Source organism: Globicephala melas, chromosome 19 (assembly GCF_963455315.2).
Source record: "Globicephala melas chromosome 19, mGloMel1.2, whole genome shotgun sequence".
Classification (NCBI taxonomy): domain Eukaryota; kingdom Metazoa; phylum Chordata; class Mammalia; order Artiodactyla; family Delphinidae; genus Globicephala; species Globicephala melas.
This window is the reverse complement of record NC_083332.1, coordinates 6,098,481-6,165,941: the sequence shown is the minus strand read 5'-3', so window position 1 is coordinate 6,165,941 and position 67,461 is coordinate 6,098,481. Positions and strand designations below refer to the sequence as shown.

The window sequence follows — 67,461 nt, the reverse complement described above, 5'->3', positions numbered from 1 at the left end:
AGACTCAGAGAGAAGGAATAAATCTGAAGTACACAGCAGTTTGTGTTGGTACCAGGTGGTGAGTCATCCCTGCTTCTTCTCCTATCTGTGTTTTTGCACTCAAAGTTGGAATGTCCTTCCCCCTCTCTAAACGCTCCTGACAGACTACTCCCCCCTCAAAACACAGCTCAGTCTCTGGGCACCTAGCCTCAAACCTGATAGTCTATCCCCCTAGTCTTCACCTTCCCCAGACCCAGGAGTGCGGGCCTCCTGTCTCTGACCCAGAAGCCTGGCCCTCAGACAGAGTTGGCCCGAGGCTGTGTGCCTGCTGGGGTGGTGGGATAGAGCAGGGTGTGCTGATTCAGTCACATTTATTTGGTCTCAGAGGCCACAGTCACGGTCAGGGCAGAGGCAGGGCTCTTGGATTAGGGGTCCTGTGTCTTCTCATTGCTGAGCCTAAGAGAGGAAAAGAGACAGAGAGATACACGGAAACGTGGGACAGGAAGAGAGCCCCGAGATCTAGCCTGCGACCCCCGCCCTCTTCCCGCTCACCTTGTTGAAGAAGTAGATGGAGGTGAGGATGGTGAATACGGCTATGGCCAGGGTCGCATTCTGGGTGGAGGGGTCAGAGGTCAGGACCCATCCCTTCCCTTCCCTCTCCCCACCACTACCCCGGGCCTCCCTCCCCCTGCCGGACCCCTCCTCACTTCCTGAAAATTCATGGCCAGAGGTCTCAGCCGCAGGGTTGCTTGGCCTCTCTCTCCCTTTCCCGGGCCTGTAAGCCAGAGAGGGAAGGTGGGCCAGCAGAGCCTGACAGAGGGTCATCTGGGAGACCAGAATGGTGGCCATGGTGACAAGAGAAGGGCATTCTGGGTAAGGGGACCTTGTGGCAGAGGCTTGGGGGAGAGGGGCATTTGGGTACAGAATGTCACATGGAGTATGTGAACTTGGAAGGGGGACATCTGAGATGGGAGAGTCCAGACCTGCAACCCTGGGCGCCAGAAGTATCTTGGAGAAAAAAAAAAACAAAATGAAAAAAGAAGAAAAAAAAAAGAAGTATCTTGGAACAGGAAGAGACTGGAAGCCAGAGAGCAGATGAGGTGGCCCAGGCAAAGTTTCCTCCAATGGTATCTGTCAGTTGCAAGATTTAGAGACACAGCAGGGGGAGGACCGAGCCTCCCAGAGCCTGGTCACCAGTTTGGGGGCGGAAGCAGCAGTTATAATGGTAGGACTCGTGGCAGAGGCAGCAGCCTTCCCATCTCTGGGCCACGGGGACAGTGATGTGCCCGGGACTCCCATGGCCCTCTGGCGGCCCTCTGCCGGCCCTCCCGAGAGTCTGTAGACCTAAATCTCTTTGGGTCCATCACGCCTTTAGAACTAACTTTGGGGTCACCAGAAACACAGAGGACAGAGGACACCAGTGCAGTCAGCCCTCATTATCCGCGATTCCATCTCTGCCCCGAGTGGCTACAGGTTTGAGTCTGAGGACACGCACGTTCCTTTGTTGATCAAGGGGACAATCCTCTGCTCTCTTGTTTCAGCTCAAACAGAGAGCTGCCCAGAGGCCAGAGACAGGAGGGGGCAGTGCTGGGGAGGAGCTCCTGCTCTGGGGCCAGACGGATGGGTTTGGATCCCAGCTCTGGCACCTGTGAGTGGGGTGGCCTGAGGCAAATTTTCTAGTTTGTAAAAAACAAAAAGAAAAAAAAAAAAAGGATCTACCACGATGAGTAGTTTTTTGGATTTAAGATTATAATCTACGTGACACACACACACATTTTCCCTAGAAGCAATGATTCAGTATTTGCTAATCCCGCGTTCCCGGTGACTTTATGCAACATAAATGCTGGAAATGACATGAATCAGCTGTGAAATGATACCTGAGGGCACCAGCCAGAAAACTCCAGAAGGCAAGACACTGAACAGGGCAACTGGCATGGTCTCTCCAAGTCCGTGTCCCCAAAAAACCAAGGCAAATGGACTTGCTCTATTTAAACAAATCCATAAGAGACATAAGAACAGATTCGATGGGTGATCCTGAACTGGATTCTGGTCTAGATAACTCAGCTGTAGAGGATATTGGGGGAGATATTGGGGACCTCTGAAAGGAGAGTGGATATTAGATGAGATGAAAGTGTTATTGACATGGAAAGGAGGAGATTGTTCCAAAATTGCATGTGCGATATGATCTCATTTTGGTAAAAAGTACGTATATTTTTTAAACGTGGGGATTTCCCTGGCGGTCCAGTGGTTAAGAGTCTGCGCTTCCACTGCAGGGTGCATGGGTTCGATCCCTCGTTGAGGAACTAAGATCCCAGGTGCCACGTGGTGCGGCAGGAAAAAAAAAAAGAACGTGTGTGTTGAAAAATCTGGAAGGATGCGCTGTCTCAGTGTTGCAGCAGAAAGCGGCAGGCGCAGCTCAAAAAGGTTTAATTGGAAGGAGTTTAATACAGGGCCCACGTTCAGAGTTGGCAGGACAGCACAGCACTGGGCTTAGGAAACTTGGGGAGCTGCTGCCACCCAGTTGGGTCTGGATTGAGTCCCACCAAAGATCAAGTCCTCACCCCCGGTACCTGTGAATGTGACTTCATTTGGAAATAGGGTCTTTGCAGATGTAAATCAAGTCAAGATCAGGTCATAACTGGTGTCCTTATAAGAAGAGGAGAGACCCAGAGACAGACACACACAAAGGCCACATGATGAGAGTCTGAAGTGATGCTTCTAAAAGCCAAGGATTGTCAGTGACACCGGAAGCTGGGGAGACGCAGGGAGCAGATCCTTCTTCACAGCTCTCAGAAGGGACCGACCCTGCTGGAACCTTGATTTCGGACTTCTGGCCTCCAGAACTGGGAGACGATACATTTCTGACGTCTAAACCAGCCAGTTTGTTACAGCAGCTCTAGCAAACCAATACACGCCTCTAGGCATCGAGGGGTGAGACCCATGTCATCAGAACCTCAAGGGACAGGGGGTTCCCCGAAGGAAGCTATACTGCAGCCAGTACCTCTCATCCTAGGAGTTCCTGCTCCCCTCCCTGGCTGACCCCAAGGGGGATCCAGAGGGCACAGGGGCCAGGATGGAGATGAAGACAGAGGCTTCCTCAAGGGCACAGAGCTGGACAGAGAATGGTGGAAAGTGGATCAGAGGAGTGGGGTGGGCCACCCCCGTATTTACGTGTGTGGCGGGCTGAGTAATAGACCCAAACTGGCCACACCCCAACCCCCCAAACCTGTGAGTATTTCCCTCACCTGGCTTAAGGGACTTTGCAGAGGTGATTACATTAAGGATCTTGAGACGGGACTTGTCTTAGTCTGTTTGAGCTGCTATAATAGAATACCATAGACGGGGTGGCTAACAAATAACACAACTATATTTCTCACAGCTCTGGAGGCTGGAAGTCCAAGATCAAGGTGCTGGCAGATTTGGTGTCTGGTAAGAGCCTGCTTTCTTGCTCATAGATGGCCAATTACTTGATGTGTCCTCATGTGGTGGAAGAGACCAGGGAGCTCTCTGGGGTCTCTTTTAAAAGGGCACTAATCCCATTCATGAGGGCTCCACCCTCATGACCTAATCACCCCAAAGGCCCCACCTCCTCATACCATCACCTTGGAGGTTTGGGTTAAAACATATGAATATTGGGGGGGGGACTCAGGAAGTGGGCTGACAAGACATCTTTATTGAAAGTACATTACCATGGGGACTTCCTTGGCGGTCCAGTGGTTAAGACTCTATGCTTCTAATGCAGGGGGTGTGGGTTTGATCCCTGGTCAGGGAACTAAGATCCCACGTGCCACGCAGCCAAAAATAAAATAAAATAAAGAACATTGCCATGGGGCCAGCCTCCAGCATAGCCCCCAGTGAGTCTCACCTCCTGGAGTTCATATCCCATGTAGTCTCCTCCCTCATGGAATAGGGTCAACCTGTGTAAATAGTGGAATATGGTGGAAATGGCAGAGGGTGACTTCTGAGGCTGGGCTATAAAAGACACTGCTATGCCTTGGGTTAGTCCCTCTGGGGGAAGCTGGTGGCCATGCTGTGAAGATGCTCAAGCAGCCCTATGGGAGGCCCGTGTGGTGAGGGGGCTGAGGCCTCCTGCCAACAGCCACATCAGTAAGCTTGGAAGTGGCTCTTCCAGTGCCAGTCGAGTTTTCACGTGACTGCAGCCCTGGTGGATATTTGACTACAATCTCATGAGAGACCCTGAGCCAGAATCACCCAGCTAAGCCACTCCCAAATTCCTGGCCCACAAAAGCGGTGACAGATAATAAATGGCTACTGTCCTAACCCATTAAGTTTTTTTTTTTTTTTTTTTTTTTGCGGTACGCGGGCCTCTCACTGTTGTGGCCTCTCCCGTTGCGGAGCACAGGCTCCGGACGCGCAGGCTCAGCGGCCATGGCTCACGGGCCCAGCTGCTCCGCGGCATGTGGGATCTTCCCAGACCGGGACACGAACCCATGTCCCCTGCATCGGCAGGCGGACTCTCAACCACTGCGCCACCAGGGAAGCCCCCATTAAGTTTTAGAGTGATTTGTTATGCAGCAGTACATAAACAACACTATTTAGTACTTACCCTGAGAAATGCTGTTCTAAGTGCTGAATATATTTGAACTCATTAATCCTGAAAGCAACTCTCCAAGGAACAGACTATGCTTGTCCCCATTGTATGAATGAGGAAACAGAGAGATGCAGTAACTTGCCCAAAGTCACACAGCTTATATATGGCAAAGCTGGGGTTTGAACCCAGCCTGTCCAAACTCCAGGGTGTGGGTGTTCAACCTCTGGGCCATGCTGGCTTTGGCCAGCTGTGGGTGGCACTGGAAGAAGTCACCAAGAAGTCCAAGAGAGCCTCAAAGAGCCCCAACATTTAAGGGGTGAGAAAAAGAACAGACGTGGCTGGTGGAGTGGGGAAGGAGGGGAGGGCAGAGTCTAGAATGTGGGGCGGGGCAGGGTTCTCCCTCCATCTGTGCCCACTTTAAGGGCTCCTAGGTTCAAATCCCAACTTTGTCACTTACTAGCTGTGTTCCCTCAGGCAGATTACTTACCCTTGCTGTGCCTCGGTTTCCCCGTCTGCACCGTGGAGATGATGATAATCAGATCAACACTTCCTGGGGTTGTGGTGAAGATTAAATGGGTCAGTCCACGGTGAATCCAAGGCTGACAAAGGCCCTGGGGGATCGGGCTCTGCGGGGAGGCGTGCTGGGACCTGCTCTTCGGGGGGGCGTTGCTGAGGCGGGGGTAATGAGCAGGTGGGGCTGCGGCACAGACAGTGGGCTGAGCTCAGCGTCTGGCTGTGTGGAAATGGCCGGGCCAGGGTTTCGGGGCCACACTGCTGGAATTCTCCTGCTGCTGCTGCTGCTACCCCAGGCCCTGACAGAGGGACCCCTGGTCTTTGTGGCTGTGGTGAGGTGCCCCACCCCCGCTGCCCGGCCCCTCATGTCCCCCAGGCCAGCCCTGACCTGGTCCCCTCCCTAGGTGTTCCGCCATGGCGACCGGGCCCCGCTGGCCTCCTATCCCACTGACCCGCACAAGGAGGCTGTATCTACCCTGTGGCCACGTGGCCTGGGCCAGCTGACTGGGGTGAGAAGCTGGGGATGGGAGCAAGGGGTGGGGCAGTGTGGAGAGGGGTCCGCTGAGCCTGCTCTGTCCCCAGGAAGGGGTCCGCCAGCAGCTGGAGCTGGGCCGCTTCCTGAGAAGTCGCTACGAGGATTTTCTGAGCCCCGAGTACCGGCGGGAGGAGGTACTGCCTTACTGACCTCCATCTTACCTCCTGACCTTCCACCTCTGACTTCCACTGACTCTAATGTTTCCCTTGGCCTCCACCTCTGGCCTTTGACCCCCATCAACCTGACCTGCACCTTATGTCTGATCTCTGACCCCTGAACCATCGACTAAACCAAGTTGACCTCTGACTCTATCTCAACCTGAGTCACATCTTGACCTCTGACCTCCATCATCTCTGACTTTATTTTCTGTCCTCCACCTCTGTGTTCTGACTCCCCCTGACTCCAACCAGACCCTCTGACCTCTGACTCCGAAACTTGATTGATTCTGTCTTTGACCCTCATTGATTCTACTTGCCCTTCTGACTCCAAACTTTGACCTCTACCCTTCCTCAAATCTGACTTTCCTATACCTTCCTCTGTCTCCTGACAGATCCCCAGTTAGGATCATTCCTCCTGACCCCTGACCTCTGATCCCTGATACACATGTACTGAACTCTGACCCCATGACCTCCAATCTGCCCTCCTCATCTTGACTTCTAACTTCCAGCCTCCAGCGATTCTTATATTCCTTTACTTTTTAAAAATTTATTTATTTACTTTTGGCTATGTTGGGTCTTTGTTGCTGCGCACGGGCTTTCTCTAGTTGCGGCGAGCACGGGCTTCTCACTGCGGTGGCTTCTCTTGTTGTGGAGCACGGGCTCTAGGCGCGGACTTCAGTAGTTGTGCCTCGCAGGCTCAGTAGTTGTGGCTTGTAGGCTCAGTAGTTGTGGCGCACGGGGCTAGTTGCTCCGCGGCATGTGGGATCTTCCCGGACCAGGGCTCGAACCCGTGTCCCCTGCATTGGCAGGCGGATTCTTAACCACTGCGCCACCAGGGAAGCCCCTGATATTCCTTTCTGACTTTCATTGACTCAAATGACCCCCTTAATCCTCAATGTCCACCCAATTTCTGACCCCCAACCCAACTGCTCCTGACATTGACCTCTGGCCCTTGATCCCAGCTTCCAAAATTGAAGGCCAGCCCCTGAACCCGCCCTGAGTTTTGACCCCCAACACCTGAACTTCGACTCTGAACTTAATCTGAAGCTTTTGGTTTGCTGCTATAGCTGACCTCTGACCCTGACCGTGGTACCCTGGCCTGGCCTCTCCCCACCGCACCCAGGTGTACATTCGCAGCACAGACTTTGACCGGACCCTGGAGAGCGCTCAGGCCAACCTAGCGGGGCTTTTCCCTGAGGCCGCCCCAGGGCGCTCCGAGGCCACCTGGAGGCCGATCCCTGTGCACACGGTGCCCGTCACTGAGGACAAGGTCAGGAGGCTGGACAGGGCCTGGAGGTGGGAGGGATGGAGGGAGACAGGGGCCCCAGAGACAGAGAGGGCCAGCAGCTGAGAGAGGAGGCTCGGGGCCTGGATGGGTGGTTCCCGGGAGCCAGAACACCCAGACCTTCCCTGGGGCTGAGCTGTCCTGATGGGGTGAGCCGCCTACCCGACACTGTGCAGCCGGATCTGGGAGAGACGCTGGACCGGAGACAGGGCCCCACAGCCCGACTCCCCCCGCCTGCAGTCGGGCCCCAGTCACGCTGCTGTCCCCGCTGAGCCTCCGTTTTCTCCAGCTGCTGAGGTTCCCTACACGAAGCTGTCCCCGATACCAGGAGCTGCTGAGGGAGGCCACGGAGGCCGCCGAGTACCAGACGGCCCTAGAGGGTTGGACGGTGAGCAGGGCCTGTGTGGTGGGGCAGGATGGGGCGGGGCCGGCGGGGCGGGGCGGGGCTGGCGGGATAGGGCGGGACCTGCGATGCAGGGCGGGGCCAGTGGAGCGGGGCGGGGCCGGCAGGACCTCGTGGGACCCGCCGGGCTCGGAGGTCTGTCAGGCTCACCCAGCCCAGTCCGGTGCATCCAGGACTTCTTGACTCACCTGGAGAACTTCACGGGGCTGTCGCTGGTCGGGGAGCCGCTCCGCAGGGCGTGGAAAGTTCTGGACACTCTTATTTGCCAGGTGGGTCCCTGCCTCACCCACCCAGCCAAGTCGTTTATGGCACCTGGGTTCAAATCCCAGCTTTGCCGCTCACTACCTGTGTTCCCGCAGGCAAGTCACTTAAGTGCCTCAGTTTCCCCATCTACACAATGGGGATGGCGACACACGTATCAACACCCCCTGGGTTGCTGTTTAGATCAAAACGGGTTAATTCACGTGATGCCTTAGAACAGCGCCTGGCACACAGCGAGGCCTTTCAATCTGTGTGCTTGCAACTCCAATCCCCCAGTTCCATAAGCGGAAAAGCGCCGGTAACTACGGCTTCGGCGGCAGGAGCTGACCTGAAGCTGCATGACGCTGGTAGTCTTTTCTTACCCCACTTTACGGGAATGTATGTCTAAGGGGGCTGCCCCAGACCCCACTGGATGTGTTATGAGGTAAGGTATCCTCACCACTGTACCTTTCTCAAATTCCAAACGTCTGATTCTAGAACAGCTCTGGACCCAAGGATTTTGGAGAAGGCCTTCTGGAATGATGGTCACTCCTATGCTTAATTAATAATCGCTATCGCCCACCCCACCAGACCTAGCCCATGAGGGTCGGGAGAGAGGATTGCAGCTGATGGGGGCAACACAGGAGGGCCTAAGGGGGGCACGAAGAGCTAAGGACGTTGCGGTCACTTTGTCCCCTCCCTCTCTCTCCCCAGCAAGCCCACGGTCTCCCCCTCCCATCCTGGGCCTCCCCGGATGTCCTGCAGACACTAGCTCAGATCTCGGCTTTGGATATTGGGGCACACGTGGGCCCACCCGGGGCAGCAGAGAAGGCCCAGCTGTCTGGGGGTGAGGTGTGGAGCTGGGAGGCTGGGCGGCTGGGAGGCTGAGGCGCCTTCCTCTGGGAAGTTCTTAGCACTCTGTCTCGCCCTGTCAGGAATCCTGCTGGATGCCATCCTTGCCAACTTCTCTCGGGTGCAGCACTTAGGGCTGCCCCTCAAGATGGTCATGTATTCGGCTGTGAGTCTTTGGGAAGGGAGGCAGTGCCACGTGGGCACAGGGATGGGAGGGGCACAGGGATGGGAGGGGCACAGGGATGGGAGGGGCACAGGGATGGAACCTCAGCCTGATGCCTTGAGTAACTCTTATCTCCAAACCACATTCTTGGACCATATCACTAGAGGCATGGAATCTGGAAGGAGGGAGGTGATGGTGTTATGGGAAAGAATTCAGTTTTTCTTCAAGGACTGGCTTTTTAACTGAGCTGTCATCATACTTCGTGTCTAGTTAACCAATCTTTATTACGTGACCACCTGTAACTGGTGGGGCTGCCTCCAGGGTGAGCAGGTTTGGGGGGACTGGTTCTAAGGGGTCTGAGGGACATCTGGGAGGCAGAGGGATGCACAAGCTCAGGAGAGAGGAGACATCTGGAGGAGCCCCGAGTCAGCCCTGGATCCGCCTGCAGCACGACAGCACTCTCCTGGCTCTCCAGGCGGCCCTGGGCCTCTATGATGGGCACACACCGCCTTATGCCGCCTGCCTCGGCTTTGAGTTCCGGAGGCGCCTTGGGGACCCGGATGACGACGCAGGGTGAGGAGGGGGTGGTACCCGGGAATGGGCAGGCCAGAACTCTCAGGAGGAGCGATGCGGTGCCAGGTAGAGGGCATGGCCCAGGCACAGGCTCCGAGGGGAATTTACTGGGGACGGAATCGGGAAGGAGTCAGGAGCCCAGTTCTCCACCCAGCTGCTCTCCTCCAGATATCAGGTCAGCAGTAGGGAAGGCAGGGAGGGGCCTGGGTACCACCACCTCCTCTCTCCCTCCAGGAATGTCACCATCTCCCTCTTCTACCGCAACGACTCTGCTGGCTTACCCTTGACCCTCAGCCTCCCCGGGTGCCCGGCGGCCTGCCCCTTAGGCCGCTTCCGCCAGCTGACGGCCCCCGCCCGGCCTCCGGCTCACGGGGTCCCCTGCCATGGCTTCTACGAGCCCGCCGCCCCCGCAGGTGACGGCCCCCGGTGCTGGGGTGGGCGGGGGCGGCTCAGTCTGGAGACTCACCCCCGCCCCCGTTCTCCCCGCAGCCACCGCGATGCCTCTGCTCGCTGGTGCTGTGGCTGTGCTGGCAGCCCTCAGCACGGGGCTGGGCCTGCTGCCCTGCAGAGCCGGCTGTCTGCGGGCCTGGGGGCGCCCCGTGTGAGCCACGGAACCGGCACCGTTTCCCCCGCAGCTGACACTGGATCCCAACACAGCTGCTCACCCGCTGCTCTGGCTTCTGTGACTTACTGTGCGTGCCGGGGGACACAGGGAGGGCTCCCAGGCCAAGTCACAAGCTGTCCTATGTGTGTGTGGGCTCAAGCGTGCATGTGTGTTAACGCACGTGCACACACGTGGATGTCTGTTCACACATATGCTCCTGCACGGATCTGTGTATACACGTATTCGACGTACACGCACATGCTTACGTGCTCCTTTGCACGTGTGGGTGATACGTGCGCCAGTGTTTATGTGCAGGTTTCTATACACGCCTGGGAACGCGTGGTGTACGTGCGGGAACCTCTATTTGTAGGTGCAGCACACATGATGTGTGCGAGCCTGCAGGGTGACCTCCTCCCCACCACGGGTCATGCACTGTCAGGGTCCAGCTCCCTCAGCCTGGTTTTGGTGCCCGCCTGGTAGTGGGAGAGCTAAGGTCAGGGTTCAGAGCCTGGCCGCACAGCCAGCCTGCTGGGACCAACCTGGAGGCTGACTCTGGGCTAACCATTCATCTCTGCACCATCTCCTCTGGCACACACAACTCCTCCATCAGGTTAACTAGCCTCCGGGGAGCCAGTGGCGGGAGCGGGGCGAGAGCATCCCCTCTGGGCTACCTAGCATAGCATTTGCTATACTTACGATTTGGAGGGGGCGGGATCCCGGGATCCCACCCAAGTACTGTCCAGTATGGTTGCCACTGGCTGCCACGTGGCTGTTTGAATTCACATTGTGTAAGTAAATAAAATGTGAAATTCAGGTCCCAGTCGTACTAGCCAGTCCCAGCACTCATTAGCCACACGTGGCAGGTGGCTGCCCTAACGGGCGGCGCAGGCAGGGAGCTTCCACAGGACAGCCCTGAACGTGAGGAAAGGCAACGCTACCGCACAGCAGGTTCACGTGGTGCTGGTCACAGACCAGGCCGTCCCAGGCCTGTACTTGCGCTGCTGCATTTAGCCCTGCAACCCAGGAGGCGGCTCTGCCCTCTCCACACGCCAAACACCAGGCAACAGTCTGGGGCACCAATGATCCTGTCTGCATAATCAGGCAAACGTGTCAACACCCCACTAGGCTGGCGGTGGGCAGCCTGTCAGATGGGGGAGGCTTGGAGGATCAGAGGTGGGGCTGGGCAGCCAGACACGAGAACCACCCCCAGCTGCCAGAACACCGTGGGCATGGGAGGGAAAGGGCAGGGGTCAGCAGCCCCATCCTCACATGTGTGGACAAGCCCGGCTCCACCCACCTCCCTGCGCCACCTGCCCTGGGCCCCAAGGGAGCCTCTTGTCATGAGCACGCGGCCCACCACTGCCCCTGCTGGTACTGGACTGTCACAGGGCCTCAGGGAAGGCCTAGGAATGCCCTCTGCACCTCACTTCTTGGTCCTGCTTGGGGGGCGGGGCTGGAATTGCAGTGGTGCGGCCTCTTGCTTCCAGATGCATGTTAGACTCAAAGGAAGCTCCAGCCGCCACCGCAGCTGTGAGCCTAGACCCCTCCTCAGCAGACTGCTGGGAGGGTCATGGAGGTGGCGGGGCCTCGCTAGGGCTGCCATGCAACTCCCTCCATCCTCACCCGGGGAGGGTTCTGGCTCCAGCTCCACACCTGGACCCAGTCAGACGCCGCAGCTCACATGCAGTGACGTGTAGGCTACTTAATGGGTGCCTGGTACCGCCTGCCAGGGCTGTCCATCCTCACAGCTGGGATTCTTGGCCCCAGCATCCCTCGCCCAAAGGTACCAGCCACACACACAGCTACAGAAGCTGGAAGGGACTGGCCGCCCCCTTCGCAGGCAAGCAAAGTGCAAAATTCAAGTTTAAAGGAGAAAGGCATTGCAAAAAAAACTTAATAGAAAAACCTTGGCAAAAGGGGAAACGAGCAACCATAAAACCCAAGTGCTGTATGAAGTTAACAGGTAAAAATATTGCATTAAAAAAAGGCTTAAGAGAAAGGGTACAAGCTTCAAGGTGCTTTCATGGCGTGGGCTGCGGGGTCTCCCGCTTGGCCTGTAGTGCTTCAGAAGCCCACGTGACACAGCGGCGGGGTCCACCCACCATGCCCATCAGGCCAAAGTGTAGCAGACTGAAACGTAACACACTGCCTGGCATCCAGCAACAGCAGCTATCAGCCAGCTGCCTGTTCTCCACCAGCTCTGGCTGGTGACGCCCACGGGGTGGGCTGGGGGCAAGGACACCCCTCTTTGGGGCTCCCTGAACACCGGCTGGAGCCGACCAAGGCTTTGCGTCTCCCCTCTGATGTCCTGCTCCTTGCCTCCTTGCCCCGGGAGGCCTAGTCGTGGCGCACGGGTGGCTCCGCCCACAGGCTTGGTCGGTCCGGCGGGCACGGGGGCTGCTCCTCTCCCTGCCCGAACGCGTCGCGGGTGTGGCTGCGCCTGGCCTCTTGGATGTACAGCTCCAGGGCCTTGGGGGGCTGCCTGTCCACCCGCTCCTTGGGCATGCCGCGGCTCAGCAGCCAGCCCACGAGGTCGTTGCGCGTCGGGTTGGGCCCCAGCATGAGCCTGGCGCAGCCCGGCTGGCTCTGGTGCCAGAGCAGGCCCACATCAGCGACGGTCTGGATCACCATCACCGCCTCCAGCACCGTCATGCCCTTGACCAGCAGGCCGACCAGCACAGCTCGGAGGGCGTGGCCGCCCGCAGGCGCCGCTGCAGGCCCTGCGTGAAGGGCAACGTCCTCGGGCACCAGCCGCTCTGGGAGCGCGGCGGCTCGTGGTAGATCCAGTCGAGCATGCCCAGCTCTCGCACCAGCTGGATGCCCTCCTCCATGGTGGTCCAGGGTCGGAAGGGCAGCTCGGTGCCCTCCAAGTGCAGAAGGACTCCCACCGCTGGCGCCAGGCCAGCAGCGTCTTGCCGTCACCCCGCAGGGCCTTGCAGCGGTAGTTGAAGATGGGCATCGCCGGTCAGGTCGCCCAGCATCACCAACTCCCTGGAATCCAGGGCCAGGGCCAGGCCGCCCTGGTCATACACCCGCAGGATCCAGGTGATCATGAGCTCGTTGGGGTTCTGCCGGAAGCGCCGGGCGATGGCCAGGAGCCCGGTGTACGTGTAGTAGCGGTCGCCCTGCCCTGCCATGGCCACGGGAGCTGCGGGAAGGACACAGAGGGGCATTGGGCGGGGAAACAGTCACAAGCCCCTAGCCTCTCCCCACAGTGGGGAGCCCCTCAGACCCCCAGGTGTCAAAGGTCCCGGGGTGGCACTGTGTCCTCACGGGAGATCAGAGCCCAGTGCTGCACATCATGGGGGCCCCAAGCGTGGCCCCTTCAGGAGCCCTCATACTGGATGTCTCCCCGCAAACCCCACCCCAAGCCGCTCCTGTACCAGCTTCCCCTTACACCACCCACTGCGCTCCCATCACGGGGTTACTGTGAAGATTAAAGGAATTTAGTGCGTAGGACTGTGCCTGGTTTAAAGTTTAGTGTTCAGCCTTTGCCTGGACATATACCATTACCATAATCTCTCCACTTTGTAACTGTAAATTTAATATAATTATGGTATTAGTAAGAACTTGTCCTCACCGAGAGGCCTGGTGGAACTGCTGGCCTCCTGGAGGAACTGCCTGCAGACAGGGAGGGGGGAAGAGCAGGCGGTGGGGTGCAGGGCAACCACGATCCCCACCCATCTGTCCCCAGAGCCAGGGACCCTTCCCACCCCCGGGGGTCAAAGGTCCCGGGGTAGCACCGTGTTGTCACAGAGCAGAGCCCTGCACTGGACATCACAGGGGTCACCAAGCACAGCCCCTTCAGGCACCAACTGAGCACATCTCACTGCAAACCATGCCCCCCCCACCGCGGGCTGGCCTGTTTCTCATCCCCGCCCCTCCCGCAGCCACCTCCTCTAACACGCCCCACCCCCATCTCTGCAGCGGATGCCACAGAGCTCAGGGCAGCACTCGGGGGCGGGGGGGGGGGGGGCGGCACAAGGCTGGCGCTCGGTGATCCCGGTGATCCCCAGCAGTACCAGCTGAGGCATCTCTACGAGCCCAGGAGGGGCTGGGCCCTTGCTGGGGTGGGGGGGCCCACAGCACACACACCAGGGCGCCTACCCCTCAGCCCGATCCGCGCAGACAAATCACGCCCTAAGGTCAAAAGTGGCAGAACCGGGGACCAAACCAACCTCGCTGGTCCTGTATCAACTGTAGGGAAGAAGGCGGGGGGTACAGAGAAAGCCCCCATCACCCTGTTGCACCCGAACATGGATGGAGGCTGCAGAAATAAGGCCCCTCCCCACCACAAGGAGACGAGTGTGGGCAAACCACAACCTCTATGCGCCTCCATCTCACCTGTGAAACACGGACAGAACTGCACCCATTTCAAAGAATGGGGTTACTGTGACGATTAACTGAATCTAGTGCTTAGGAATGCGGCCTGGCTCAGACTAAGTGCTCAGCACCTGTCCTTATTACGCTAATATTACCATACTCTATAAATTGTATTAACAATAAATTTATAATATAATAAGTTTAATATGATTATTACAGCATTAATAGTAAGGGGAGTCTCTTCTGTTCTTACCGAGGGCTGCTCAACTCCTGGGGGAACCACCTGCAGACAGGAAGGGATGGGGGATGGAGAGGTTATAGGGTGCAGGGCAACCATGGCCCCCATCCGTCCCTCCCCAGAGACGGGACCCCCCCACTCAGACCCCCGGGTGTCAAAGGTCCCGGGGGGCACTGTGTCCTCAACAGAGATCAGAGCCCAGTGCTGGACATCATGGGGGTCCCAGTGTCCTCAAACCCCACACCCCAACTCCGCTGCCCCCGGACTGGGCAATGCAGAATAGAACATTTCCACCTTGCCAGTTCTGCTGGCCAGCAGTGCCTCAGACATCGACGGATGTTACACATCCCTTAGGGCTTCCCTGTCCTGCTGTCAGCGCTCCCTCTTCTCACCCCCCTCACGTATCGCTGCCCAAGCGACACTCTCTCTACTCCACATTATCCCAGAAATTCCCTCAGCCCACAGCAGACCTTCAGAGCTCTGCAGAGGACACCTCAGATGAAGAGAACAGCCCCCCAGAAGGATGCTCAGATGGTCTGCATTCTGAGCTAACCCTTCACAGGACGCGGCTCCACGCCCCCTAAGGTACCTGTTGGCGAGAATCTAAACCTCTAAGAACCCCACAGGCTACACTTCCAGTTCTCCACATTATGTATTGAGAAAGTAATCTAAATACAGGTGAAGACATACCTGTATCAGTATCAAGTCATTCTTATTAATGGGAATATAGATTTAGGCCCAGACCTCACTGAACAGAGGAAAAAACCCTCCTAGAGCTGGGAACACTTGTTTCTTTTTGGGTAACACACATACCCATGCCCATCTGATGATTTACTTAGCTCTTTGAAACATCTGTGAAACATTTAGGAAACATTCTCCAGATATACCATGTTCTCTGACAAGTACTGTATAAATTGAGAGTAACCTTAACAACTCTACCAGTTTACATATACATGATGCATGGGAAGCTGCCTAATCTTTGCTGAAAGGTACACTGTATTTAGTCTACAAACCACCCCCACTGTCCTGCAGCGTTAATGCTTCGAGCCCTTCTGTTTCTTTTCTTCTGCCGAGTTTGAAAATTAGATTTCTGATTAGTCCTCTTCCCTGAAACCCCAAAACATACATTGGGCCCTCCATATCCACGGGGCCCTGGAACCACTCCCCCACGGACACCAAAAAGTGACTAAATATTTTCCTCTTCTACAGCCCATATATCCCTGTCATATTCAACCCTTACCTTTGATGTGTTGTGCCCACTCTACAGACACAGAAACTGAGGCTCAGGAGACCAAGCACTTGACTAACATCCCTAAGCCCAAGAACAGCAGAGCTGGGATTTGCATGATTGCTGGCATATAAAATTAGGTCCCAGAGATATCTGATGTGAAGTCACCCCAAGTGAGGGTGAGATATTTTAGACCTGGGTGGGTCAGGGACTGGGAGCAAGGGTTCTTACCAAGGTGGGTGGGCCCTCAGCTTGAAGACACACCTGTAACACAAGAAGGATCTGGTGAGGGTAGGGGAAGAAACAGTCTGGGGGTCCAAAGAACATCAAAACCAGGGCCCCTCAGACCCCCAGGTGTCAAAGGTCCTGGGGGGCACTGTGTCCTCAGGGGTGATCGGAGCCCAGTGCTAGACATCATGGGAGCTCCAGTCCCTCTGCAACCAGGTCCCAAGGCCACTCACCTTCAGGGACAGAGGCCAAGCAAGCTAACAGTGCTTAGAGACTGGAAAACACAAAATCCATCGAACGTACAAATGCCCACAGCCTTCCCTGTGGTGACACCAAAATGCCCTCACCTCCCCAGTGTCACTCCCCAGTCCCCACAAGGGACTGTCCTCAAACCCATTACATGGAGAGAACCTGCTAACCCCCTTGCCTAGTTTTGCAGATTTCCAGCATTGGCTATACCTGCTACTGACCCTAAACAATTAAAGCTCAGATGCAAATCCCTTGAAAGAAACTGTTGGGGTAAATGAAGAGGAAAAGAGAAACCTAAAATACAAGCAGCGTAAACAATGACCAGAGCCCCTTAAACACGACCATTTTTGAACAAATCAACCGTGGAGGACATTTTGGAGATGACTTGGGAACTATGGACACAGAGCAGATAGGAGATGGCCTCATTAAGGAATTATCTCACTGAGGACGACTACAGCAGTGTCATTAAATAGAAAAATGTTACTTTAGAGACACAGTGTTAACTGTTTTGGATGAACCAAGAAATTTACTTTCAAAACGTGAAGGACACAAAAGTAAACATGGGGAAATGTTCTGTCAAACATGTCTATTTCCCTGCATGTTTGAGGATTTTAACAAGTAAAAAAAAAAAGAAAAAGGCGCGAAAAAGGAATACATGGGACAATGGCAAAAGGGGGCGCGCTCCAATGATGAATGGATGAATATCCTTCCACTTGTGACATGGCAACAGTTAGGATAAAGTCAACGGTTTTCTAGATGGTTGACTGAAGGGAGAAACTCAGCTAGAGAGGATTCTTGCTGGGCTGTGGTGGGGAGAGAAAATCAGCTAGCTGCTCCTGGGCTGGATCTCCCTGGCAGGGGCGTAGTATTCCTCGGGAGTCAGGGAAACGATGTCCACAAAAGTCCGGTTAGCCCAGAACTAACGTTTAACACAAAACTCTGATGTTCTGAGTGATCACGAAACTGATATTTAAGTGACCGTGTCAGAATGATTCCTGAAAGTGAACGAAGGCCCCATTTGCTTTCTCCTAAAACTACTCCTATCTGGTTCTCAGACACAACCCAGTAATTCACTTAGAGACCCCACTCGCACTTCTTCCTCAGGAACCCTTGAGATTGTCTCTACCTGCCCCATAGTCTCTGTTCTACGTTGCACAAAAACGCCAGCCACATGAAATGGGAATACACAAGAACGATTTCCGAAGGAAAGTACGTGTAGCTAGCACAGGTGTGGAAAACATCAGAAAAAAAAGCTCAAGGTCACAAGCCACCCCCACCCCGAAATGGACAAAATGGCGGAGCCCTGCGACGTGGGCAACAGAAATGGCGCAGCCAGGCTGCAGTGAAGACAAAGGAGGACTACTTCTGGTGTCCCCAGTTCGCTTCGGCGGGACTGCTCCTCTCCCACCCCCCGAGAACCCCCAAAGAGCCACCACCCTCTCCGGTCGCCACTGCCCGCCCCGCAGAGAGCACTCAGGCTCGCCTCGGAGCGCGGGTGCCAGGCCCTTACAAAGGCCCTGACCCCGTCCACGCCACAGCGTGGCCGTCCCCGCGGCAGCCCCGCGCACACACGACACGCTCGACCCAGGTCCCAACGCACGCCCTCCCGCGAAAAAAAAAAAAAGGAGCCAAAATGCAAAGAACTCTCACCCAACCCTCACTTTCTCCACCGCGTGTGCGAGCTGCTGCACCTTCCGCTTTATTGCGCGCGCCGCTGGCACGGCCCGCCCCCCGGCCCCAGGTCGGGCTCCGCCCCGAGGCATCCAGCATATTCACCGGTGTCGGAAACCCCACTTTGGTGCTTGGGGAAGGAAATACTGCCTGTTTCCTCCAGAATACTTCCGAACAGGCGATGATACATTGTCCCTGGAGGCGGAGGAAAAGAGATCAAGGAAATATTCGGGCCCTTTTTCCTATCATGAGAGTCAGGCAATTCTGTGAACAGCACAAGAGGCGGGCGGTGAAGGGGAAGGACCCCAAGTGTGGGAGGGGCCAGAAGGAATTGCCAGCGCGGCAGTGGCGCGAGCCATGGCTGCAGGGGCGGGGCCGACTCAGACGCAGTCCCAGGCGCAGGGTGGGAGGCGGGGCCAGTGAGGAGATTGACAAGGGGGCGTTCCGGGAAAGGGTCTGCGTGGCGCAGAGTTAGAGGCCGAGCCTGCGCAGTGAGAGGCGGGGCCAGAGGCTGGACTCTGGGGCTGGAAGGCCCGACTCCTGGGTCGAGGGAGCAGGGTATTGGAGGCCCGCACTCGCCTGGAGATCTGAGGAGTGTCTTTCAACTGACATGATTGTAAAAGTTATTTTCAAAGATATTAAATGAAACTTTTCTACTTCAAAGCCACTGTCCAGAGTCGCCATTGTCAACAAGTTGGTGTGGACTTTTTACTTTATGATATACACACAGACGTTATGGGTAAAGATGCTTGTTTTTTTTTTAACTCCAGTAGTCTCATAAGTAGTCTCTCCCCATCGGACACAGAGTGACCTCATTCCTTAAGCAATTCCCTTGTGTGACTAGAACACGCTTTGTTTAGCTGGTTCCCCGGGTCATTGGGGTTGTTTTCTTCCTTCTAGTGAGGAGACTCCTCCGTGAAGCCTGTGGTCTGAAGTAAGAGACCTAAACTCTGCACGTAAGTGACACATTTCCTTCACTGATTCCTGCTCCCCTCAGAGGAATGCAAAGTCCTCACTGTGACCCACAAGGCCCAGAGTGACCTGGTCCCTGTTCCCTTTCTCCCCTCATTTCCTTCCTCTCTCTCCCTTGCTCAGGGCTACACTAGCACATTGGCCTCCCTGGTCTTCCTGGAAGCTGCCAAGGACATGTCTACCCCAGGACCTTTGCATTTGCTGATTCCTCTGCCTGGAACTCTTTCCCCCGATCAATCCCCATAACTCTCTTCCTCTCTTCAGTCCTGTTTCTGCTCAGATGTCACCTTAGCGTAGAGCCCTCACCCGTCTGCTCTATACAACAGACCTCTCCTTTCCACACTGGTCTCCCTTACCCTCTGTTATTTTTCTTCATAGCTCTTATCTCCTAACATATCTATTTGTGGGCATGTTTTTTTTTCTTTTTGGCTCCCTGCTGAATTGTCAATTCCTTAAAGACTAGGATTTGTGTCCAGTTGGGTCAGTCCTGTAGACCCCACATCTGGCACATAGTTGCAGCTCACTTTTTGTTAAAAACGAACACATTGGAGAGCCTTTTGTGGTAGACAAGAGGAAGAGTTATTGTAACAACACTTAATGAGAACATGGACTAAACTCTAACTAGATTAAGGTACAATTGGCTTTCTGTATCCACAGTTTCCACATACACGATTTCAACCAACCACGGATCGAAAAAATTGGGGTAAAAAAATAGCTCCAGAAAGTTCCCAAAACCGAAACTTGAATTTGCTGTGTGTCCCAGCAACTATTTGCATAGCATTTACATTATATTTATAACTATTTACATAGCAATTACATTGTATTACATATTATAAGTAATCTAGAGATGATTTAAAATGTACAGGAGGATGAGCATAGGTTACATGAAAATACTCTGCAATTTTATATAGGGGACTTGAGCATTCCCCGATTGCGTTATCCAAGGGGCGGGTCCTGGAACCAATTCCCTCCGGATACCGGGGAACAACTGTACTGTCATTATCCTCCAAACCATATGCAAAAATTGGCTACGTATAACAGCCTTTAAAATAAATAAATAGAGGGCTTCCCTGGTGGCGCAGTGGTTGAGAGTCCACCTGCCGATGCAGGGGACACGCGTTTGTGCCCTGGTCCAGGAAGATCCCACATGCCGCGGAGTGGCTGGGCCCATGAGCCATGGCCGCTGAGCCGGCGCGTCCGGAGCCTGTGCTCCGCAACGGGAGAGGCCACAACAGTGAGAGGCCCGCGTAACGCAAATAAATAAATAAATAAATAGAGAGGGAATGGGATACTATAGAAAAATAAATTAAGTTAAAAAAAGGAATAGAGCTGAATTGGGCTGGGGGAGGAGGAAGGGAATGGTGGCAGGAGGTGCTGGCAAAGGCAAGAGGTGAAGTGTGGGTGCAAGGAGAATTAACCTCAGGGGGGGCAAATTATCGGGGGTCACAAAAGTGAAGGATGAAGCCCAAAGAGCTTGGAGAGAATCGGCTATTCAACACACACTGATTGAGCACCATCTGTATGCCAGGAACCAGGAGCCAGCCTGTTTGCTGACACCTCCTGTCTCTTTCCCTCCCGACTCTCTCCCTCACCTATCCCTGTACCCCAGAGGGCTCAAGGGATGGCCCCAGAGAGGCGTGGCATTTCCAGGGAACACTTATAAGGCACTGAACTTAAAAGAATGTTCTGAGTGAAAAACGCAGATTATTTGAAAATACAGATTATTAATCTGAGTTGGGGGGGTGTTTCAGAGGGGACTGAGGGGGCTAGAGAGCAGGGTTGTCAGGTGCTTGGCAGGGAGCCGTGGGAGCAGGCCTGAGGTGGGGACATTCTCATGTCTTAAGTCCAGATGGCCTGGATCGCCAGGAGAGACCAGAAATTCATGTAGTTCAGATAGGAAAAGAAACCTGGGGGAAGGAAGAGAGCAAAGGGGGTGAGGCGCAGAGTTCACCAGCCCCAGCCTGACCCCAGTCCTTTCTCCAAGCCCAGCTACACCTCCTGTCATGTCCCCAAATGCATGTCTAAACCCAAACTCAGCCCCAGCCCCTACACTGTCCCCAAACCCAGCACCACTCTCTACACTGTCCCCAACCCATTCCCAAATTCAAACCCGACCCCGCCCCTACATCCAGCCCTAGGCCTATCCCCAGTCCCATCTCCCTACTCAACCCAGTCCTCCCAGTCCACAGTCCCCTTCCCATCCCAAACCCTATCCCACCCTGCCCCCATCTGCATCCTCGAACGCATGCCCAAACCCCAAACCCAACCCCACCCCAGCGCAGACCAGTTATCAGGAAGAGGAAGACGCCAATCCACGCCAGGTAGAAGCTGCAGCCCAGCTTGTAGGTCATGCCTTCTTGCAGGAACTCATGGGCCTGCATCAGGTAGAAGAGGATACCCAGTATCATGCTGGTTCCTGTGTGAGTACGGGTGTTAGGAGGCCGGCCATCAGGTGCGTGAGGACCCCTGCCCATAGTTGTGTGGCTGCCAGGGTCCTGTTCCTTACTTTCCCACTTGCTTTCACCTCCATGAGCCTCTGCTCACAGGCAGGAAAACAGGCTCCTGACAATGTCTTGGTGGAGGACATTGGGAGGGCCAGACTTGGTGTTTAACCAGGCAATGTTGATGTCTAAAACCACAGGCTTTTGGGCTTCCCTGGTGGCGCAGTGGTTGAGAGTCCGCCTGCCGATGCAGGGGACACGGGTTCGTGCCCCGGTCCGGGAAGATCCCACATGCCACGGAGCGGCTGGGCCTGTGAGCCATGGCCGCTGAGCCTGCGCGTCCGGAGCCTGTGCTCCGCAATGGGAGAGGCCACAGCAGTGAGAGGCCCGCGTACCGCAAAAAAAAATAAATAAATAAATAAATAAAATAAAAAAAAATAAAACCACAGGCTTTGGAGCTAACAGACTGGAACTCTTGTCCCGTTTCTGTATCCCACCTTAGGGCAGCTTCTTTATCCCACCTTAGGGCAGTCACTCCATCTCTCTGAGCCTCATTCCCCTCATCTGTAAAGTGGGCATAATCGTAGGACCCATCTCCTTGGGCTGTCTTGAGGAGTTATTGAGATTGGCACATTCCCTGGCGCACAGTGTGTCCTCAAGAATTGAGATTATTGGGAATTCCCTGCTGGTCCAGTGGTTAGGGCTCCATGCTTCCACTGCAGGGGGCACAGGTTCAATCCCTGGTGGGGGAACTAAGATCGTGCCTGCCGTGCAGTGCAGCCAAAAAAAAAAAAAAGAAAAAAAAAGAATTGAGATCATCATCACTATATTGGGTCTTTAATTCTGGGCTTCTGAAGCAGTGGCAAGAAACTTAGTCATTCTGGATATTTTAATTTTATTTTGAAATAACATGAATTAAAGATAATTTGTGAAAAGGAAAAGACTCGTTTTTTCCCCTCTCAGGTAATGGGGTACTGGGTAATTTTTTCTTTGTTATTGAAAAATAATATAGGAGGTGTTTTCCATTTCATTAAAAGGGGGAAGGGGCAGAAATGTTTCTTTTTTTTTTGGCCATGCCACGCGGCATGCGGGATCTTAGTTCCTCGACCAGGGATCGAACCCGTGCCCCCTGCCCTGGAAGCATGGAGTCTTAACCACTGGACTGCCGGGGAAGTCCCAGAAATGATTTTCTTATAGAAAAAATGTCCTATTTTAGATGACATATAACAGGGGTGTTTTCTACACTTTGTACCTTATGTTTAAACAATTGGGAAGATTTACTAGACAAACTGGATAAATACCATTTACTAACAAGAAAACAGGAAGTTGAGTGTTCTCTCTTCTTGGACTTACTATCACTCTCCAAGAATGTTCTTTTTTTTTTTTTTTTTTGTGGTATGCGGGCCTCTGTTGTGGCCTCTCCCGTTGCGGAGCACAGGCTCCGGACGCGCAGGCTCAGTGGCCATGGCTCACGGGCCCAGCCGTTCCGCGGCATGTGGGATCTTCCCGGACCGGGGCACGAACCCGTGTCCCCTGCATCGGCAGGCGGACTCTCAACCACTGCGCCACCAGGGAAGCCCAAGAATGTTCTTCTGATGCAACTGAAAGTTGTGAACAATTATTGCAAGAGACAGGAACACAATATCCTGCATTTCCAAATTAAATTGCCCCCCTTTTTCTAAAGTGTAATTTGACATGCAAATGAAAAACTAAACTGTTCTAATCAGGCTATCGTTTTTGAGTTATTTGGAAGGGAGTGGGAGTACTATCAAGGTAAGGATGTGTGCAGAGTTAAATAGCTACCATCACGTACTGACATTTTCTAATTCAATCCTCACTACCTCTCACGTGGTAGGAAATTTTATTATCCCCATCCTACAGATGAGAAAACTGTGGCTCAGAAACGTTAAGTAGCTTGAACAAAATCACAGAGCTGGTGCTGGTGGTGAGATAGGATGTGGGATGGGGTTAGAACTGAACATGGGGTTGAGTATTGGGTAGTTGGAGTCTGAGTGATGGACATTAAGGTTGAGGCATGAGTTTGGGGGATGGGCATGAGTCGTGGTTGGGTATGAGGATGGATTGGAGATGGGTAAGAAGATGGGGTAGGGAATGCGCTGGGTTGAGTGTGAGAGTGTGAGATCCGCAGGGGATAAGGATGTGGTTGCAGTTGAGGTTGGGGATTAAGAAGAAGATGGGATCAGAGATGGATTGGGGTTGAGTTTGAGGTTGAGATTCATAGTCGAGAGGGGTGGGTTGCATTTGGAATGAGTCTCGAGGAGGCTCAGGTGTGGAGTTGGGTGTTGAGGTCTGTAAGGGGTTGGAGATGGTAATGGGGATGGTTTGGAGATTGGAAAGAAGATAAAATTGGAATGGGGGTGGGGATGGAGAGGGACATCACAGAAGGGAACGTGAATGAGTTTGAGATCTGTTGATGATGGAGATGGGAGGTGAAGTGGAGGCTGGTATTGGAGCTGGAGATGGGGCTGGATTGGAAGTTGATCTTTTTTACTGGGATGGGTTGGAGACTCGGAGGGAGCTAGGCTTGGGCTTGGGAATGAAGGTCAGGATGGGGATGGGATCGAGGTACTCCTTGACTTGGGTCCTCAGGGAGGGATCTCAGTGCCATGCCTGTGAAGAGACTGATGATGACATTGGAGAAGTCCAGCATGGGCATGTTGGAACTGGTGAAGAAGACGATGTTTATGAGGATGATGCAGAGGACGAAGCTGGCAATGCTGGCGATGAGGAGGAAGGCCCAGGCAAAGTCCAACAAATCTGGGGAAGGAAGAGAATCGGGAACGCCGAGATGGGTCCTCAGGCCCCGAGCACGGGGGAGAGGGTCTCCGGGGAGTCTGGGAGTATCCTTAAGCCCTCTCCCTTGAACATTCTTCATCCCCCTTTTAAGAAAATTGAAACTGGGCTCTAGAGAAGGGATCTTGAGGCAGATGCCTTTGGCATTGAGGGTACATCCCCCAGGTCAGTAAGGACAGGTTGTTGGGGTGGGCAGTGACCAGTGGGGTGGGCATTGAGAGACCAACTTGATGTGATGAGGCCAGATTCCTTGGGGTGAAAAAGCCTCAGGATAGTGAATAAGATGCTAAGGTTGTGAGGATGGCTAGCACGTGGGTGAGAATGAGCACAGGGCAGTGAGGCTGGTTCTGAGGCGGCGAGGACCCTTCCGGGGAGAAGGGAGGACCAACCCAGGGGAGGCAGAAAGGGGTCTCTGGACCAAAGAGGAAAGAGGAGTCCCAGGAATGGTGAGTATAAGGCAGGCCTTACAAGCATTCTGGTCGTACTCAGGCAGGCAGGAGATGTCAGAGCACCGCACAAAGAAGATGGTATCGATGGGGATGGTCTGGGAGCCAGCAGGGTCCCCAGGGGGCGCCAGCGGCACCTGGAAGTGGATCCAGGGCTGGCCCAGACAGACGAGGCCGATGATTACCAAGCCGGCCAGGCTCAGCGCCAGGCTCAGCCGTCGACTGATCTTCTTGGCCTCATGCAGCAGCCGCCAGCCCCTGGGCAGCTGGGAATGGCTGAGTCTACACGTCTCCAGAAACCTGCAGCAGATTGCCCACCACCAGTGTCAGCACCGAGTCCGGCCAGCCAGCCCAGGTCCAACTGTCAGAGTCCCACCCAGTCTAACTTTCAGACTCTATCTTCCCTATGTCCATTCTCCATTCCCTGTATCCGCCAGGTCCTACCTCTAGGACACGCTCACCCAGATACAGCCTCTAGGCTCCCTGGCCGCCAGATCTAGCTTCCGGCCCTGCCACCCCCAGATGCAGTCTCTAGGTTGAATCATAGGTCCAGCCTCTATGCCGAGCCCCACCCAGGGCCAGCCTTCAGGTCCAGCTCTCAAGCCCTGCCACACCTACGTCCAACCTCTAGCCTCATACACTGACCGTGCTTCTGGCATCCGACTTTTGCCTGATACCCCTCCCCCAGGATTCTGGCCCCAAATCTGGCCCACCCCGTGGACTCCTGCCTCTCACCTGCCAGGACTGCTCTCAATGGAGCTGCCTGATGGTAAGCTGTGAATGCTGCTTTCTGGAGGATGTTGGTTGGTTTGGGAGCCGTCCGAAGTGTCTTTGATACTCTCCTGGGAGGTCCAGATAATTGATTCGACGCTTTTGACACTGGCCTCGGGGCTGCGAGTAATTGATGGGGGGACATCGACTCTGGCCCGGTTTGGTGACTTGGAGCTTTGAAGACTTGAGTGGAAACTCTGGGTCGTTGGCTGGATACTAAATTGACTATTGTAGGTAACTGATTTTACTTTGGTCAGGGGGGTGCGAGCAGCTAATGAAGGGTTTTGGTTACTGAAGCGGCGAGTTTGGAAAACTGGTGGGACACCTCGGGTATGGAAACAGCGACTGTAGGTGATGGATGGTGTGTCTTGGATACTGACCCGGTGACCCTGAACGTTGGGCAGCAGCTCTTGGATACTGACCCGGTGACCCTGAACATTGGGCTGAGAGTCTTGGGGACTGACCCGGCGACCCTGAACATTGGGCAGCAGCTCTTGGATACTGACCCGGTGACCCTGAACATTGGGCTGAGAGTCTTGGGGACTGATCCGGGGCCTGAAGGTAGTTGACGAAGGGTCTTGGGCCTCGCCTTGGGTGTTGCTGGGAGCTACTGGAAGGGACTCTGGCTGAGAGCTCTGCTGGCCAGATTGGGACCTCTGGGCCATGTGGAGATGAGGGACAAGGCCAGTCCCCGGATGCACTCAACAACCTGCCAACTGCCTCATCCCCTCTTTCCAGGCATTTCCATGGCCACCTGGAAGTCCACTGGTCTCTCCGGGGCTCAGGCTCTGTCCCTTGGGGTTTGAATCTCTCGGTCCCCTCTTCTGTGTTCCTTGGTCTCTCCTGCTGTCCTAAGGCAGGCCTCAGGGCTTCAGTCTGGCCTGGCCTGGGGGCAGGGGGCAGGTTCCATGACAGTTGGAGGGGTTCCAGGAGGTTGGGACGTTGGCCATGGACTCATGTTCCACCCTAGCCCCGTGTGAGAGATATGGGGGCTTGGGCTGGGTCAGAGTGGGCTCAGTGTAGGGTCTTGGTGCGGTCAGGACTGGGTCAAGAAGGGGTCATGGCTGGGTCAGAGAGGTAGAGGGAGAAGCATGAATCAGAGCATGAACTCAGGGTGTAGAGGCCCCAAGGTAGTCTGTTGGTGTGTGGGAGGGACCCTGTGAAGTCCAGCGTAGCTGGAGGTGAGTGAGCAGTGCGGGGTCAGGGTCCCTGCCAGCTGGAAGGTTGGCAGATCCCAGCCCTTGGTGAATGTCGGGGGCACCACCCGTGTTCACCCTTTCGGCACCATGGGTCTCGGCCTCGTGAACACACTTTGGAACCTGTGTCATAGCTGTCTGTGTCCTGGGTTGGGATATGTGACAGGGATGGAGATAAGGGGATGATGTTGAGAGTGGAGATGGAGCTGGGCTTTGCGGAATAGGGAGCAGAGGATGAGGTTGGAGACAAAACAAGTTGGTTTGGGTTTAGGCTGGGTAGTGGGTGGGAGAGGAGATGTGCGTTAGGGTTAGAGATGGGAATGGGGTTGTGTTCAGGGTTTAGGACAGGGAGAATATGGGGGATGGCACGGGGCTGTGGGTGGTGCTGGGATGGGACAGGAAACAGAGATGGGGATGAAACTGGGATTGCGGTTTGGGTGGGGATGGGAAGATGGCTGTGGGCGGAAGGGGATTGAGAATGGGGTAAAAGGCAAGGTTAGGGTGGGGGTGGAGACGTGGCTGTGTTCGAACATGGAGACTAGGATGCAACAGAGTGATGCAGGCAGAGCCAGGCGTCCAGAACCCTATTCTTTCCCAGCGGATCAAGCCTCTTCCTGGGAGGAGGACCGCAAGTTTGTCCTGCGGGGCTGGTGTCTTGTCTTCAACATCCTGGCGACCCTGATGCTGCTCAGCGTGTTGGATGGGCGGATGGCCTACCTGCAGGGCTCCTACACTGGCTACCTGGGCCTCTGGACCAGCTGCGGGAAGCACAAGTGCGCCAGCCTGGGCCAAGTCACCGGTCAGTAGGAGCCTGGGGTGCTCTGGGGGCGGGGTGGTCTCTGGAGATGATCGGGGAGAGAATCTCTGGGGGAGTCTCTTCGGGTGTTCTTGGTTGTGGGGGGGGAATCTTTAGAATTCTTGAGAGCGTCTCTGGAGATTCTCTGAAGGCCTTAGGAGGGAGCTTCCTGGAGTTATATGTGGGCTTATGAGGAAACAGGACTGTCATTGCTCGTGGGAAGATGGGCGTTACACTTGGCCAAAACCCAACCTGCCTCGTGACTAGATGGCTAGACACCATCATTCTCTCTCTCACTCTTGAAAACGGTGGGTTTTTTTTTTTTAAGATAACAAGAGCCTTCCAGCTCCTCCAGAAACGTTTTGCCTCCTTGTAGGTCTCCGCGTTTCCAGCGCTTTTGAGCATTGGCACAGAGGCAGCCCAGGCCCTGGAGCCAGAGCTCCGGGTTTGAATCCCGGCTCAGACACGCGGTAGCTGGGTGACCCTGGGCATATTCCTTCACTGCTGTGTGCCTCAGTCTCCTCATTTCCATAATGTCAGTGATAGTGGTACCAATGCATGGGCTGTTTGAGGAATACGTGAGTTAAAACACGTAAAGGAATTAGAAGAGTGCCTGGCGCATAGTAAGGGCTACACCCAGATTTCTTCTTCTTAGTATAAGGACCCGCCACCCCACCAGCCAGTGTACCTACCTTCATTTCAGATCTCAAATAAGTGCTCATAAAACTTCCAGAATATTGTGTGGTATTAATCTTATTTATTTATTCTGAGTACCTCTTTCTCTCATACCTCTCAAACTCAAGCTGGTTTCGAGTTATGGAAAAGTCTGCAGGCATAAATTGTCCCCGCTTCGGGATGCAGGTGCTCAAAAGGTACCTGTCTCTTGCCATCTCTCCTTGAAGGATTCCTTTGTGTTGGGCCCTCAGGCAAGCTGTGCTCACACAGTGGCAGTGGGGCTCTCAGCAGCTCCCGGGTCCCATTTTTTTCCTGTAAGCAACGATGAAGAAAAGAGAATAAGTTTTCTTCTGTGGTCCTCACACAGAGGTCTCAGGATTAACTCCGATGGGATCAGATTAACTGCCCTGGGATTTCTCACTCCTCCCTGAATCATTTGCTGTGGTCAGGAGGACGTCATGCTGTGTTTGCCTGGGTCTGAATCACATGCTTTTCTTAAAGAGTCAACGGAGGGGGTCACTTCTGTCAGAATCCCAAGGACAGAGGGTGGGCAGAGAGTTCCTCCGGACAATGTCAGGTTGCTCTTGCCAGAAGAATGGGACTGGATGCTGGGTGGGCAAAGGCAACTGGGCACAATTTCCCCCTCTATTTACAGTACTTTCTTTGAGCATGATTCCTCTTGGGGGATATATTCCCAAGAGCAGAATAGCAGTGCTTCCAAAGGGCTGATGAAATCTTGTAAGGCTTTGATATACGCTCCCCTTATGGAAGTCAGGATTCTCATGACAAGCAGCAGAAGCCAATTCAAGCTGGTTTAAGCAGAAAATAGATTTACCCAGGATACTGCGGCGCTTATAGACTCTTTGTGAGGCCAGGGAACTGGGCTCCAGGGACGGAGTGATCAGGACTGGCTGACTGGTCACACACACTGGAGCTTGACGTGTGGAACCCAGTCTCTCCAGGCCTGGACTCCACTGGGGAACCTCTTTCTCTGCTGCCCCAGGACCCTGGAGGTAGTTGCAGTCACCCCGACTAGAATAGATTTCACGGCTATTTCTCCAGGCTGCTGACTCCAAGTTTAGCGTGGCTGTATTTCATTGGTGGAACCTGGTCGCATGCTGAGGTCCTAGCAGTAAGAGGCTGGTTTCCTTGCCGGGAAGTGTGGATACAAACATTGGGAAATTCCCCAAACGTAGGACTGGTGTTCAGAGGTGCCGGGAAGACAAAAAAGAATGGTGAATATTCAGTACATTCCTCATTTGTTCTAAAATGTTAACTCTGTGTGATTTTATGTGATTTTACTTTATTTTATTTTATTTTACTTTCTGGCTGCACCACGCGGCTTTTGGGATCTTAGTTCCCCCACCAGGGATTGAACCCTGGGCCCTTGGCGGTGAAAGCGCAGAGTCCTGAGCACTGGACCGCCGGGAATCCCGCTGTGTGATTTAAAATTTTTTCCTTATTTTAAAATTTAAATGACTTTTATTTTATTTGAACAGGTCATATATTTACGTGGTTCAACATTTTAAAAAATGCAAACGTCTCCCTCTCATTTTTGTCCCCCGTCCCTCCCAGTTGCCCTTCCTGGGGGCAGCCGATGTCACTAAGCCATTTTAAGCCCTTGTGTGTTCTGCTGGTCATATTCTCTGCATATATGAGAAAATGGCTATGGTTATATACACATCAGAATATATATACATACACACACATAGGTAGGTATGTATTTATTTATATATCATTTAAAAAGCACACATGGCAGTATTACAGTTCTCTTTTAAAGGTAAATCACCATTATTGAATGCTAAGAATATACAAAGCTTTGTGGTTGGCATAAGAAATAACAAATAGGTTGTGAAGGTTTTAATTATTTTTTAGGTGCAGAAATTTAGGATTTTTATGTAGTCTAAATTCTCCACCTTTGCCGAACATTCAGTTATGGTTTTGTGTGTGTGTGTGTGTGTGTGTGTGTGTGTGTGTTTTAGGGTTTGACTGTGATGTTGATGGGTGGTATTCAGGCAGTACTGAATCCTGTGCTCCTTGCCAGGAGCCTACAGAAGGGACCTGAATTAGTCATAAGTCTTTGGATCACAGGCGGTAGAAACTCTAACTTGAACTAGCTTGAGTGAAGGAATTTACAGGCTCACCTAAGTGAAAAAGTATGGGGGTAGAAACGCTTTCAGACATGGCTGCGTTCAGCGGTCCAAGTGACCGCATCAGACATTGCTGTCTGTCTGTTTCTTGGTTACTTACTTGAGTGGGCTTCATTCTCAAGGCTCCATGTAGTGGCAAGGCAGGATCCAGTCAGGAAAAAACAATCATTCTAGGGGCTTCAGAGGGAAGTAAATATAGGGAATTGGTTTCATGGGTCATAGAAGAGCTGAGAAGCCGAGTAGGAATGGTGAGGCAAATCAGGGATTAGCAACTCAGGAAGCTGCCAGGCCCCTACGCCCGAAGAACAAAAGGAAGAAGTAGTATTACTGGAGCCTGGAAGTTGGAGCCATCTGGAGGGCACAGACTCATGCTGAGATTTGCTTAGAGGTGGCTACAATCACCGAAGAAATGCATCGATGGCTGAAGACACCAACTGAGGCAGAGAGAGAGGAGGATAAATACCCTGGCTTGTCCCATCCCCCTAGAGCCAGTCTTTTGCCAGTGCCTCCCATGAGCCAAACAGAGATAAGTCAGTGAGCAAAGGAGGCTGGGAAATGTAGTCCTTGTAATGTAGAACAGAGAAGGGTGGGGAATGAACCTGAAAGCAGACAGAAGAATGACTGGCAGAACGGCTAACAACTCAGACCTCAGGTCCGGCAGGAAAAAAGAGTGCAGAAATTTCCTGCAAAAGTCCTGTGTGACTGGCACACAAGGTACCTACCAAACCAAGCATGGTGACTAGAGCAATGCAACGTACTGACTGTCTCATAACTGGGACTCCAAGTGAGGAACGGCAGGAAGGCGAAATGCATCGTGCGGAGGTAAGCTGCAAACGGCCGTCCCTTCTGACCAAACTGCAGAGTGCGCTTGTCTCTGGGATGACAAGAGCCAGGGACTTGAGTGTCATCTCAACTCTCTTTCTCTCCTCCTCTTGTCTGCTTTTTCTTCTTAGTTTTACTCTCAGTTCTCCTGTCACCTAGGAGCTTGGGTCCAAGGCTCAGGCAGCTCCAAGCTCATAATCCTCTTGATCAGAGAAGAAAGAGCTGGTCCCTGACAGCTTCAGTTAGAAACAGTCCCCGGGAAGAGCTTGATTGGTTGGCTTTGGTCATGTGCCCGTGTCTGAGCCAATCACCACTGTCTGGGTCATGGGGCACTGTGATTGGCTCAGCCAGAGTCACATGACTACCTCTGTGGCCCTAGAGGGCAGGGTATGTCATGAAAAACTCTCAACCAGGATTATGGGATTGATCCTGAGAGCACTATTGCTATTTTGTAATATGTGCAGTTTGCCAGAAACAAAGCAAATGGAGTCTTAGCTCATTTGGCTGAAATAGTCTTGCACTGCTCAAAAGTAGGCAAAGTAGGAAAGGGCTGAAAGGGAGAAGCGTAATTCTCAGAAGGAGCCGAAACTCTTGTCATACTGAAATGCAAATTGGATAAATATCAATTTTAAACCGAGTGTGATTACGTCTTTTAGGTACTTTGATTTTAGAGTATTTGGAAATTTTCTTGTGTGTACATGTGTGTGTGTGCTCTGGGGGATGTCAGGAGGGTGATTTGGAGAATGTCTGTGAGGGGCTCTAGGGTGTGAATGGGGGTGACATTGAGATACCCGGGGAGGTCTGGGGGTGTGAGTGGGGTCATTAGGGAAACTTGGGGTAAGAGTGGGAGAGAAGTAGTGTGACTTGAGAGGTGACTAAAGTGACTAAGAGTACTATTGGGAGTGCCTGGGATTGGTATGGAAGGTTATTAATGTAATTTGCTGTGGGACATCGTTTGGGAGTATGAATAACTTTAGGGGTGACTGTAGGGATGACTCTAGAAATAATAGAGATGATTCTGTGGGGTGAACTTGAGGATGTGAGTGGGGGTGACTCAAGGGCCATCTGTGGGGTGACGTTGGAGGTATGTGTGGAGTTGATCATGAGAGTGTCTAGGACTGACTTTGGGGTAAGAGAGGGCGATTTGGCACCACTTTGAGGGTGCAAGTGGGGATGACTTTTTTAAGAATTGAGGTAGTTGACTTATAGTATTATATAAGTGTCAGGTGTACAACACAGTGATTCACAATTTTTAAAGCAAGTGGGTTTTTAAAGACTTTGGGTTAACTTTACGGGTACGCGGGGTGGACTTTGTGAGAGTGGGAGTCATTTTGGGGTTTCAAGGAGGTGACTTTGGCGAGGGCAGTGGGGGTGATTTCGAGGATGTCTGTAGCTAAAGTTTGGGGGTGTCTGTTGGGGATGTTGCTCAGGGCTGTGAGTGGGGATGAGTTGGGAGGATGACCCTGGGCACTTCCCCCTCTCCTTCCAGTTCTCATCCACATGAGCACGGGCTTCATGATCCTGGCCCTGATCCTGTGTCTGGTCCTCCTCCCGGCCATGGGCTTCTCCTTCCGGCCAGTGTTCCGCCGCCTTAACAAGGCGGACCTGATCTTCAGTTCCCTCAGCTTGTGCATCGGTAAGTGTTTCCCTGGGGCACGGGGTGCCCTCCCTACCTCAGCATCTCTCCCCTCTCCTCTTTCTGGCTCTGTGTGTCTCAGAGTTTCTGTCCTGCTGGGTGTCTGTCTTTGGATGCCTCTTGGGCTCTCCGTCCCACCCTCCCTGTGTGTTCCTCAGTTCTATATCCTTCTCAGTCGGGGTGAGTGTGCCGGGCCTCTCACTCTCTTCCTGGTTCCCACTCTTTCTTTCCGCCCCCTCCTGGTATCTTTCTGTCTGTCTTGTGTGTGCGTTTGCGCGCGCGCGCCCTTGTCACGGAGGGTGGGAGAGGATGTGTCTCTTTTCTCTTTCTGGGGGCCTCGGGGTCCCTGTCCAGCCTCGTGTCCGTCTCTGGCCCCACCCCCAGTGCAGGGCTCCTGGTTGTCCTCAGCCTGACGCTCTTTGTAGCCAACTGCGAGACGCTCCAACCGAGGCCACAGGTATCCTACCTGGTGACCACCTACCTGTGCTGGGGCGCCGGCGCCGTGACGCTGGGGGCCGGTGAGCGCAGGGCCTCGGGAGGGAGGGGCGGGGTCTCGGCAGGGCAGGGGGCGGAACCCGGGGAGAATACCAGACAGGGCTTCTGGCCAGATTGGGGCGGACCCCCGGGGAGGTCAGCCTCGAGGGACAGGGCGGGGCCTAGGGCGGGGTTCGGAGTCCACCAGCCCATCTGGCCCCCACCCCCAGGAACCCTGAGCTACTTAAACTACGTGGGCATGTGGGGCAAAAGGGGGCCCTCCTTGGAGCAGCGGCTGAACCACCGGCGGTGCGTCTCGCAGCAGAGCACCCTGAAGTTCATGTCCGAACAGCAGCGGTCAGACCCAGACTCGAAGAGCACCGAGGAAGAGCCCAGTTCACTTCCTCCCCAAGAACCCCCGTCTAAGCCTCTCTAAGCAATTGCACCCGAGCTTCTCAGGACACTGACGCCTCACCGCCGCCAGGTGCCGGGCCCACCCATTTCACCTTGGCCACGCGCCCGAGACTAGACTTCCCTGGAGGTCCCACTCCCTAAGAACCCCCCGAGAACAGGTGACAAAGCCCCACCCCTCAAGCCAGGGCCCTCCTTTTGCGGCTCGGTTCCCGCTCAGTCCTCACCCTGCCCCCACCCCGGAAGTCCAACACCGCCCCCCCCAGTTCTGCACTCCGCCTGTGCTGTGTGGCCTGTTGGTGTGGCCCCGCCCCCGAGCCTAGCTAGGCCCCGCCCCCAGGTGTCCAGCCCTCGCTGGCCGCGGCCCGAAGCCGCACTTCATCAGAGGAATTCCTACCTCTCCGAGGGCCAGCACCGCCCCAGGATGTCCAGTCTTGACCCGGGCCGACACGACACTGCCTAGCCTTTGATGTAGCCACGCTCCTCGGCGGAACAGACCCCTCCCCAGGGAGGTGTGGCTTGCAATTATACCCCCCGCCCCTTCCTGGTTTCCCTGCCACAATAAAACGTGGGCCCTATCTCTCAGAGTCCGAGCCTCCGTTTCGTGCTCTCCCCCAGGGCAGAGTGGGGCTCAGAGTTCTTGCCTTGTCCTTTGGGGTCTGAGCCTTTCTCTGCCTCTTTGTCCACACCTGCCTCTGATCCTTCCTTTCCCCTCTGATCATAACTGCGCATCTCCCGCCGAGAGAGACCGGGAGGGCTGGGGAGGCTCTAGTCTGGGCCGGATGGGTCCCGAGTTCCCAGGTGTCTAGCGTCTGGAAGGCCAAATGACACCAGGAGTTGATGCATGTTCGATTTTACTGGGGGTAAGGGACAGGGCGGGGGCATTCAGGGGTTGTCAGCCATGGTCTTCTTGATCCAATCCACATACAAAATCACTTTGGTGTAGATGGAGGGCTTATTGGGGGCACCGCACGGGATGTGGCCCCATGACGTGATTCCCTGAAACATACCCTCGCAGATCAGCGGGCCCCCTGAGTCACCCTACAGCACAAGGGGGAGGGGGAGAGTGTGAGAGAGGTTAGCTGGGCCTGGGGGGCTCCAGCACTTGGACCTGGGTGCACAGATCCAGACAGCGACTCCCCATCTCTGGGGAAAGAGACCATTGTCTCCAGAGTCCACTCCCAGAACATCAGCGGGGATTCCAACAGAGGAGACAGTGGCTCGAGTCCTGCCAGTGGGGATGGGACCTCAGGGTCCAGTTTCTTCCCCGGGGTTGGGGGGGGGTGGATCCAGGAGGAGGATGGTCCCTGCAGACAGATCGGTGGGGAGGACCCATCTATAGGACACTCCCACCCTCAGGGCTCATGTCAGATGTCACCTCTCCGGAGAAGCTTTCTCTGACTGGACAGTAAGCTTGTGTTAGAGGAGCAGGTGAACTATTATTATGTGCAGGAGGGAGATACGCAGGATACCGGGATGGGGATACAGGAAGGAAAGGGAGCAGAGAGCTACAGCTGGGAAGCTATGGAGACAGATGCCTGCTTAGCTCTGAACCCCAGTCCAGAATCTGAGTCCCCTCCCCCAGCACTTCAAGACTCCGGGGGACAGGCTGGCTCACCACGCAGGTGTCCTTGCCGCCCTCCAGGTGTCCAGCACACAGCATGAACTCTGTCACCTTCTCGGAGTGGGCACTGGCACACACCTCATTGGGCAGGACAGTAAGGTCCACACACTGGAGATCATCTGGGTAAATGACTACAGGCCAGGGAGAAACACGGCTGTGGCCAGACCCCACCCCCTAAGCCCTCCTTCCCCAGACTCCGGAGTCCAGGTCCCCAGCCCCCTCCTCCCTTACACCCAGGTGCCTGGGCTCCAGGCTGCACGGTGTGGCCCTGGCATACACTTAGCTGGTTCGATGCTGCCCCAGCCAGAGGCATAGCAGGTGCTCTCCAGTTGGGGTTCCTTGGTGGGCAGCTCCAGGACCTGCACATCCTCTGTGATCTGGACGGGCCCCTCCAGGCGGAGCAGCATGAGGTCATGGCTGTAGTCCTCCCCTGTGGGGAGGGTGTCGTTCTTCAGGAGGCTCAGGTTGAAATCGGGGTGTGGAAAGTCCTTACTGACATGGGCAAACTGGGCTGTGTCTTCGTCCTCAAACAGGTTGTGGCGACCCAGCCAGAGCTGGTAATTGCTGGTGAAGGAGCGGGTGGAGACGATGAGAATGAGAGAGGAGGCAGAAAGGGAGGGCATGAGGAAGGGTCCAAAATGAGAAAGAGAAACAGGAAGGGGGGGAGAGAGGGAGAGAGAGAGAGAGAGACCGAGGGAAGATACAGAGTCACAGAAAACAAAGAGACTGCGAGTAAATAGATGAAAGAATGTGACAATGTCACAGACAGAGACAGACTAAAATGGAGTAAAAGAAGAGCTTAGAACAGTAGAGAGGGTGGGAAAGATGGAGGGGAGACAGTGAGATAGAGGGAGCACATAGGAGACAGGAGGAGGAAGAGACAGAGACCGTGAAGAACAGACTAAACAAAGAGGAAGGGAGGGAAAAGACAACGAGGCAGGAGAGTGAGAAACGGACCAAGTGAGGAAGAGAGGAGAAAGGAAGGAGAGAGAATGAGAAATAGAGGCAGAGGAGGCAAAGGGGTGAGAGAGAGAGAGAAAAAACGGAGAAGCACAGGAGGGGGGTGGGGAGGGGCGGGGAGGGGGATGGGGAGGGGCGGGGCGGGGCGGGGCGACCAGCTCAGCCGCAGCTGGGGCTGCGAGGCTGGTTCCCCAGCAGGCGGGTGGCCTGGCCCCCAGCCCAAGGTCGGCGTCCCCTTTCTGCCCCAGCTCCCTCTCTCCTCTTCTCCTTCCTCCTCCTTCTTCCTTCCCTCCACTGCCCCCACCCAGTTCCAGCTGACACTAGACCTTCTCTGTGTCCCCCTGGAGTGGATGATTGGCCTGGAGGGAGGGGCTACCCAGGGATGGATCATCTCTTCCATTTCTCTGGGGTGGAGGTGTGCTCAGTAGTGATAGGAGAGGGAGTGAGGCAGAGACCCAGAGAGACAGAGAGACGGGGCAGAGAGATGGAGGATGAGACACAGGTGACAGAGATGGCAGCAGAGACTTGAGATGGACAGAGAGGGAGAGACACAGAGAAATGGAGACAGAAGAGAGAGGGAGAGAGACACCAATCATAGTCACACAGAGAGACCCACAGCAGAGCCAGTTACTGAGACACACACAGAGATAGGACAGAGGCAGACATAGAAAGAGAGACAACAGGACAGACCCAAGAGACCCAGGCAACCGTGGAGAGGGCTTCCCTGGGGTCATCGAGTCCCAGCCCTGTCCCTCTCCTTGTGACCCTGGACCACAACCTCCCCTCTCTGCCTCAGGCCCCCCAGCCTCCCCTGAGGTTATCCGAGGGTTATCCTGTGTGTGCCCCCCCTCCAGACCCCCTGCCCCTACTCACTCGCTCCTGCAGTGAGCAGCTGTGAGCACCCACTGGGGGGCCACCAGGACACCTCCACACTGGAAGCTGCTGAAGCGGTACAGAGCCACCTGCCAGGGCTGGGAATGCTTCCTACACTCATGGCCTCCTATGATCCGGGACTGGATAAGGGGCACAGCACCTGTGGGTGGGGGTGCCGGGTCAGGTCGGGTGGAGTCGGCAATGGGGCTAAGAGACCGGGCTAGTGGAGGGAGCTGAGCTGCGTGATTGGAGGTTCGTGGGGGTAGAGGACCAGAGCTGGGGGTCTGAACGTGGGCCGGGGGTGTTGGGAAGGGCCTGGGATTCCGGGGCCACCCCTGGGCTTGCGGGTTGGTGGCTGGTCCCGGGTGTGGAGGCTATGCTGAGTGCAGAGCTGACCCCCGGCATGAGGGTAGGGAACAGCAAGACAGCATCTGGAGCAGGCATCTGGTGAGGGGGTCGGGAGGTTTGGGTTCTCGGACTGTGGGACAGGAGGCTGTGGGTTCTGAGAGGGGAAACCAAGGATAGAGGCACCAAGAGACGAGGTCAGAGGCTGCAGGGGGAAGGATCTGGAGGATTAAGGGGCTCTTGGGCTGATGAAATGGTTAGGGCTTGGGTTGAGCTTTTGGGGCTTCTGGAAAGAATGCAGATCTGGGCAATTAGGTTAGAGGGGCCAAGAAGAGCATCTGGGGAATTTGGGGGCTCCTGGATTGGGGCTGGGAGATTTGGGAGAATTGGGGGTTCCGGATCAAAGAATGAATGAAAGGATTAGGCTGGGAAAGGGGTCCTGGGGTCTAGGAATGGCATTCTAACAAGAGTGAGGGCCCCGGGACCAGGCTGGGGTCAGACTGTGAGGGAGCTCAGGAGAAGGGAGAGTGGAATAACAGTTATTCTGGGATCGGGTGCTTCTCATGGGGTTGGGGTTCATGGTCTGAGGCTACTGGAGGCATCTGGGGTTTTCTTGGGAGCAGTGCCAGGACAGGAATGGACGAGGAGGCATATCAGGGGCCAAACAGCTGTGGGACCACAGAGAGAACTCACTTGATGTGGGGTTTTAGAATCAGATGTTGGGGTACCTAGGGCAGGACAGCTGGGCTGGGAAGGTACGTGTTGGGATCCTGGTGGACGGGTTCCCAGAAAACCAGAGCTGCACAGGAGGGATTCTGGTTGGTAAAGGGCTGGAGCCTGGGGAAGGATGGAAATTCTCCAAGGAAAGGAGCATGTGATTGTGGGTTCGGGATAATTTTCCTGGGGGGAAAAGGCTGGGGCTGTGGGATGCGGATTCTGGAGCAAAGAGGTGAGGAAGTGACATTTGCAGAACCCACCCCTGGTACAAGATGGGAGGCCTACCTAGTCACAGACCAGAAAGTCTGTTTTTGAAGAAGCATAGGTGTCTAGTGAAATTTGGGGTCCTGGGGGGATGGCGGGGGACCAGATGTCAGGACTGAAGGAGCTAGTTGAGAGCTGACAGCTGGATGGGGAAAATCACCAGGGTGTGGTAGGATTTGGGGCCTCAAGGGCCGGACCGCTGGGCCATAGAGAACTAGGGATAGGAGGGGGTGATGAGGGTCCCAGAATCTGATGGGTTTGGGGGGGCTCCTTGGAAGAGAGAGACACAGATGGCCCAGGATCTGCCCCCTTTAGTAAAGTGGATGGGGGCAGGGATCTGAGCGGGGAAGAGGAGAAACGTCTGATTATTCCCGAGGGAGCAGGGGCCTAGGGCGAGCAAGGTGACACTGAAGAGGGGTCGGTTTGGATTTTAGGGTGGGGCTGGGAGAGATAAGAGAGAGCCTGGTGTCCTGGTCTGGGCTAGACTGGGTCGCAGGGGTGCAGGCTGCGGTACCATGTGGGAGGGCAAGGAGTCATGGAGCGGGGCCGGGGGGCAGCATGAGAATCGGGGCCCAACCGCCCTCCCACATCTTCCCCACTGTCTCACCAGTCCCTGCCAGGGACAGGGCAAGGCACAGAACCGGGAAGCACATGATGACAGAGGTGTCCAGGGGCAGGCAGGCGGTGAGCTTGGAGCTGGGGAGCCTCCCCGAGCAGCCTTTTAAAACCCTCATTCCCCCGGGGCCCCACCCCTGCCCTGCTGGCACCCAGATATGGCCAAGGCCCTGCCCCTGCCTCCTGGGGGCCGGACAACTCTCTCCCACACCCAGAGCTTGTGGAAGGGGCGGGAGAGCGAACAGCTGCTGCTCTGCAGGCCCTCAGTCGCACTGGAAGCATTCCTGGGGCCTGAAGCCAGACAGGGCAGGGCCTGGCGTTCCTGAGACCTTGCTCTTGGGGACAGAGCCGGTGAGGGGAGGTGGAGGTGGGGCAGGTGGGAGCAGAAACGGCCAAGGTGGAAGAACCATTGACCTCCAGCACAAAACCCCATCTACCTTAACCCCAAGTGAGGCTATGTACCCCCAAGACCCATTAGACCCTCAAACACCAGCAGTGGGGCTCTGTTTCCTTTCTCCCTGCACCCCTTGTAGCCAAAGATACCAGCTTCTCAGCTTCTAGAACCCCCTGAAATGTAAGCCTTTGCTTTCAGAATGCCCTGACTCTTGCACTCCTAGATTTGGCGTCCAGGCCCCTAAACCTACTCTTCCTTTCATAATAAAATCTTAGGCACCCGTCACCCAATCCTAGCGTCCCCAGATGCAGGAATATGAAGTTTCAACGGTTCCCAGTGTAAATTTCCCAGCATTTCAAAATCTAATGCCCCCCAAACAACGTTGGGCCGCCATACCCACCTCCTCCTTGTTCCCCAAATCCGGATGCTCAAGGTCACGTCCTCCAAAGTCCCAAAGAGGGTCACGAGATAGATCGTCTCTGCAAATTCCAATCCGCCCTCCCCTCCGTAAACTATTTAGGTCTCAAGAGCCAGGTTCCTGCGCCTTGACGTTCAGTGACCTTGAAAAATCACATTTTGGGGGTCAGGAACTAGATTCCTGCAGCCTCAATGATAAGCCCATCTACTTCTAAGCTTTCCAACCCATTCTCCTGGCTCTTCAGTAAAATCAAAGCAGCTCATGGGGGCCCAACCTCTGCTGTAGGTCAGGAACCTGCCTAAGGAAAGGAGAGTTTTTGCCTTTTCGCCATGGCGACCAGGAAGCCTAGATCTTGAAGAAAATGAAGTCATTCTTGAGCGTCTAGTATGTGCTGCGTTCTTTCACTAGGGTCCAGAAACACAGAGTATTTTCTCAGTGCCAGGCATTATTCAAATCAGTTCCTAGGAATCACCTCATTTAATCCTCACAGCAACCCTCTGAGGAAAGCCATATGAGATGGGGGAAACCCAGGCTGACTGAGGTTGGGTCTTTCACTCAAGATGAAATAGCCAGTCCTAGATGCTGAATGAACGTCAGGGCAGTGGGTGAAAAGGAACAGTAGATAGTGGCCGTGAGTTCCCCACCCAGTCTGTGGCCCCCGTTTCCCTTCATCCCCAGAAGTAAGTTGCAGAAACTTCCACAGAGAAACTTGCATCAGTGTTTTCTGTTATTCTGGTATCAAACAGGTGACCTGAAGCACCAGCTCTGGTCTCAGAGGGGCAAGTCCTTGGCTAACCTCTGGGTCTTGGACGGGGCCTTGGGGGATGGCCCAGTTCTGTTCCAGGTCAAGATGGGGCTGCTGGCCAGCCATGGGGACTTCTGTGTAGTCAGGGACACAGGTGGTGGCCCAGAATAGTCAGTTCCTCTTCATGGTTTCCTTGATCTACTCCAAGTAGCTGCAGACTTTGGTACAGACACTGGGCTTGGTGGTTGTGTCGCAGGGGACATCGCCCCAGGACACAATGCCCTGCAGGACATCCCCACAGACCAGGGGTCCCCTGAAGTCACTGCGCCATCGCGCTGGCGCAGGTTGTGCTCGCCTAAGCGCACTCTCGTGGAGCTGTGCGGGTGAGCGGTTAGCCGCAAATGGAGTGAGGAGTGGACAGAAAGATCAGAGAGTGGGCAACTTTGGGTCCCCTGACCCTCTGGGAATCTGGAGATCCCGTCAGCCTTTCCGCAAGGCCCCGAAGCCAATAGTTTCAGCCTCTGCCTCTTAGAGACCAAGGTGCCAAAGTCATGCACACACCTGGAACTCAATCCCCAGGCTCCAGCTCTTTTCCTCAGAATCCATGATTGTGAGATCCCTAGACCCTCCCGCCACGGCCCGTCAGGACCCTAAGCCTTCATAGCGCGTTTGGCAGTGGGCTGCAGAGAGCACCCAGTGCGGGGAGATGAGGGGACCACCGCAGTCAAGGCATCTATGCTCGAAGAGGGCCACCTGCCATGTCTGGGAGTGGGGCACACACTCGTCACCACTCAGCACCTTGTCACTGTCATCCTGCGCCACTGAGAGAGGAGACAGAGGAAGATCCCCGAGGACAGAGTCCTCTCCCTTGCACCCTACACCTTCCTTGTACCCTGACCTCACTATACATTTTCCACCTGTTGCCTTTCCCCAACTTCTTAAGATGTCCCTCCTGTGGAATTTTAAGCACCGCCTTCTCTCTAGCTTTTACAACTGCTGCTTGTTTTCCCCAGAACTGTCCCTCTGCCCTCAGCTCCCACTCGTTTGCTATAGGACTCCGGGAGAGAGAGGACAGGGAGAGGACCAGAGGGCAGGCAGTCCTCTGGGATTGGGAGTAGAGACAAGGACAATGGATATAGGTCCAGACAGATGGTCACTTGAAACCAGCCATTCAAGTTCACCGAGCTGTCACAGACACCAGAAGGGTGTGGCCACTCAGTCTGTGGGACACACATTCTTGGCCCCAGAGTCTGGACATCTCAGCCAAATGCAGTATCTTACAAGGACACAGATGTAGCCACACAAGGTCATGGGCAAACATACAGGCACAGCCAGTCTTCCAAACTCAGGAACCGATATAGACAGCACTTTCAGCTGAAATTCATTTGCGTGGACATGGGTTGCAGCTTCAAGAATCACAGCACAGAACTTCGTATGTGTATGTGAACAGGATAGTTAAGGCATGAGCCTGTGTGCGTATGTGTCCGCACACACACACGTTCACGGGCACAGGTTTGGACATAGAAGCTCAGACCTAAATTTACAGTCTCCAGCGTGGATCTGCATACACTAGGCCACAGATTTGCACACTTGCACACGGGATCTGAACAACAGGGTGAGGTCCTGAATGAGGGTACACAGGGAGAGACACCGATACACACTCAGGTCCCAAAAGACTTGTCACCAACATGGGTCTATAGTATAGTGGTTAAATCTGAAGTGATAGAGTAAAAAATCCTGGATCCAAACATATTATCTGTGAGACTTTGAGCAAATGGACTTTTCTGTGCCTCTATTTCCTCATCTGTATAATGGGATTGTTGTAAGAATTAAATGGGAAAGAGAGCAAGAGAGAGAGAGAGAGAGTGAGAGAGTGTGTGTACGATGCCTGGCATATTGTAACTGCTTTAAAAATATTAGTTATTTTAAACAAAGGACATATAGATTTATTTATGTAGACATATGTGTGGATGTTCAGGTTGTGGACACAAATTTAGCCAAAGTAAGCCAGACATATGTGCAGACCCGGGTAAAGATCGTCAAGGTCAAAACCGTTATTCATTCCCAAGTCACTTTGTGGGGATTCAAAGTTATAAAACCGACCGAGAGGGCCAGAGCTCAGATGTGGACCCACTAGATCAGACCCAGGGAAACATGGGACACAAAGGTGGCATTCAAGGTCAAAGACACATTGCTCAGGACACAGGCAGCCAGGTCACGACATACTTATCCATCTCTAGATCAGCCCCCACGTCACTCACTGGGTGTTCAGGGTCACTAATTGAGTTTCACAGTTGGGGACCTGGCTCAGACATGTGGGCGGGATGTAGACACGAAGGACTCTGCGCACACACGCTCCCCTTGCCCACACTGCACCATGCACGAGGACACGCACGGGGATGCGTCGAGGTCATAGGACCATGACCCCCTACACTGGGCAACGTGGATATGTCCCCTCAGGGTCACAGCCAGGCACACAGACGCCCACAATGGGGCAGGATGTGCACAGCCACACCAAATGCCCACACTCTACCTGCCAAGGTCAGGAACTGGGCCAAGGGCCCTGGCAAGGCCGGGGGAACGCGGATGTGGTGGACAAGGGGCTTAACAAGGGAAGGGTGGGGTCGTCCTACAGAGAAGGACAGAGGGTGCGGGTTGAACAGCTGGGCACTGAGGCCGCCCCTGGCCAGTCCAAGCCGGAGGAGGGCGGAGGCCCTAGCTGGGTGCAGCGGGCAGGGGGTGGGGGCAGGGAGGAAAGAGCACAGAGAGAGCCTGAGGGGAGGCTGGCAGCAGCGGGGAGGTCTGAGGGGCCCCCAGAAGTGAGGGTCATGTGGGGGGGTTAATAAAAGTCCACCTTCAACCTCTCCAGGGTAGAGGCATCAGGTTACAGTTAATTTCTCCACGGGTGGTGGCTGAACGCGGTCTGGAGCTCTCCTGCCGCCTGGGGTCACCTTGACCCAGCGGCTGCCCCTCTCTGGGCCACAGGGGACCAGATGAGTGCTGAGCACTGTGTCTGGAATATACCAAGTGCCCAGCAACGCTAACACACCTTTACAGGGCGGTGCCCGGGGCCGGGACGGCATTTAATCCTCACAACAACCCTATGAGAGAGCATCTGTTGTTATCTCCACGGTACAGTTAGGGAACCTGAGTCACAGAGACGTTAAGTAACTAGAAAGCGGCAGAGGCAGGACTTGAACCCGGAGTCTGTGTTCTTGAGCTTCCCAACATGTATTTAATGCTCAGCATAAGCTTTACCTACATCGTGCTATTGAGCCCTTACCGTCATTCTTGCAGGTAGGTGCTGTCTTCTAAAGAAGGCACTGAAGGACCAGAAAGGGGAAGCAATTTCCTCAAGGTCACACAGCAAGGAAGGGGCGGCCCCAGAACTCGAACTCGGGTCTGTGTCACCCAAGGGCCATGTTCATTGTCATGGGGACTCCAGAGCAGCGCCAGGCCCCTGACAGCTCTTGGGGTAGGGCGAGGACCCGGGGATGTCGGCACGTGGCTGAGGTGGGTGTGGGGGAAGGATCAGCAGATGGTCCCCGAGTGAGGGAGGCGCTGCTGGCAGATTGCAGGACCCGGATAGGCTGGGGAATTAGGTGGCACTACACTCCCGCTGGCCCGGACCTGACCTGGGCCCACCTCACCTGCAGACGTCAGCAGGAAGGAGAAGGTGAGGAGAAGCCACATTGCGAAGGAGGGACCAGGGCTCTGCCGATGTCTGGGGAGGGGAGAGAGCGAGCGGGTGTGAGGGTGGACCCTCCTGCCCCCACCTGGATCCCTCCAGACACAAACTCATCCCACCTGCTCTTAAGAAACCCCTTTTCACCATCCTTGTGCCCCACCCCAAACTGCTCTCCCTCCCGGGCTCTCCATCTCCCAAGGGTCTGCTGTTTCTCCAGGCACCAGGACAGACTCCCAGGTACACCCACAGCCTGGCAGAGCCCAACACCATCCACTGACCCCAAAGCTTTAGCTCAGGATATATTCTTTCCCCAAATCCCACACCAGCCTCTTATCTGGCCTCTTGGGTCCTTACCAAGCCTGTCCCTCCACTCAAGTCCCACACTCCTCACAGCCTGTACCCCTACCTGGCTCCACAGGACACCCCTACACCCGGAGCTGACCCCCGGCACCCCCAGGATAAAGTCCCAGTCCCCCAGCCTCACTTGCGAGGCCATGAGTGGCTTCTCCCCTTCTAGCCCCTCTGGCCGGGTCTCTCGTGGCCTTGCGCGTCTAGGCTCTTTCTTCCCATTTTCCTTCTTGCAATTTCATGCCTCCACACTTCTGTTCAGGCCGTTCCTCCTTCCAGGTATGCCAGTCCCTTCAAGGTCCACTTCCTCCTGGAGGCCTTTTCTGACCTCCCTGAGTCAGCGGTGTCTGCCTCCCCTCCCAGACCGAGAGCTCCCTGAGGGCGAGCCCAGCCTGACTGCACTCTGGTTCCCCAGCACTGCCCAGAGCTAGGCAAGCTTTGGGCTTGAAGTAAAGCCCTTTCCCCCCCGCATCTTCCAAATTCCTATTTGTCCTCTGAGGCTCAGCCCTCCCCTCTTCTGGGAGACCCCGATACCTAACAGGTATCTCTTCTGGGTCCTATAGTGCCTGTTCTGGTTCCATCCCCAGGTGTGCTCAGCTCAGGTCCTCTCTGTGTCCCCAGCACTGCCCAGCCAGGGGCCGGGCACACAGGAGGCCTCAGGGAGATTGTGCTGAGCTGACCTGCACGCATGATAACTCCTGACCTTGTTCCTGGCTCTGGTACAAGTGCTTTAGAAGACGTCCTCCTGATGTACTCCGTGCCCTCCCCTACCTCACCGCTGCAGCTCCCTCTTGCATCTCCAGGACGTTTTCTTGGTTCAGGCTCGACTCGGTGCCTCAGCAAACAACACATGGACCTACCCAGGTGCCCTTGACATGCAAGTCCCTCAGGGAAGTCCATGTCTGCTCCCTGGAACGAGGACATCCCATGTCTCCCCTAGACCAGGGAAGACCTGTGTCTCTCCTCACTCCAAACCCCCTGCCCCATCTCAAAGATCTCACCCCCCTCCAGATCCTCCAGCAGCATCTGGGGTAGCTTGGAAGCCAGAAGAAAGCGAGCAGGCACATGAATGCCTGAATTTATAAGCTCCCGGGCCCACCCGGGTCTTGGGGGAGGGGGATAGGGTGAGGTGGGAAGTGGCTGAGAGCCAGGTTTACAGGCAGGGATGCCTGAGTGGCTAGTGGGGTGGGGGACAGGACCTACGGAGCATTTATTAGGCTGAAGCTTTTGTCTGAGTCTCTGAGGAGGAATTTCCCTACCAAGGGCAGTTTGTCAAGGGGGAGGAGACAGTAGGGCAAGAGCAGAAAATTGGAGGAGATCAAAATATAGAACCAGGAGCCTGGAGCATGTAACCTGGAATCTGGGGTCTGGAGTGTAGAAACTGGATTCTAGAGTCATCCTTCTTGTGCCTGGACTAGGGGTCTGGATCTTGGGTTCTGGAGCTGGACCAGGATCCCCCCCTTCTGGATCCCTGATTCTGGATCCGGAATCCGCTCTTCTGGATTCTGGATCTTGGGTCTCTGATTCTGGACAGTGGATCCTGGGTCTGGATATCCAATTCTGGACCTTGGGTTCTGGATATATATCCCCAATTCTGGACCTTGGAGTCTGAACCTCCCAACTTTGGGTTCTGGATCTTTCTGGATCTTCAGCTTTGATTCTGGATCTCCAATTCTGGATTCTGAGTTTGGGGCCTAGAACCGGCCACTCATGACTTGAAGCCGGGAGTGGATTTTGGAATGTGACTTCTGGAGTTTGGGTCTGGAAGCTGGATCCTGGACTCCGGCCTTTGAGTGACAGGTCTCAGTCTTGGATTCTAGATCCAGGGCCTCTGACTCTAGAGTCCAGACTAAGAATCTGGAGTCTGACGTTTGGACTCTAGGACTTGAGGTTTTGGGGCCTGGACTATGAATGATAGATTTTGGATTTTGAGTTATGGGGCCTGGATTCTAGAGTCTGAGTCTAGACTCTGAGGGTTCATGGATTGACTTCGGAATGTGAAGTACGGAGTTTCAAATCTGCATTGAGGGGACTTCCCTCGTGGTCCAGTGGGTAAGACTCTGCACTCCCAATGCAGGGGGCCTGGGTTCGATCCCTGGTCAGGGAACTAGATCCTGCATGCATGCCTCAAGTAAGAGTTCGCGTGCTGCAAGTAAGACCTGGTGCAGCCAAAAAAACTAAAACAAACACCCCCCCAAAAAACCCAAAAAACTGCATTGCGTATTTAAGCGACTGGACAAGGAGACAGGGGCCTGGCTTCCAGGATTCTGAGGTTCCTAGACTCTTGACTCTAGAGCATGACTTTAGAGACTGGGAGACTAGAGTCTTCATTCTGGATCTTGCAGTCTTCCTTCTGCATCCTGAGGCTCGAAATCTGGATTCTGTTTTCTGGAGACTGGAGAGCATCGTTAAGATGACCCAAAGCTTGGGGAATTTAAGTTTGTTTACCAGTGTCTCAGGACCATAGAGGGCCCTGGGGAATTGTCTAGAGTCTACCGTGGCTTGTCTAAATAACGAAGAGGCGCAGTAGAAGGAAATACTGACCTCAGATCACCCAGTGAAAGATGGGAGCTATTATAAGCATAGTTTCTCCCTGTTTCTGGAAATCCGTCACATATATAGGAAGGGGCTGCATGATCGGGGCTGACTGTTAAGGACATCAGTGGCCAATGCCTAGGGGTCCCTGGCACTTGACTTCCTCACAGATAATATGGGAAAATGATGGTGTCTAAGCCCCCAGATGTCTTTCAGACATTCCAGAACCATAGACCCTTAGTTATTCCAGAATCCTAGGGTCTCTGTCACTCTAGAACCCCAGACCTTCAACAGCTCTAGAATACCAGACCTTCAGATTCTAGAATAGAAGGGCCTGAGATATTCTGGAAATCTAGGTCCTCAGATGCTCTAGAACCCAAGACGGTAAAATAGTCTAAAGCCACAGATCTCTAGACATTCTAGAACCCTGTCATCTTCAGATGTTCTGGGACCCCCAGATAGTTTGGCTCCCAGGCTAGAAGCTATTCTAGAACTACTCTGTCCCTTCATTTTGCCACAAATTCGTGCTCAAGGTCTTTGGACTCACAGTGGACCGCAGCTTCAATTGAGCAGCCTCTGTTTATGGAGTGTCGGCCTTGCATTATCTCATTCATCCTTCTGACAGCCCCGTGAGGTGTTTATTATGGACGGCTTCCTCCTTTTTTTTTTTTTTTTTTTTTTGACTGTGCCGGCACGTGGGATCTTAGTTCCCTGACCAGGGATCGAACCTGTGCCCCCTGCGTTGGAAGCATGGAGTCTTAACCACTGGACCACCAGGGAAATCCTTCCTCCTTAATATAGAGGAGACTGAGACCCAGAGAGGGGCATCCCGGCAAAGGTCACGACAGAGGGCGGGAAGAATCCAGTGTCTGTCTTTGGGAACACCTAGCTGGTCTGTTCATCTCCACCCCTGGAGGCATCGCCCTCTGTTGGAGCCGGGTGGTGGTGAGGGGTGATCATAACGAGGGCTTCCCGGGCGCCAGGCTAAGCGCTTTCCATCAAGATCACACATGCTCCTCCCACCAGCCCACACAGGCAGGTATTGTAACCGTCTCCGCGACACGGATGGGACTCTGAAATCATGCCAGAGCGCAGCCCAGGCTCTTACCGGACCTGTGCGCAGGCTCCTCGGGAGGGCGCCGCGCCTCGCCTTGTCCCCGACACGGTGATGTCAACGCCCCTCCCCCGCACCGCCCGCCCACTCTGGCCGAGTTAGACTAGGGTGACCGACGTCCTCCTGGGCATCTCCCCAGACGTCCTTCCCCTCCACTACGGCCTGAGTCCTGCCCTATTCCTCCTCCTGGGAACACTCCCTAGAGTCTTTCTTTCATCACCTCCGTGGTTCAACCACCAACCAAGCAGTTCTCCTCCATCTGACCCTGAATTCCAGCCTTGGGCAGCCACCTGCTCCCGGGAGACACCCACCCCTGCCCGGGGTCTCCAGATCGCTCTCACTCACTGTGACCTAACACATTTCTCTCTTTCCCCAAACTCTCCTCCCCCTTCCTCTCAGGTTTCCCATCCCAGGGACAGCCCCCACTGTCCACTCAGTCACGTGGCCAGATCCCCGAGGGTGCTGTCTCCACCCCTTCCCTCCCCTCATCCCCTACAGCCCAGCGGTACCCAGCCCTGTCCCTCTTCTCTGTCCCCTCGGTCTGGCTCAGGTGTTCCCCTCTATTCTTGGAGCCTCACCCCAGCCTCCACCGCGGCCTCCCACCCTCCAGTCTGTCCCATCCTGTCCACCACTAGTTGGCTTCAGAGGGTCTCTCTTTACACTCAGAGCTGACCCTGCCCCTTCCCTGCTCACAACCCTTCCGTGGAGACTCGGATTCAGACGTGGACTCTGGCTCCAGGCAGCCAGGATCGAATCCTGCCTCCAACACGTAATGCTGTGTGTCTTTAGGGAAGCCACTCGGCCTTCCTGGGCCTCCGTTTCCTCCTCTGTAAGCTGAGAATGATCATTGTTTCTGCCTCGTGGGAGTGTTTTGAGGCGTCAGTGCCTGAAATTCGTGCCTGACACTTAATCAGTGCTGAGTAATCCCAGGCCGTTATCAGGCCTGTTTTCCCAGAATGCTGGGGAGCGGTGGTTGTGGGGTCTTTCTCAGAGGACACAGTCAGGCAGCAGTAGATAAGGACTTGCTGAAGCGGGGGCTCTCCATCTCTCAGTTTGGGCATCTCTCTTTGAAACCCCTTTATCAAGACCCCCGTTTTACAAATGGGGAAACTGAGACCCAGGGAGAGAAAACAGGTGTGTGAGGCCCCAGCTTGAGAGTGTGACATCGAGCAGGGGGGACGCCCCAAGTACAGCTTACTTTACTCTGAGAATTTTTTTTTTTTTTTTTTTTTTTGCGGTACGCGGGCCTCTCACTGTTACAGCCTCTCCCGTTGCGGGGCACAGGCTCCGGACGCGCAGGCTCAGCGGCCATGGCTCACGGGCCCAGCCGCTCCGCGGCATGTGGGATCTTCCCGGACTGGGGCACGAACCCGTGTCCCCTGCATCGGCAGGCGGACTCTCAACCACTGCGCCACCAGGGAAGCCCCATCTTTTTAATCTTAGCCATTCTGGTAGGTATCGTGTTTTGACAAGATTGTATGTTCTTCAGATACTGGGTGCAATGTTCTATATAGGACCATTAAGTAAAGTTTGTTAATCACGTTGTTCAAATCATCTGTGTCCTTATCCATTTTTGTCTTGTTTGTTCGATTATTTTTTTGAGTCACCTTAAAATCCTCTTTTTAACATTTTTTAATTAAAAACAAAATTTTGGCCACGCCTCGCCACTTGCGGGATCTTAGTTCTCCAACCAGGCCTCAAGCTTGCTCCCTTGGCAGTGAAAGCACCAAGTCCTAACCACTAGACCGTCAGGGAATCCCCAAATCCTCTTTTATGAGTGGGATTTGTCTATCTTACTTTTAGTTATTTCACTCTTTATATATTTGAGGATACATTAAGAGGTACATAAAAATTTAAATATTTCCTTAAGAATAGATTCACAGTATATTTATGAATATACTTATGAATATAAATTCTCATCAGTATATTCTATTTAGTATAATAACAATTATTATGGTATAATAACAATTCCTTATATTCTTGGGTCCCCAGTCTCCCCTCTCTCTGTCCTCAGACCCCCCCCTTCCCCGCCGCCCCCCACATTCTTCCCACCAGTCTCCAGCTACAGCAGGAGGGTCCTGAGGCAGCTACAAATGGAGAATTCTTAAAATTCTTAGAATTCTTAAAATTCTTAAGAAGACCAAACCAAAAGCAGTCAGTGAAAGCTACATAAACCGAATAAGTAAATCCCATTAATTTGCTGTTTGCTGATGTGACTTTTCAGAAATTGGACAACATCCACAGAATCCGTTCTCTTAACCTTCCAGCTATGTCTCGTTCCTTGGGGGTCCTGTGGCTCTCCTGGTCAAGGCTCCCATTTCCCAGATGGGGAAACTGAGGCACAAGGAGGGAAAGCTATTTGCTGGAATCCCTTGGATGGGAAGGGAAGTAAGGAGGAGAGTCTGAGCCGAGCCCGTGCTTCTCTTCGACTTTATTTCTGGGCTTAGAGGAAGGGACAAATGACGGTGAAAACCCAACTTTCTCTACCAATGGTAAGGCAGGGTCAACATTGTGCCACTAGGGGGCACTGTGTACAGGAAGATATTCTTAGCAGGACTGGACGACTGGGGATGGGGGAGGGGGTCTAGACTCCTGGGTCTGAAGGAGGAAGGCACTGGGAACCCAGATTCCTGAATTCCTTCAGCAGCTTATATTTGGGGGTTCAATTCCATGGGTCCCAGTCCCTGGAGTTAACTGGCCTGGATGGTTTTCTGTATCCAGTCTGTGAACTTGCAGAGGTTGGTGTAGACGCCTGGCACATTGGGCTGGCCACAGGGGGATTGTCCAAAGGACACAAGGCCCTGCAGGGACCCGTTGCAGACCAGGGGGCCCCCAGAGTCACCCTGTTGTGGAGAGACAGAGAATGAGAATCCAAAACACAGAGAGATGGAGATAGATGTGAGATCAGAAAGGAACCAAATGAGAAGCAATGGCAGGAGAGGGGGAAAAAAAAAGATAGCAACATATTCCTTAAACGTTCCATTCTAGAGCCCTGACCGCACCAATTCTGCTCCCCTACCTCCTAACAGCTGGTAGATGCTCTTGGGTTTGTTACTGTTCTGTCTCTGTTTGTGTCCCTCCTTCTTTTTCTCCCCTTGTAGCTTATTTCTCTGTCTCAATGACCCCTGGAGTCTCTGTGCCTCTCTGCATCTCTTTTTATATTCTATTTTTGTTTTTTTTCCTATTTCACTTGGCATTTCATCTCTACGCGTCTGTGTGTCTGTTTCTCTGTGGGTGTGCGTGTGTGCATGTGTGTTTCTGCCTTACTGAATCTGTCTTTCTCTATTTCTGTCTTTCTTTGCTTCTCCTTATTCCTGTGTCGACTTCTCTCTTTCAGTCTCTCTCCCCATTTGTCACACGATCTTCCCGTATCTCTGTTTCTCACCACGGTTCCCTGTCCCCTCCCTTCTCCATCTCTCCCTGGATCTTCTCCCCTCTTCCCTTCTCCCATCTCTCACATGGCAGGAGTCCTTTTGGTCCCGGCCTCCGCCAGCGCAGAACATGCTGGGATGGTAGACAGGGGCATAGAGTTCACTGCAGATCTCCTCCGACACCACTGAGACATTCACGCATTGGAGCACTTTGGGCAGTCTGCCTGGGACGCAGAGCATCGGATTAGCCTCTCTGGCTGGGCAGAGAACCCCCTCAGAGAGGCCGGACACACCCACACTCCCGAGCTCACCATTCGCTAGCCGACCCCAGCCGGAAACGAGGCAAGAATCCCCAGCGGTCGGGCACTGTGAGGCGACGCCGATGTTTTGGATGGTGTCAGACTGGGGCACCAATTCTTCCAACTTGATGAGCATGAGGTCGTTGGCAAAAGATGGTCTGTTGTACTCTGGGTGCTGGATGGAGAGGTGAGCCTCCATCATCTGACCGCCTGGTTCATGGTCGTCCCCAAGACTGTGCAGACCCAGCCTGATGGTATAGGAACTGAGGGCCACAGGGTGGGGTGGGGTGGGGACAGAATAGCTTTGTGGCTACTGCACCGTTATCTCCATTCTTGCCTTCAGCCACAGCCTCATCTCCAGCCCCTTACCCTAGCCCCATCTTCCTTGCTAAGCACTGCGCTGAGAGCTACCCAACCTAAGGCACAATCATAATCCAGGGGCAAGAACTTGCCTTAAGTCACTAGTAACTCAGCAGCTGAGCTGGGATTTCAACCCAGGACCCTTGAGTCCTTCCAAAGCAACACATAGCTCCCGCCTCCCTCGCAGAGCCTTCCTTCACACTGGTTTTCACTTTTAGTACCCAGGGACTGAACCTATTAAGCGCTTCCCCTCAGCTCACCATACCTCCGGGTCCTCCCTAGGACCCAGGCCCCGCCCCCGTCCCCGCCCCGCCCTGCACTCACTTCTGGAAACAGTGTGCGGCTGACAGCACCCATTGAGGATGCACCAGGACGCCCCCGCAGAAAAATTCCTTTTCCAAGAACAGTGCCGCCTGCCAAGGCTGCGAGTGCGGGTGGCAGTCCTCGCCGTTTATGATGTCGCCGCCTCCACCCCAGGCGAGGGATCCTGAGGGCGGATTCAGGGCTGGGGGACGGGCTCAGAGGGGAACGGGGGCTTCTGGGGGCGGGGCTCGGTGCAGGGGCGTGGTCAGGCCTGGGGAAAAGGCCCAGAAGGCTGGACACTTATTCCTGGGGGCGTGGCCACAGAGCGGGGGCGTGGCCACGGTGCAGGGGCTAGATCAGGGCTTCCGAGGTCAGGGGGATGGGCTCAGGGTAGAACCAGGGCTTGTGAGAGCTTGGTGGGGGGGGGAACCTCGGTCCAGGGGGGCGTGGTCAGGGCTGGGGGACACACTCAGGAGGCAGGACTAGGCCACTTGGGGGCGGGGTCACAGTGCAGGCGGTGTGGTCAGGACCGCTGGGATGGAGTCAGGGATCCTGAGGGCAGTCAGGCTCTTAGGGGCGGAATCAAGAACGAGTGAGAAGGGGGTGGGATCACAGTGCAGGCCTGTTACTCCACGGATCAGATTCAAGAGGCGGAGATCAGGGTATAGGAAGTGGGGTCACTTGTCAAGAGGAGACTTTCAGCTGTAAGTGTGTCACAGATCTCTGGGACCCACATGTCACCTCTCTCGCTCTCTCTCTCTCACACACACACACACACACACGCGCGCGCCTCGACAGTGCACTACTGGGGCTATGAGCCTCCCAGCACAAGTAGACCCCCTCACACAAGGTGGCAGAGGCAAGGGCGACACAGCCAGACACTCGAGGCAGTGCCACACTCTATGGCCCTCCAAGCCTCTCCTTCCCTGGCTCAGCCTCCCCCATAGCAGCAAAAAGCCGGCTCACACAGAAACCCTATCACACTGTCCCGTGATGTGGCTGTCTGGGGGCCCAAGGATCGGAGACCCAGGAAGCAGGCACAGATTGCCAGCGATGGGTGACTCCCCCAGAAGCACCATCTCCCTTTTAGCGGCACCCCAGGCTCCCCAGGTCCTCACAGCATTGCCACTCTGCAGGATATTCAGAGGCACAGACGGTCAGAGTTGTTCATCCAATCACGCACCGACTCTCACGGGCATGACCACACACCCTGTCATACTATGTCACACACAGAGGCATGCAAAGCCACACACACCCAGTACACAGGCAGCACACATGCAAACTCCCTGTGATACAAGGAATCACAAGTGTGCATCTGGAGAGCAACGGTCACACAGTACTGTCACCCACGCAGCTTCAGGCACATCCAGGAGGATACTGAGTCATGCCTGTAACAAACACTGCCTCAGGCACAGACACACACACGCACACACACACACACACACACAGATACCTGTGACACTGAGGAGGAGGTGGCCCAGGAACCAGCCCCAGGGGTTTCCTGCCATGGACATCCTTCAGCACCTGCGTGAGGGTCAGTCTCAGGTGAGTCCAGGGGCCCTGCATCTGTCTCTTTCTTTCTCCATTCCTGCCCTCCCAGGATATTATTGGGCAAACAAGGACCTATACCACCCCTCCCCCGACACACACATGCCATAGGGTCTGAGATCATGGCCCAGAGACCCACAGCCTGGAGAGATTTAGAGGCTGAGAGAGAAAAAGAGAGAGGGAGAGTGAAGTGGAAAGAGAGAGAGAGAGAGACAGAACTCAGTGGAGAGGAAGGGATGGAGAAAGCGTCTCTCCGTCTATAAACTGGGTGAGGTAGGAGGATGGAGACTGGACTCTCAAGGATGGAGGGAAGATGGAGTACTTAAGAGAGATCATCGGAGACAGACTGAGAGGCAGAGGCAGGGAGAGAGAGATTCAGGGAAATAGAGAGACCGGGGAGACAGAGAGAGAACTGGAGAGACACTCCTAACTAGAGCCCTGTTTGGAGAAGAGACCTGGAGACACAAGGTCCGGATGCTGAGAGTCACAGGGACACGGAGCTGTAGGGACAGTGGGTCACAAAGACTGCGTGCTCTTAGGGCGCGGTGAGTGGGGACCTGGGGGCCACTCACCTGGCTATCTCTGGGCTCCCGGATCCTGCTTTGGGCTGAGTTCCTGCCTGCTACGTCCAACAGGGGCCCCGGTGGGGCTTATAAGCATCCCCAGCTGGGCCGGCCTGCCCCCCAGGGACACATTCCTGGGGTCAGGTGCTCCCAGCTTCCAGCTCAGCGCTCTCAGGCTGCCTTGTGCCCGGCTGCGGCCAGGGGGCCAGAGGGGCTGGGAGACCCTGGCCCCACTCTCCCCTTCTTTCTTGGTTCTCTGTCAGGTTTCTTCTCTCTCTCTCTCTCTCTCTCTCTCTCACACACACACACACACACACACACACACACATTCTATCTCCCATTTTCTTTTTTCTTATTCTCTCTCTCATTAAATCTCTCTCATCCTCCCTCCCTTCCTCTCTCTCCCGGCTGTGCTTCCCCAGCAAAACTTCCCGGATTCAAATTCCCAGCATCACGTTCTACCTTTGGAGCCTTGGGCCGGTGACTGCACCCCTGTGAGCCTCCGTTTTCCCATCTGTAAAATCGGGGTAACCATTCTTCCTCCCTCCCAAAATGCATCCAAAGAGATAATGCAGGGAAAACGCCCGGACAAAGTGCCAGGAGTGTCCTAGGCGCCCAGTTAGCGGGAGCAGGCTTTGCTCAACAAAGGGCACCTGTCACGCTCTGAGCTCTGCCGTCCGCACTCGAGATGCGGGAAGGGACAAGCAACTTCCGGCGCTCCTGGGGCTCACGTCCCAGCAGGGGAGAATGACAAACAGAAAAACTACAGGGACAAGCAAATATCTGGTAGTAATGTGTGTGCAGAGACCACGGGTGATACTAGAGAGTGACCGGGATTGGGTGGGGTGACTGCAGATGAGGGGGTGGTCGGGGAGTCTCAGAGGAGTCGACTTTGAGGCTGAGAGGCAGTGAGCTTTGCAGGAAAAAGAGAGAAGTTGGAGGAATTCCCTGGAGGTCCGGTGCTTAGGACATGGCGTTTCACTGAGGTGGACCGGGTTCAGTCCCTGAGGGAAATAAGATCCCGGAAGCCTGGGGAAAAAGAGAGAGAGAGAGAGAGAGGGAGGGAGAGAGAGAAAGTTGGTGTGTACGAGACAGAGTAAGGCGAGGAACGGGGCAGACTGTGCAGGGATTTGCATGCCAGGGGAAACAGTTTGGGTTTATTTTCAGTGCAATGGATTTTAAGCACGAGGTAGGAGGGGCACGATCTTATTTATGTTTCAAAAACATCCCGCGTGGAGAATGATTGTAGAGGGTGAGATGGAAGCAGAGAGACCAGCGTGGAGGTGGGAGGTGGCAACAGCCTGGGTGGGAGATGCTGTGGTCCAAGGAGAAGAGAAGCACATATGCCCAGGGCTCGTGTGGGGGAGGGGCGGGGAAGTCAAGTACCAGCCGGTGGGTGGAAGGTGGGGAGGGAGGAAAAAGGAGGTAAGGATGGTGTCTCGGAGGCTGGGTCTGTTGGCGGCTCCATTTTTGGCGCCATTGGTGCGGAGGAGCGAAGAGGTGTGGGGAGAAGGGCTGAGCTGGAGGCGCCTATAGGAGCCAAGTGGTTGAATGTGTGAGCACCATGGGGCAGACAGAGGTCAGGGCTGCTGAGAAACGGTGGGGAGTCATCCTAGGAGACGTCGTGTCTAGAGCCATGAGGTTGGATGAGGTCACCTAAGGAGGAGGTGTGGACGGCGTTGATGAGGGGTTGTGGGGACAGATGACGGTGCTGCTGAGGGATGAATGTCTGTGCCTCTCTGTCTCTCTCTGGCCCTGTTTCTCTCTGATTTCTCTGTCTCTAGCCCTTTCTTAGTGTCCGTCTGGTTCTCTGGCTCGGCCTCCATCTATCTGCCTGCATTCAGTCACCTGGGGGCACAGAGACCCTTGACCTTGCCCTACTCCTGGGACCTGCAGCCCTGACCATGAAGATGGAGGGGTAGGGGTGGGGTGTAGCGTGGGCTCAGGCCTCACAGCCGCCCAGACGTGACTTAGGTCTGGACACTGGGAGGAGGCAGGTTGGGGCCAGAGTGAGGGACAGGGCTGGGGCAGCTGGAATGAGGGAGAAGGGCGTGGATGTGGCATCCCTCCACCCTGTTCTGTGGCCTCACCTAGGTCTTATCCTGCTCGAGGTTAGGCAGACGTGTCCCAGTTATTTGGGGATGAATCCAAGACAGAGTGTGTGCGTGTGTGTCACGCCATGGAGGTGCTTCCAGCCTGGCAGGAATGACCCCAGGAGTGGGGATTCTAGGGTAAGAACCCAGGCTGGGGTGGGGGATGGAGAGAAGCAGAGACCAAGAGATACAGAGATGGGCAAAGAGATTGGGACCAGAGACAGAAATAAAACCACAGAAGGATAGAGATAGAGACACAGAGAGAACAGGGAAAAGAGACGAAGACAGAGAGATAAGAGACAAAGAGAGACACAGAGAGACAAGAGACCGAGACAGAGAGAGATAGACAGAGAGACAAGAGACAAAGAGAGACAGAGACACAGAGAGATGGAGACAGAGACAAAGAACAGAGACACGGAGGTTGACAGGAAGAAAAGACAGAGAGAGACAGAGACCAAGGGACAACAGGCCTAGAGACCCAAATGGAGGCAGAGACAGACAGATTGGGACACAGAGGGAGACAGGGAGACAGAGACACAGAATAGAGGACAGAGAGATGGGCACAGAAAGAGGCAAAGACAAAATGACACACAGAGAGATTATTTAAGCATTCTGGAAGTCATTTTAAATTTTTTATTTATTTTTAATTTTTTTTTTGTTTTTTGGCTGCATTGGGTCCTTGTCGCTTCACACAGGCTTTCTCTAGTTGCGGCAAGTGGGGGCTACTCTTCGTTGCAGTGCACAGGCTTCTCATTGCAGTGGCTTCTCTTGTTGCAGAGCACGGGCTCTAGGCGCGTGGGCTTCAGTAGTTGTGGCACATGGACTCAGTAATTGTGGCTCGTGGGCTCTAGAGCACAGGTTCAGTAGTTGTGGCGCATGGGCTTAGTTGCTCTGTGGCATGTGGGATCTTCCCGGACCAGGGCTCGAACCCGTGTCCCCTGCATTGGCAGGCGGATTCTTAACCACTATGCAACCAGGGAAGCCCTGGAAGTCATTTTTTAAATAGAGACAAAAGATAGTTTTAATTTCCCCCAACTTGACCCAACCCTACCCCCCCAATAAGTGTCCCCCCCCACCCATTCACAGGTCCCTTTTGATTCTTTTCTTGATTGCTCTAGCCTGTCTGCAGGTCAGGCACCTGCACCTGTCGTCCTTTGGACGACACCTCCAAAAAGTAAGTCAGACCTAGCCAGGTCTCCCCACCTTGACTCCCCCTCTCCTGGCCCAGCCCCCTTTCTGGGCTCTCTGCTTCCACTCTTATCCACCCCAGTCTATTTCCCAGAGGGAAGTGGTTCCTGTGAACAGCTCTGGGCAACTCCTCTGCTTCCCTCATCCTCTAGGCCACCCTGTGGTCTGTTCCATGTGCCTCCAACACTCTTCCCTTCACTCCCTCCCTTGACCACTCCCACTCCTCATTTTATCTTTTTTGCTTTTTTTTTTTAACATCTTTATTGGAGTGTAATTGCTTTACAATGGTGTGTCAGTTTCTGCTGTTCTCCATCGAATCTGAATGAGATCCTTGCTGGGTAGAGTAATCTTGGTTGTAGGTTTTTCCCTTTCATCACTTTAAATATGTCCTGCCACTCCCTTCTGGCTTGCAGAGTTTCTGCTGAAAGATCAGCTCTTAACCTTATGGGGATTCCCTTGTGTGTTATTTGTCGTTTTTCCCTTGCTGCTTTTAATATGTTTTCTTTGTATTTAATTTTTGACAGTTTGATTAATATGTGTCTTGGCGTGTTTCTCCTTGGATTTATCCTGAATGGGACTCTCTGCACTTCCTGGACTTGATTGACTATTTCCTTTCCCATACTGGGGAAGTTTTCAATTATAATCTCTTCAAATATTTTCTCAGTCCCTTTCTTTTTCTCTTCTTCTTCTGGGACCCCTAAAATTTGAATGTTGGTGTGTTTAATGTTGTCCCAGAGGTCTCTGATACTGTCCTCAATTGTTTTCATTCTTTTTCTTTATTCTGCTCTGTGGTAGTTATTTGCACTATTTTATCTTCCAGGTCACTTATCCATTCTTCTGCCTCAGTTATTCTGCTACTGCTTCCTTCTAGAGAATTTTTAATTTCATTTATTGTGTTGTTCATCATTGTTTGTTTGCCCTTTAGTTCTTCTAGCTCCTTGTTAAATGTTTCTTGTATTTTCTCCATTCTATTTCCAAGATTTTGGATCATCTTTACTATCATTACTCTGAATTCTTTTTCAGGTAGACTGCCTATTTCCTCTTCATTTGTTAGGTCTGGTTGGTTTTTACCTTGCTCCTTCATCTGCTGTGTGTTTTTCTGTCTTCTCATTTTGCTTATCTTACTGTGTTTGGGGTTCCCTTTCGCAGGCTGCAGGTGCTTAGTTCCCGTTGTTTTTGGTGTCTGTCCCCAGTGGTTAAGGTTGGTTCAGTGGGTTGTGTAGGCTTCCTGGTGGAGGGGACTGGTGCCTGTGTTCTGGTGGATGAGGCTGGATCTTGTCTTTCCGGTGGGCAGGACCACATCAGGTGGTGTCTTTTGGGGTGTCTGTGAACTTATTATGATTTTAGGCAGCCTCTCTGCTAATGGGTGGGGTTGTGTTCCTGTTTTGCTAGTTGTTTGGCATGGGGTGTCCAGCACTGGAGCTTGCTGGTCGTTGAGTGGAGCTGGGTCTTAGCGTTGAGATGGAGATCTCTGGGAGAGCTCTCGCCGTTTGATATTACGTGGAGCCTGGAGGTCTCTGGTGGTCCAGTGTCCTGAACTTGGCTCTCCCACCTCAGAGAGGTGGCCTGACAGAGGCTCAGGCCTGACACCTGGCCGGAGCACCAAGACCCTTTTGGGAGGTCTGAGGTCTTCTGCCAGCGTTCAGTAGGTATTCTGTAGTTGTTCCACATGTAGATGTAGTATTGATGTATTTGTGGGGAGGAAGGTGATCTCCACGTCTTACTCCTCCGCCATCTCAAAGGCGCCCCTTCTCCTCATTTTATCTTATCTCAAACATCACTTCTTCCCAGAGGCCTTGCCTGACCCCATTCCCAATCTAATCCAAGGCCCCTGCTCTCCTGGGTTTTGTCTGTTGTCTTCTCAAAGCATCCTACACGCTTCTTGGTACAATTTACACACGTGTTACTGTTTGTGAGTTTATTTTTCTAACATCTGCCTCTCTCATTAGCCTGGGAGCTCCCTGGGGACAGGGCCTTTGTCTGTTCTGTTCACCACGGAAAACTCAATGCTTCTCATGGGGTAGGCGGGCATTCAGTATGCACAATATATGCTGAATAGATGGGTAAAGAGAGAGAAAGACAGTTACTGAGAAAGATATGCAGGGATGGACAGACAGAAAGAGGAAAGAGCAGGACACAAAGACTGATGGAAAGAGAAAATAACAATAACAAACAATAATAATAGCTTACAGTTAATAATAGCTCTTTGCACTGGGACAGGAATAGGGAACTTAATTAATTCATTAATGTTGAATTAATTGTAATTATGGTGAGAGCTTACTATGGCCCTATTTTAAGTGGTTAATGTGTAATAACTTTGTTCATCACAACACCATATGCAGTTCATACTGTTATTAACTTTATACAGATGGGGAAACTGAGGCACAGAAAGGTTAGGTAGTTTCCCCAAAGTCATAGGAAGACTGAGGCTGGAAGAGAGAGGTGGACAAATGGGCAGACATGGACAGATATAGAGCAGGAGAGAGTTGGAAACATAGTGAAAGGTAGACGCTGAAAGACACACATCTCAGGAGCTAGGGATAATAATGATTTAAAAATAAAAAGACAAAAGATCTAACAGTGATATATCACCCACTTTTTTTCTAGGTGCCTTCTTAACAGCTTTATACAGGTTGATTAGTTTTAATCTTCATAATAACCCCATGAGGTACCTATTATGCCTAATTTTATGAAAGTGTAAAGGGAGGCACAGAGAGGTCAATCAACTTATCCAAAGTCACACAGCAAAGTGGCAGTGAATCCAGGCATCTGGTTCCAGAGCCCACATCTTGAGGTCTTTGCTATGCAGCCTCCTTCATGCATATTAGGAAACAGAAGCAGAAACTGAAGGACAGGTGAACCGTCTCCGCAGGGTTACGAGTCATGAGGGTCCAAGATGCATCTGGGTCCACTTCCTCTCACCTGAGCCATCTGCCCTCATTCCTATCTGTAGGTGAGGTGAGGTGCAGCTTTGGCCAGAGAAGACACAGAACATTGCTGGGGAGGGGATGAGGTGAAGCCACCTTCAGCCCCCAGCACCTACTCTTACCACATAACTGGAAGAGCAAGGCCCTCCTCCCTCCCACGGACTGACTGAGCCAAAAAGACAGTGTTAGATCTCCTGGACACGGTGGAGGGTGGCCGCCCGCTTAGGAATGTCATCTGCCCTAAGGCCCAAGGTGGCCCTGACCATGTTTCCAGGGGTGTCTGACCCAGCCCTTGGGGAACTGACCCCTGAGTTCTACCTGGTAAACTCAGGAAATGCCTTCAGGCTGAGTTTGAACAAACTTGAGTCTGGGGGGAGTGGCTGCCCCTGTATCACTCAATAACTAAAGCTACTTTGGGATAGATTATATTACCCGAAGAGAAGCGTTTTCTTTCCTTATTAAGGACAATGGGGATTCAGTAGGATAATTGCCTACTGAAGGCATGTCCCCTTCCTGCTCCTATCCCAGGAGATAGAGAGGCCAGCGCCAGGGGGTCCGCCCAGAAGCAGGGACAATGGAGAGAAGGACTTGGGGAGGGGTTTTTACTGGAGAGAGAGAGTTGGAGCTTACTCCAGCCTGGAGAGCTACAGGGCACACAGCCTGACCACTTGCGAGCTGGGAAAATGGCTGTGGGCTGTGGGGACCACTACGGGGGCATCTTCTAGCCACTTAACAGGGTCTGGGGTCTCAGCAAATATCAAATGAGCAGAAGTTAAGGTAGTAGGCCCCATGGACCAAAGCCCTGGACATTCCCTCTTTTTTTTTTTTTTTTTTAGCACCAAGCTGAGTTATGTCATCACCCTGCAGAAGAAGATGGAACCCTCTAAGTGGCAAACATTTCCTGCCAGACTGGGGATGGGGTGGGATGGGGTGAGGGGAGGACCAGTGGACTTGGCGCTGATTAAAATCCACTTAGATTTGGGCTTCCCTGGTGGCGCAGTGGTTGAGAGTCCGCCTGTCGTTGCAGGGGGCGCGGGTTCGTGCCCCAGTCCAGGAAGATCCCACATGCCGCGGAGCGGCTGGGCCCGTGAGCCATGGCCGCTGAGCCTGCATGTCCGGAGCCTGTGCTCCGCAACGGGAGAGGCCACAACAGTGAGAGGCCCGCGTAACGCAAAAAAAAAAAAAAAAAAAGAAAAAGCCTGAGTAAGGACTGAGACAGGTAGCTATCTGGGCATACAGCATTGTGGGTAGAGCAGCAGCAAGTGCAAAGGTCCTGAGGTGGGAATGTGCATCACATCTAAGAAACATCAAGGAGGCAGGTGTGACTGGAGTAATCACCAGGGAGAGGGTGGGAGATGAGGTCAAAGCAGGAACAAAGGGAGACAGATTGTGCAGTGAGCCTTTGGGTCATGGTGAGGATTCCAATTTCTACTCTGAAGGTGATCAGAAGTCTTTCGGATCAGGTTTATAGATCTCTCCTACAGCTGAAGGCTATTTGCAGATCAGCCCAGACAAAAGATCTGCTATTTCTAGAGCTTTTTATCAAGATCAGCGACACTTCTGTGTGCCAAGAGAAGCAGGGGGAAAAAATGTACCCTCCCTGGTCCCCAGCCACACCAGTTTACAAAGACCTTGGGTGAGGGGCTGAGTGTTTCTAGCCTCAGACCTCAGCCACTGTTATCTCCAATTATTGCTACTAATATAATGATTTACTAAGTCCGAGAGGTCACAACCACTGCGCCACCAGGGAAGCCCTCAGGCTTTTTCTTAAATATTCCTTCCTCAGATGCGCCACCAGGGAAGCCCTCAGGCTTTTTCTTAAACATTCCCTCCTCAGATGAGCCTTCCCTGACTCCTCGTAGCCCCCACCCTCAGTCCCCAGCTCCCCATCCTCCCATCTACAGTGGCAGGGCACAACCTTTAAAAGAATGACTCAGTCCTTGGTTAGAACCATCTAGGTCCAAGATGGCAGAAGGTTCAACTTCCAGTGGACCTTGACCCTCGTTATATTATGCTCCTTGTAATACATTAGCAAATGCTAAAGGGCACACCCCCAGGTGCCATGACAGGTCAGAGGTCGACCATAACAGGCCAAAAAGTGGGCGATGGCCCCATTCCTGGAAATCTCCGCCCCTTCTCCAAAAGAGTTGGAATAATCCTCCCACTCTCTAGCCCATGAAATTACCCAGCCCATAAAAACTACCCACCCCATACTTCGGGGCCTCTTGCCTTCTGAGATGGCCCACACTGTCTGTGGAGTGTGTTTCTCCCGGGGCCGCTCTTGCCTTTTGAGAAGGACCGCATTCTGTCTATGGAATGTGTATCTCTCTAAATAAATGTACTTCTTACCTATCACTTTGTCTCTCACTAAATTCTTTCCGTACTGAGACATAAAGATCCTGAGCTTCTCTAGGTCCTGAGACCAGGTGTGTGATTTTAATGAAAAGGTAGTGGGTTCAAGTCCCAATATGGGTTGTGCGGTTTCAGCTCCATTACTTCATCCTTATTATCAGTATACATCCTCTGATTATATATACCCTTATATATTTACTACATATATATGATATATAACCTGATATGTACCCTGATTATCAGTATATACGCTCTGATTATCAGTGAAAAGCTTATTATCAGTATACAGATCTGCATTCCTTTCCATTGCTGCTGTAAGAAATTACCGCAAATTTATTGGCTTAAAACAACACAGATTTATTCTACTACGGTTCTGGAGGTCAAAGTCCAAAGTCAGTCTCACTGGGCTGATTCCTTCTGGAGGCTCTGGGGAAGAGTCCGTTCCCTTGCCTTTTCAGCTTCTAGAGGCGGCCCGTATTCTTTGGCTCCTTTAAGAGAAATGGCCGCCGGGATTGAAAGATCGGGAGATCTTCAGCATCTCTTGAAAAGGCCATGACATCACTCAGCAATGCATCTGCATTCTCGCATGGCCATAATCCATCCTCAACGGGCTCTGAGTGGCCACAGCCCTGGGGGCATCCTGTGGTTTTCCTTGGCCCACAGCTAGTTGACTTCCCTCATTACCTGCCTGGCCCCAGGAAGCAGAAGACTTTGTGACCCCAAAGCAGAAGAAAAGTGGAGACACGGATGCGGAAAGATGTGGACACAAACAGATCAGAGAAAAAGCAAGTCACAAATAACAATACTATTCATACACCATCATCACTGTCATGAAGAGTACTTCCGTGTAGACTTACTTGTAGACTACACAGAGAGCACTTATTTTGTTCCAGATACTATTCTAGGTTCTCCACGAATGTTAGCTCAATCGCCTCAACATCCTATGAAATAGGAAGTATTGTCACCCCGACTTTACAGATGAAAAAATGAGGCACACAGAAGCTAAGGGTCATTTACGATCGACCAAGCTGGTAATCCTTAGAGATGGGATTTGGACGCCACCACTCCCAACTCCAACGCTGCCTCTGTGCGCCTAACTACTGTGCAACACTGCCCCCTTGTGGATCCAGAGAAACACACAGGGAGAGAGTTAGAGGTGAAGGGTGAGGGACAAAGGAGGGGCCCCAGGTTCTCTTGGGTCAGTCATCCTGGAGGCCTCAGCACCCAGCTCTGGACCCAGATGTGGGAACAGAGGAGGCAGGTGCAAGCCGGGCTGGTGACGGGAGCCGGGGTCGCCACCTGAGCTTTGCACTTGGTGAGCTCTGAGCCTTGCACCTGGTGAGCTCAGGTCTAGATCCTGACCTTGGATCTCTCAGACACTAAAAGGAAGGTCTGAGCATGGGACCTCTGGAGTCAGACCCATTCCAGTGAGACCTTGGGTGAGGGGCTGTTTCTAGCCTCAGAACTCAGCCACAGTTATCTCCAATTATTGCTACTAATATAATGATTTACTAAGTCCGAGAGGTCACAATCATCTCTGTTTATTCTTTTTGTTTTGTTTTTTGGCCACACCATGCAGTATTTGGGATCTTAGTTCCCTGACCAGGGATTGAACCTGGGCCCATGGCAGTGAAAGCACCGAGTCCTAACCACTGGACCGCCAGGGAAGTCCCATCTCTGTTTATCCTTGGATCATGGTGACCCTGGGGGTGTCTTCCAGAACCATCTCCTCTGTGCAACCAGTTACCCCCCAAATGATCGTGCTGTTAATAATGATGAAAATAACTCACTCACATGCATTCATTGGTTATGGTCATCGTTTCACTTGTGCTATTGTTCTTAACCTCAGGGAATAAAATTACGAGCCTGTCTTTTAAAAAAGCAGGGATAGATTCAGAAATGTGACTTTCCCCATTATAAAAGGAAATCAGTTTTCCTCAGTAAAATCCTCGCTGGCTATATTTGTTAGGGTGGCGGGGGAGGTGAAAAGAAAGCCCTTGTTTGTTTTGACTTACTCATGGGGAGAATGTTACCACTAATGGCTAACATATGCTGAGTGCATGCTCTGTAAAATTGTTTTAACGGCTTTACACAGATTAACTTGCTAATATTCCCATTAACCTTAAGAAGTTGCTACTATCTCCACTATAAGCAGGGGGAAACGAAGGCAAAGAGAGATTAAAGTCATTTTCCAAGGCTACACAGGAAGAAATCGCTGGGTTTGAACCCAGCGAGAATTGCATGAGAATCTCTGTTTGTGTCTGTGCGTGTAACATCATTTCTACTTTATTTTTCGAGTACATATTATTTCCACGTGGTACAAAAACAAAGTATGTTTATAAAAAATGTAGAGTGATAGATCTCCATCATGACCTTGTCCCCCTTCTGTCCTGTCCTCGCCCCGTCTTCCGAGCAACTAGAATGTATTTCTTGGGTCATCTTCAAGGGTTTTGCTGCACGTGAACAAGCAAAGCAAAGATGTGTTCTTAGTTTTCTCTTGCCTTTAGCCACCAGGCTGGGCTTCTTGAGAGGTAAGGTGTCTCCTGGTGTTCAAAACATTTGGTGAATTCTTTCTCCTGTTATAAGCATCAAAGAACCTGTAATGCCTAGTTAGTTTCAAGGTTTGTGAAACACTGTTTAGATAATGACAAAAGTTATAAAACAATGGCTGGTATGAAAATTACAGATGATCCATAATTATATCTGTGAATATAAAGCCCTCTGCTGGGAAGGTTTCCAGTCTGGGAGAACTCACTGGGAGGCATCTCCCCCCAACCCACACACAAAGGGACCTTGTTATCATTTTGTGGTGATTAGACCTGGCCAGAAAAAGAACATTGAAAATAGAGCAAATAAGGTTGAGTGGAAAAGGCACAAAGGGATATCTAGGACAGTGATAACTGTACACTTCCAATGTAGAAATATCAAATCACTACGTTGTACACCAGGAACTAACATAGCGTTGTAGGTCAATTATACTTCAAAAACAAGCAAACAAAAGAAGAACTCATAGAAAAAGAGATCAGCTGCAACTAAGACCCGGGGCGGTGAAAATAAATATAAATAAATAAATAAAAATAAATCTTAAGGACTTCCCTGGTGGCGCAGTGGTTAAGCATCCGCCTGCCAATGCAGGGGACACGGGTTCGAGCCCTGGTCCGGGAAGATCCCACATGCGGTGGAGCAACTAAGCCCGTGTGCCACAACTACAGAGCCTGCGCTCTAGAGCCCATGTGCCACAACTACTGAAGCCCGCGCGCCTAGAGCCCGAGCTCCACGACAAGAGAAGCCACTGCAATGAGAAGCCCGCGCACCGCAACGAAAAGTAGCCCCCGCTCTCCGCAACTAGAGAAAGCCCGCGCACAGCAACGAAGACCCAACACTGCCAAAAAATAATAATAAATAAAATTTAAAAAATAAAATAAATCTTAGAAAGAAAAAGAGATCAGTTTTGTGGTTACCAGAGGCGAGGGTGGGGGCGGTGGGGGAGGGGGGATTGGATGAAGACAGTCGAAAGGTACAAACTTCCCGTTACAAGATAAATAAGTGCTAGGGGTGTAATATATAACGTGATTAGTCCAGTTAGCATGGCTGTCATATATGACAGTTAAGAGAGTAAATCCCAAGGGTTCTCATCACAAGGAAAAAAAATTTTTCTTTTTCTGTTCTTTTGTGTCTCTATGAGATGATGAATGTTCACTACTTATTGTCATCATTCCATGATGTATGTAAGTCAAATCCTTATGCAGTACACCTTACACTTATACAGTGCGGTGCAGTAAGTCCCCTACGTACGAACGCGTTCCATTCCGAGAGTGTGTTCGTAAGTCCAATTTGTTCGTTTAAGTCCAACAAAGTTAGCCTAGGTACCCAACTAACACAGTCAGCTGTATAGTACCGTACTGTAATAGGTTTATAATACTTTTCACATAAATAAAACATAAAAAACAAACACAAAAAATAAAACATTTTTAATCTTACAGTACAGTACCTTGAAAAGTACACTAGTACCCGCTACTTCACCGCTGCTTTCACACTTGCTTCCAGACATCCTGGGCTTGAAATAAAGCTACTGCACTGTACTCTATACAGTCCTGTACAGTAAAGTGCACAAAAGCACAACCACTTGCAGAGGATGCATGCACGGGACAATGTACGCCAGACCCGTGAACTAACTTGTGTGACTGGACATGTGAACACACGTTCACATCTTTGGAAGCTCGCAACTTGAATGTTCTTATGTAGGGGACTTGCGTAGGTCAATTATATCTCGATAAAGTCAGAAGGGAAAAAAAGAACCAAAATGGATGGATGAATGGATAAATAAAATGTGATATATCCATAAAATGGAATATCATTCAGCTTTGAAAAGGAAGGATAGTCTGACACATACTACAACATGGATGAAGCTTGAGGACA

General features: G+C 53.2%; 4 protein-coding genes, 1 long non-coding RNA gene, 5 other non-coding genes and 1 pseudogene across 13 annotated transcripts in view; 1 reads left to right on the top strand and 10 right to left on the bottom strand.

Moving 5' to 3' along the window:
* Positions 1-7,422, bottom strand: part of LOC115849021 (uncharacterized) — an 18,495-nt gene extending 11,073 nt beyond the window's left edge. The window contains exons 1-6 of one of the 4 annotated variants that reach the window (XR_009560078.1): positions 7,185-7,422; positions 6,297-6,534; positions 5,019-5,081; positions 3,845-3,896; positions 532-591; positions 1-435 (exon numbers count right to left, since the gene is read on the bottom strand). The exon at positions 1-435 is cut by the window's left edge and continues 113 nt beyond it. This is a non-coding gene — a long non-coding RNA (uncharacterized lncRNA). The remainder of the gene's footprint in view (positions 436-531; positions 592-3,844; positions 3,897-5,018; positions 5,082-6,296; positions 6,535-7,184) is intronic. The other 3 variants (XR_004037870.2, XR_009560080.1, XR_009560079.1) reach the window with 3 other exon arrangements.
* On the top strand, positions 5,275-9,858 carry ACP4 (acid phosphatase 4). The gene is made up of 11 exons (XM_030849991.2): positions 5,275-5,376; positions 5,449-5,553; positions 5,627-5,713; positions 6,861-7,007; positions 7,312-7,410; positions 7,599-7,694; positions 8,380-8,512; positions 8,601-8,683; positions 9,129-9,253; positions 9,488-9,666; positions 9,743-9,858. The coding sequence occupies exons 1-11, from the start codon at positions 5,275-5,277 to the stop codon at positions 9,856-9,858; spliced, it is 1,272 nt and encodes a 423-aa protein (XP_030705851.1).
* Positions 9,859-11,737: 1,879 nt separating this feature from the next.
* On the bottom strand, positions 11,738-18,020 carry LOC115849020 (uncharacterized; annotated as a pseudogene).
* LOC115849097 (small nucleolar RNA SNORD88) lies at positions 13,077-13,168 on the bottom strand. Its single transcript, XR_004037883.1, has one exon. It is a non-coding gene; the product is annotated as a small nucleolar RNA SNORD88 (small nucleolar RNA).
* LOC115849099 (small nucleolar RNA SNORD88) lies at positions 13,558-13,646 on the bottom strand. The gene has a single exon (XR_004037885.1). It is a non-coding gene; the product is annotated as a small nucleolar RNA SNORD88 (small nucleolar RNA).
* Positions 14,546-14,641, bottom strand: LOC115849098 (small nucleolar RNA SNORD88). Its single transcript, XR_004037884.1, has one exon. It is a non-coding gene; the product is annotated as a small nucleolar RNA SNORD88 (small nucleolar RNA).
* LOC115849095 (small nucleolar RNA SNORD88) lies at positions 15,982-16,072 on the bottom strand. Its single transcript, XR_004037882.1, has one exon. It is a non-coding gene; the product is annotated as a small nucleolar RNA SNORD88 (small nucleolar RNA).
* Positions 18,021-34,283: 16,263 nt separating the features above from the next.
* Positions 34,284-38,834, bottom strand: KLK1 (kallikrein 1). Its single transcript, XM_030849871.2, has 5 exons — positions 38,789-38,834; positions 36,856-37,015; positions 35,300-35,586; positions 35,017-35,153; positions 34,284-34,439 (listed from the first exon to the last, which is right to left on the bottom strand). Exons 1-5 carry the CDS (start codon positions 38,832-38,834, stop codon positions 34,284-34,286), a joined length of 786 nt encoding a protein of 261 aa, XP_030705731.1.
* A 1,717-nt stretch (positions 38,835-40,551) lies between these two features.
* On the bottom strand, positions 40,552-44,046 carry KLK15 (kallikrein related peptidase 15). The gene is made up of 4 exons (XM_060289481.1): positions 43,999-44,046; positions 41,003-41,166; positions 40,677-40,728; positions 40,552-40,635 (listed from the first exon to the last, which is right to left on the bottom strand). Exons 1-4 carry the CDS (start codon positions 44,044-44,046, stop codon positions 40,552-40,554), a joined length of 348 nt encoding a protein of 115 aa, XP_060145464.1.
* Positions 44,047-47,631: 3,585 nt separating this feature from the next.
* TRNAW-CCA (transfer RNA tryptophan (anticodon CCA)) lies at positions 47,632-47,704 on the bottom strand. The gene has a single exon. It is a non-coding gene; the product is annotated as a tRNA-Trp (tRNA).
* Positions 47,705-50,504: 2,800 nt separating this feature from the next.
* KLK4 (kallikrein related peptidase 4) lies at positions 50,505-53,885 on the bottom strand. Its single transcript, XM_030849872.2, has 5 exons — positions 53,825-53,885; positions 52,393-52,555; positions 51,721-51,971; positions 51,497-51,633; positions 50,505-50,881 (listed from the first exon to the last, which is right to left on the bottom strand). Exons 1-5 carry the CDS (start codon positions 53,883-53,885, stop codon positions 50,729-50,731), a joined length of 765 nt encoding a protein of 254 aa, XP_030705732.2. The 3' UTR covers positions 50,505-50,728.
* Positions 53,886-67,461: the final 13,576 nt, after the last annotated feature.

What these genes read in the sequence shown, in the direction of transcription:
- ACP4 (XM_030849991.2), top strand. Translation starts at nt 5,275, where the DNA reads ATGGCCGGGCCAGGGTTTCGGGGCCACACTGCTGGAATTCTCCTGCTG. An exon ending in GACCCGGATGACGACGCAGG is followed by an intron (nt 9,254 to 9,487) that starts GTGAGGAGGGGG and finishes CTCTCCCTCCAG; the next exon opens with GAATGTCACCATCTCCCTCT. An exon ending in CGAGCCCGCCGCCCCCGCAG is followed by an intron (nt 9,667 to 9,742) that starts GTGACGGCCCCC and finishes TTCTCCCCGCAG; the next exon opens with CCACCGCGATGCCTCTGCTC.
- KLK1 (XM_030849871.2), bottom strand. Translation starts at nt 38,834, where the DNA reads ATGTGCTTCCCGGTTCTGTGCCTTGCCCTGTCCCTGGCAGGGACTG. An exon ending in GCTGCTCACTGCAGGAGCGA is followed by an intron (nt 35,587 to 36,855) that starts GTGAGTAGGGGC and finishes CTCCTTCACCAG; the next exon opens with CAATTACCAGCTCTGGCTGG. An exon ending in GCGGCAAGGACACCTGCGTG is followed by an intron (nt 34,440 to 35,016) that starts GTGAGCCAGCCT and finishes CTTGTGCTGTAG; the next exon opens with GGTGACTCAGGGGGCCCGCT.
- KLK15 (XM_060289481.1), bottom strand. Translation starts at nt 44,046, where the DNA reads ATGTGGCTTCTCCTCACCTTCTCCTTCCTGCTGACGTCTGCAGGTGAG. An exon ending in TGCTGACGTCTGCAGGTGAG is followed by an intron (nt 41,167 to 43,998) that starts GTGGGCCCAGGT and finishes TCAGTGGCGCAG; the next exon opens with GATGACAGTGACAAGGTGCT. An exon ending in TGCGCCAGCGCGATGGCGCA is followed by an intron (nt 40,636 to 40,676) that starts GTGACTTCAGGG and finishes GATGTCCTGCAG; the next exon opens with GGCATTGTGTCCTGGGGCGA.
- KLK4 (XM_030849872.2), bottom strand. Translation starts at nt 53,885, where the DNA reads ATGTCCATGGCAGGAAACCCCTGGGGCTGGTTCCTGGGCCACCTCCTC. An exon ending in CCTCCTCCTCAGTGTCACAG is followed by an intron (nt 52,556 to 53,824) that starts GTATCTGTGTGT and finishes ATCCGCCCTCAG; the next exon opens with GATCCCTCGCCTGGGGTGGA. An exon ending in CTGGGGTCGGCTAGCGAATG is followed by an intron (nt 51,634 to 51,720) that starts GTGAGCTCGGGA and finishes TCTGCGTCCCAG; the next exon opens with GCAGACTGCCCAAAGTGCTC.